This window comes from Amblyomma mixtum, chromosome 1 (genome assembly GCF_055824585.1).
Source record: "Amblyomma mixtum isolate Tamu chromosome 1, ASM5582458v1, whole genome shotgun sequence".
Lineage (NCBI taxonomy): Eukaryota > Metazoa > Arthropoda > Arachnida > Ixodida > Ixodidae > Amblyomma > Amblyomma mixtum.
Window position 1 is genome coordinate 320,260,793 of NC_143012.1, and position 70,697 is coordinate 320,331,489.

At 46.7% G+C, this 70,697-nt stretch overlaps 2 protein-coding genes and 2 pseudogenes across 2 annotated transcripts; all 4 read right to left on the reverse strand.

Moving 5' to 3' along the window:
- Positions 1 to 13,650: 13,650 nt before the first annotated feature.
- LOC149372661 (uncharacterized) lies at positions 13,651 to 14,902 on the reverse strand (annotated as a pseudogene).
- Positions 14,903 to 14,927: 25 nt separating this feature from the next.
- LOC149372662 (uncharacterized) lies at positions 14,928 to 15,739 on the reverse strand (annotated as a pseudogene).
- A 12,718-nt stretch (positions 15,740 to 28,457) lies between these two features.
- On the reverse strand, positions 28,458 to 38,171 carry LOC149372663 (23 kDa integral membrane protein-like). Its single transcript, XM_089567218.1, has 7 exons — positions 37,919 to 38,171; positions 32,868 to 33,068; positions 30,382 to 30,462; positions 29,827 to 29,925; positions 29,631 to 29,744; positions 28,701 to 28,784; positions 28,458 to 28,626 (listed from the first exon to the last, which is right to left on the reverse strand). Exons 1-7 carry the CDS (start codon positions 37,973 to 37,975, stop codon positions 28,552 to 28,554), a joined length of 711 nt encoding a protein of 236 aa, XP_089423344.1. The 5' UTR covers positions 37,976 to 38,171; the 3' UTR covers positions 28,458 to 28,551.
- A 15,478-nt stretch (positions 38,172 to 53,649) lies between these two features.
- On the reverse strand, positions 53,650 to 67,560 carry LOC149372664 (23 kDa integral membrane protein-like). The gene is made up of 7 exons (XM_089567221.1): positions 67,266 to 67,560; positions 66,566 to 66,766; positions 63,258 to 63,338; positions 62,971 to 63,060; positions 61,824 to 61,934; positions 59,682 to 59,765; positions 53,650 to 54,480 (listed from the first exon to the last, which is right to left on the reverse strand). The coding sequence occupies exons 1-7, from the start codon at positions 67,323 to 67,325 to the stop codon at positions 54,436 to 54,438; spliced, it is 672 nt and encodes a 223-aa protein (XP_089423347.1). The 5' UTR covers positions 67,326 to 67,560; the 3' UTR covers positions 53,650 to 54,435.
- Between the last annotated feature and the right edge of the window lie 3,137 nt (positions 67,561 to 70,697).

Below are 70,697 nucleotides of genomic sequence, written 5' to 3' on the forward strand. Positions count from 1 at the left end.
TAGGACCTCCTGACAGAGAGATGTGTATTGCTGTCCTATCCTTTGGGTTCGCTCTGACATGCAGAAGCTCTGATTTCGCTGAAGCACATTGGAGCCCACAGTCATTAGCATACGCATCGACTATGGAAGCAGCCTGCTGAAGGCGGTCCTCCATGTCCCCAAGGCTCCCCTGAGTGGTCCAAATTGTAATATCATCTGCATATAACGCGTGTTGAATGCCTTCCACCCGGGCCAATTGGCTTGGGAGGCGCATCATAGCAATGTTGAACAGGAGCGGTGATAACACTGCTCCCTGAGGGGTACCCCGTGTTCCCATCATGTAAGGGCCGTATTCCTCGCCCTCAATCCGAAGAAAGGCCTGGCGATTAGACAAGAAATCTCTTACATACGCGTAGGTCCTAGCCCCACAATCGGTAGAACTCAAGTTGGCCAGGATGCTTCCGTGTTTCACATTGTCGAAAGCCCCTTTCAGATCAAGGGCGAGGATGGCTTTGTCATTGTGTTGCATAGTTGTGGGTCGTATTACATCCCTGTGCAGCTGGAGAAGGACATCCTGTGCAGACATGTGAGGGCGAAACCCGAACATGGTGACTGCAAAGAAGCCCTTACTCTCCAGGTATGGAGAGAGGCGATCCCGTACCATCGTCTCCATAAGCTTGCCTGCACATGAGGTCAGTGATATGGGCCTCAGGTTGTCCGTATTCACGGCCTTACCTGTTTTAGGGATAAACGTCACAAGTGACGTTTTCCACTCGGGAGGGAGTGGACGCCCGTCCCAGATCTGGTTGATGTATTCTAATAAATGAAGGTAGGCTGAGTCCGGTAGGTTCGCCAACAGGTTCACTGTTATGTGGTCCCGTCCCGGAGCCGTACCCCGGCGCATTTTTGCTAAGGCCGCCTTAAGGTCGTGCAACTCAAAAGGGGCATCGAGTGTTTCATTAGGCCTGCCAGAGTACATGTACTGTGGCCCAGGCGGGTCCTCCATACGACAGAGATATCTGTCGCACAGAGTGTCCGCAAGTTGCGCCGTCGTACCTTGATACCCTTGCAGAGCCCGCCGGAGCTGCTTTTGCGTCTCCCCTCTCGTTTGGGAGGGGTCGATTAGACTGCGAAAGAGACGCCACGTCCCCTTCGAGCTCATCTGATGAGCTGCGGCGTCGCAGCGTGCTATCCAATTTGAATCTGAGAGCTCGGCAGCATACGCTGCAGCCTGCTCTGTGAGTTTGGCTATGCGGTCGCGTAATTTGCGATTAGTTTTCTGCTTTTTCCACCGTTTAGTTAAGCTCCGGCGCGCCTCCCACAAATGCAGGAGGTGGGTGTCCACTGCGGGGATCTCTTCGGTGGTTTGTAGTGTTGTGACGTGTTGTTTCTGAATGTTGTATATGTGGTTAGCCCATTCCGCGTAGCCGCCGGAAAATAGTACGGGAGGGATAGTGTGATTCCGGAATTTGTGCCAATCGGTCAGCTTGGCCTGGCCCCATTTTTTGCGCGCTGCCTTTGCCTCGAGTGTAATCCGGAGAAGGAGGTGATCGCTGCCTAGAGAATCTCCCAAGTTCTCCCATGCAGCCGCTCTAGCATTTTTAACGAGAGAAAGGTCTGGACACGTGTCGCGGGTTACCGAATTCCCCACTCGAGTGGGATACGCCGGGTCCGTGAGCAAAGTGTGAGGCTGAGGGTGGAGATGAGCTCCGCCAGCTTACGTCCTCTTGCCTGTTCGAAGTGGTAGCCCCAATGAAGGCTGGGAGCATTGAAGTCTCCAACGATCACTAGAGGCTCTTTGGCTGCCAATTTTATCGCGCGAAGGAAGATTTCATTGAAAGTTACGCGCGGCTTACGCGGAGGGCAGTATATGTTGAGGATATGTATTGACGGGTCGCGGCGTCCGAGAGGCAGTACTCGGACCATTGTATATTCTTGCTCGGTACTCAAGTCTAAGTCGACCTGAACCACGGTGTAAGCCTTATTCACCAGGATGCACGTAGAGGGGCCCCCCTGAAAGGTACTGTAGCCTGATAATTTAGCGTCTATGCCGGGCTCCTGTAGGGCAATGAGCGCCGGCATGTCACCTAGGGACTGCAGGTAAAGCTGGAGGTGTGACCGCTTTTTCCAAGATCTGAAACCCCTGCAGTTCCATTGGATGATCTGGAATTTTTGAAAGTTTTTAGCATTCCTATTACATCTGCTAGCCATCTTGTCGTATTTATTTAAGGGTGATCGGAATAGCTCTGGCCGGGAGCCGGCGCAACCCCAGTGAGGGGCCGCACCGACCCACCAGCTGCCGAGCCTGAACCATGTTCCTCCGCTGCCTGACGGAAGGCTGTCTTACGTTTGAGGTGAGGGGATTCGCAGCTTGTGGCGTTCTTAATTTGGGTGCTGACCCAGGGCTGCACGGATTTAAGGACCGAGTCAGTGACCTGGGCCATAAGGTCGGGAAGTGCTTGCGTTAAAGCTGCCTTGAACATATCCTGGAAGGACTCGCGGACTGCTGACATGATTTGGTTCGGGAGGGCCGCCACTTGCTCCTCCAGTTGCTCGGTTTGGCGCTGCAGTGCCTCTAGGCCGGCGACGCGACCAGCTGATCCAACTACCGTGTCCCCGCTCTGCCGCGAGACGCTAGTGAGGCAAGATGTTACGGATGATCCGTCATCCTCGTCGTCTGGCTCAGCTTCTGGCATTGGTTCAGATGACCCGGCCTGTTTGGCCTCTAATTCCTGAATTTTGCGCGCTAGAATTTGGTTCTGGCGCCTGAGCTCCTCTACTTGCTGCTGTAGGGCGGTTTCGGTAGGGGAGGGACGGGTAGGGGAGGGACGGGTAGTGGGCCCGGAGACTGCCCTACTCCAACTGCTCACCTGTGGTTGGACGGGTGCCAAGGGCGGGAAGTCCCTGGCGTTGAGGACCGGGGGCGCCGCCTGGGTCGCGGACTTGACAGGTTTCGATGGCCCGGTTTTGGCCTTGGTTTCCTGATCGGCTGACGCTTTCTTGGCCTTGGGCGGAGGAGCCTGCTTGGGCCCCGTCTTTGTCTTCGGTTTGGATCCTGATGGGGAGCTGGGTTTGATGGGTTTCCGGAACCGCCCGGCACAGCCAGGAGCTCCGGTAGGGTGGCCGCCTCCGCAGATGAGGCAGCTCGGAACGCAGTCATGTTCCGCCGGGCCGTCAGGAGTGGCATCGGGAACCTGGACTCCGCAGCGTTTGCAGCGCCCCGGCTGCGGTCGCGGGCACGCATCGGCCCGATGGCCCACTGTGCCACAGCGGTGGCATGCAGGCACTGTTTTCTTGTACAGGCGAACAGGGAGCCGTTCGTAGCTGTACAACACCGTCCGTGGCACCTTAGTCCCCGCGAAGGTGATCACCGCAACCGGGGTTCCCCCCAGCTTGCGCACAGACACCACATTTGGTTCCGCACAGAGTTTTCTTTTAACGGTTTCAGACGTTTCGTCAGGCGAAACACTCACGACGCCGCGACAGAACGCACCGGAGAGTTTGGGGTGTCCCCGGAACGGTAGCTCGCGTTCCCCAACCCGCAGCACAACATCCCGGAGTAGCTTCTCCGCGGCGTCGACTGATTTCAACGCACATACCAGCACGTTTTGGTCCCAAACAGGCCACACCGCAAGTCCTGCATTTGCGTCGTCCCCGAGGATGCTGCGGATTGCAGCGCCGGCTTGTCCGGGACCAAAAGTTGCTCTGAGGTCGACCGTGTTTCGCGGTTTCAGCACCACGACGATGTCGTCTTTTTCGATACGCGGCGTGTTCTGCGGCCGCCACCGGAGTTGCCTGGAGCGCTTCGAGGTTGCGTTCGAGGTTGCGTTCGTAGAGCTAGCCGGCGCCTGTTGCTGGGTGGCACCAGCACCAGCGTCCCTCGATGCCGCCGCCGCGTTCTTCTTTCCGCGCCAGACGCGGACCATATCTTCAAGGTAATCGTCCTCGGTTGGTAGAGGATCCTCGCCTTGAGTAGTACCCTCGGATTGGTTTGTATCCATTGTTACGATCCGCAAGGACTGTGGGTCGTACCCGGTGACCTGATTTGGAGCCGCCGAGGCCGAGGGATCGCCGACCGGGGCCATCGCAGGCCCCGGCGCCGTTAGGCTTAGCACCACCGCGGCGTGACGAAGACTTCAAATGCCCGAAAAGTGGTCAAAATTGGCCCCACCTTTACAAACGTGGTGTAGACGGGTGCCGCTGAGGTTCCTGGAGACGATGGTACCAGGCTTACAGGGGAAAAACTTGATGTATCGCAACTGATTGCGAGCTATCACGGAGCCGACGCGGCATGCGACCGCTCCCTTCACCGACGCGACGCTCCTTCCCTTGCGGATAAGGGTCCGCGGGTGCCGATTTGGGTTCCACAGTGACGGGAACGGTCGACCAAGCGGCCGGTAGCCACGCGTGACCTGTAGACGCGACGCACTGCGTTCCTTCTGTTGGAGGCGCTGCGCTTTTGCTTTCGCAACCTACCAGGCTTAACCAAAACGAAGCCCCCGCCAATTTTTTGTTGTGTGTGTGTGTGGGGGGGGGGGGGGGGTGACGCTTCCATGCCTTTACTTTTAACTACATAAAACGCCGTACAGACGCGCAGACAGCATCTAGCATTTCGAGGAGGAAGATAAAAAAAAAATGCGGACGATTGTTTTACTTCCTTCCTAATGCGAAATTTGAGCACAGATCATCAGCTGTTCCAGCTTTTCGATAGATTGAGGCAATGAATTCGAGCAAAACATGTATGTAAAATTACAGGCAAGTTGTTATTTTTCACACATATTCCTTCAAGAAACACTCCACTAACAGTTCTTGATTGTCGTGAAGGAAGCTTTGTGGTCGGAGAAATAGATGGATATATGCTTGACTTGCGGCATGAGCAATATTCAATAATAAGATCATCACCGATGCCGCCTACGCGCCAAACATCATCCGTAAATGGCTAACCGGCCCTCGCTGGCATCGAGGGGACAATGTAGACGTCATGAAGTTCCCCTACTGTGGCTGTATATGTCGTGCTGGCCTGTACCGCCTAGTTTGGCATTGTTCAGAGTTCTGCAAGGGACGCGACGACCTCGTCGCCGAGCATGGTTTTCTGACCGATGGCGAGGAATTTCGTGCATTGACCAGAGCCGGAGCGAACGGCATCTGGGAAGATATTGGCAAATTAAGTGTCCTCTACAAAGCAGTGTAAAGCATGGCTGGACCACCCATGCTGTCCTTTCATGTATCAATAGCCTCCCTTTTGTTGGGAAAGCAACACTACGCTAGTCGCTGAGCCATTTCGCGGAGCTCTGGAAAGGCCACGCTACGCATGCGCGAGGAGCCGGTGACGTCACACGGCGCACAGCTGGCGCGCCGGGGCCGCCGCCGGAGCCGCCGCCGCGCGCTCTCCATCGCCTCGCCGACAGTCTCCCTCCCCCCCCTCTCTCCGCCCCCCCCCCCCCATTTCCTTGCCTCAAATACAATTTTAAGGCGAAAGCCTTTTATGGCTCATACTGTCGTGAGTATAGTGAACTAGAATACTAGTCGTGACCAAGACGTGTTAGCAAATTTGTCCGCGTTTCAGATTGGTCGAAATGGTCGTGACGTCACTGCGCACGAATTTTGCCGGGTATCCACGGAAATATCTGAGACAGTTACTGCATTTCCTTTCCTCAAATACAATTTTCGACTGGTGTCCACCGAGATATGTGAGACAGTTACTGCATAATTTCCTTTCCTCAAATAGAATTTTCATTTTCTTCTTTACGGCCCCTCTTTCACTTTCTTCTTTCACTCCACTTCCTCCCTTCCTTTACGGTGCGGTTCAGGTGTCCACCGAGATGACAGAGAATTACAGCGCCATTTCCTTTCCTCAAAAAGCGTTGTGTTCAAAGGGCAACGCATCGCGCCGAACGGGTGGTGGCGTTCCGTGGACTCCCTGGCAGCGCTACAACACGCTGTCGCGTTCCACTCCTAAAGGCAAAGATTAAGCGTCATTAATTGGCAGTTAATTAATGCACCAACAGAATGTGAAGTGAACAATCGCGTAGCAGAATGCAGCACTCAGGCTTTCGCCTTTCACCACTTTAGCCGCTAAAGTTCCTCGTAATTTTCTTTTTTTCGGCCCTCTTTCTTCTTCTTCTTCTTTCACTCCCGCTTCCTCCCTTCCACTGCGCCATTTCCTTTAATCAGAAAGCGTTGCGTTCAAAGGGCAAGTCATCGCAAGTGACCTCCCGATTGAACTGCACATGTACGGGAATCCAGTGGCCATTGTGCCTCAGGTGAAGATTCTCGGCCTTCTCATTAACAACACACTCGATGCAACCGCCACCCTCCAGCTCTTGCAGAGACAGACCAGGCTGCTTTACGGACCGCTCAGCCCAACGGCCAGAAATGGCTGGTGGATCGGGCTTTACGAGAAGCACAAGCCCGTGGACTCGTGGACCAGTAGGGGACCACCCTGGAAGATTTTTTTTTTGTTTGTAATAAAGTTGTTTCCATCCATCCATCCACTTGGCCCGTTTGACCTTTAGATTGACCCCTGACGTCATACCATGCCTAGTGACGTCACAGCGTGACGTCATACCAGGAGCGAGAGACGGGCTACTAACCAACACCTGTAGAAGAACTGCAGATTGGGCTAGTTTGTGTAGATTAATAGTGATGGTTCAACAGCGCAAATACACACGACCAAGAAGGAGACAAGACCACACAGCCCTGACCTTACAACTGAGTTTTTATTAGGAAGAAGCTTGTCATAATATACACACACGAAAACAACACGCACGAAAAAACAGCGCACAAGCGCAATGTCAACAACCTCATGGTAAAAAAGGTAAAACCGCATTTAAAAGCACGTGTGTATCCGTGCGGCTCATGGAGCACGCTAATTCTTTAATAAAGAACAAAGAAACAAACCTAGCGAAGCATTGTTTCACATGCAAATGCACGCCGTTTTTTGGTGACACTGATGTGTTTTGTCATTCTGACCAGCGCACTAGACAAATTGCTGAAGCCTTTCATATTATCCGGAAAGATAAATGTGCGTGAGTGCGCCATCTGTAACATTATCTGTTAGAGAAATGAATATGCTACACAGTGGATAGCGGTTCTGCGGATACACACGTGCTTTTAAATGCGGTTTTACCTTTTTTTACTATGAGATTGTTGACATTGCGCATGTGCGCTGTTTTTTCGTGCGTGTTAATTGTTGCTACAAAAGCAGATATGCACACGCAAAAGCAAACTGTTATAGCGGGACAATCTTTAGGGCCAAGCAACTCTGAGTTACCATGTGTCACGTGTTGGCGGCTTTCCCGCCAGTCTGTGTGGTCTGTACCCTGCCACTACAGTGAACTACAGTGGTTTTCAATAAAGGAAGGATGTAACATAGGGTGCGTTCCAATTCTCTAGACGTCCGACAAGACGTCTAGTGTGACGTCTAGGAAGCCGTCTACATGTCTAGATATTGGAACGTGTCTACTTCACGTGCCACCTTGCGGCATATAAACTGAACTAACATTTGGGAATAGTTGGACTCCTATGTTCTTAAAAATTCTTAATAAAACAAGTTAAAAACGCGCTGTTAGTAGTTTGCTAGTTCTTACTTTTTTTTTCTGCAATAATGGTGCGTTCATCGCTACCGCTTCAGCAGACGATCTCACCTGCATAGCAGACGATCTCACCCGCTCGATTTCCTCTCGCTTGATTCACAAATATAATCGTAGGTCCACAAAGACGGCTTTATTTTCCACCAAACTTAACGGAATGACTGACACTTGAAAGATGGTGCGTCTCCGGGCTCCAGTGCCCGCCAAGAGCACGGCTCACTCAGCTCTGACTGCACCAACTGCTCCGCCATCTTTAGACAGGAAGTTAGCCTGCATCGATGTGGACTTCGGCGAAGCAGTCTTGTTGGACGGCTTCGTGAAAATTGGAACGAGTCTCAAAATGGCCGCTGTCCGGCAAGACGTCTAAGTAGACGTCTACTTGGGAGTATTGGAACGCACCCATAATTGGCGACATGGAGGAAGAATGATTGGCGACGAGGTAAAAATGGCAAGTGCGCTGGGCACGATTGGGGAATTCGTTACTACGGAGGCGACGTCTTGGCCCTTGTATTTGGAGCACCTCGAATTTTTCTTTCAAGCAAACGACATCGACGGTAACGAGAAGAAGCGGCAACGCTCTGCAGCGTTTGCGGCCCAGCAACGTATGCCATCGTTCGCTCCCTTTGTTCTCCGGATGCGCCGTCGGCCGTGGCCTACGACGAGATCGTCAGGCGTCTCTCAAACCACTTCTCGCCGCGACCGTCGGTGACAGTACAGCGTTTAAAGTTTGGCACACGTCAACAGCAGCCCGGTGAGTCAATTGCCGACTACATCGCAGAATTGCGACGTCTCTGGGAACATTGCGATTTCGGTGCGTCGCTCGATGACATGTTGCGCGACCGGCTAGTGTGCGGGGTGCGAAGCGAGACTCTTCAGCGTCGGTTGCTGGCGGAGCCGGAGCTTACGTTTGCGACAGCTCGGGAGAAAGCCATTGCAATGGAATCTGCGCAGCGACAGACCGAGCAAATTCGCGGCAGTGCCGCATCGTGTGAAGTTGGCAGCGTGAGCGGCAAGCGTTTCGACCCGTGTGTTGCGAAGGTCTCTGCGCCAGTGACAGCCAAGGAGGGTACCCAGAAGCAGGCTTGTTCGCCTGGGAGCACAAGCGGATGTTTCCGCTGCAAGGGTGCGCATTCGCCAAGCAGTTGCCCATTCATTAATATGCAGTGCCACTTCTGCAAGCAACGAGGGCACGTAGTGAGAGCATGCAGGAGGAAGGCTGCAGCTCGCGCTTCGGCTGAACCCAACTCTCAGAACAAAAAACGGGCCAGTGGAGGCCGTCACAAGAATGCTGCGTCGGGCGTTTACGACGTGTTCGTGCTGTCTGGTGAAGAGCCAGCCGTGAGAGTGGAAGTGCGCGTGAACGGAAGTCCCCTAGAGATGGAGGTGGACTCTGGTGTAGTGTGTTCAGTCATCAACGACCGGACTATGCAGAAGCTGCGAATATCGAAAAGGGCGTTGCGCCCAAGTAATCTTCATCTCCGAGCTTACAATAACAAGGAACTACGAGTGTTGGGTGAACTGACCGTGAAGGTGGAATTCAAGGGGCAGGAACATCGCCTGCGATTGGTGGTGGTTAAGGGTGCTAGTATCGGACTTCTCGGTCGGGACTGGTTCAAGTCCTTGAGAATAAGTCTGAGTGGTGTTCACAGTGTGTACGAGCCGAGTCGAACTGGCAGTAGGGGAACAACAGCCTTGCTCAAGAAGTATTCTTCAGTCTTTGAGCCTGGACTTGGGACAAGTAAAGGGCCTCCTGTAGGCATAGAGGTGAACCCGCCAGCTCCGCCGCGATTTCTGAAGCCACGACAAGTACCGTTTGCATTGAGACCGAAGGTCGACGAAGCACGGGACAAGTTGGTGAGCCAAGGCATTTTCCAGCCTGTGCGGCACTCGAAGTGGGCAACACCTGTCGTTCCCGTTGTCAAAAAAGATGGATCGATAAGGATCTGCGGGGACTACAAGAGCACAGTCAATCGTGTAGTGCAGTGGGAAACGTATCCCCTGCCGACACCAGAGCAGCTGTTTGCCAGGCTGGCAGGTTGCTCGAAGTTTTCAAGGCTAGACCTCGGACAGGCGTATCAACAGAAGACTGTGGATGAAGGAACAGCTGACTTGTTGACGGTTACGGCACATCGGGGACTGTTCCGCGTAACCCGTCTTCAATTTGGCGTGGCAGTGGCAGTGGCTATTTTTCAGAGGTACATGGAAGAACTGTTGCATGGAATTGATGGTGTTCTTGTGTTCTTGGATGACATCTTGATCGGTGGAAAGGATGAGGCGCAGCACAATGCTCGTTTACAAGAAGTGCTCGAAAGAATTCATGAAGAGTGTCTGCGACTAAAGTTTGACAAATGTCAATTTTGTGTTGAGGAAGTGTGTTACTTGGGATTCCGTGTGAACTCTGCAGGTGTGCAGCCGACAGAAGACAAGGTGCGTGCTATTCACAAGGCCCCAGAGCCGACATGCAAAAAGGAACTTCAAGCCTTTTTAGGAGCTCTGAACTTTTACAACAAGTTTCTTAAAGGAGCAGCTCATGCCTTGGAGCCACTGTACCGGCTGTTGGACAAGGGTCGCGAGTGGCGTTGGATGGAAGCTGAGGCAGAAGCATTTTGCCGGGCGAAAGATCTGCTGCAGTCATCACATGTTCTGGTGCACTATGATGTCAACAAGCCCCTAGTGCTGGCCTGTGACGCATCCCCGTACAGACTGGGTGCTGTGTTGAGTCATGTGTGCGAAGATGGCAGCGAGAGACCGGTTGCTTATGCATCGAGAACTATGAGTGCGGCAGAATGGAATTATGCCCCGACAGACTGAGAAGCGCTCGCCATCAGCTTTGCCATAAAGAAGTATCATCAGTTTCTATATGGGAGACATTTCAAAATTGTGACGGACCACAAACCTCTCTTAGGACTGTTTCACCATGCCAAGCCCATTCCCCAGGTGCTATCACCACGGATGCTGCGTTGGATTCTCATGTTATCGGCTTATGACTATGAAATTGAGTATCGACCAGCGGAGAAGCTTTCCAATGCTGATGCATTCAGTCGTTTACCACTGAGAGCCAGTAGGGCAGAGAAGAGGAGCAGCGTCTTTGGGAAGTAGGGATGCTGGAAATGGCGCCGGAAGTAGCATGGAACTCTGGGAAGGTGGCAAGATTCACGTCAAAGGATAATCTGTTGGCTAGAGTCTGCAATTGGGTGCAGCATGGGTGGCCAGAGGGCAAGCTGCCAGAAGAGTTTGCAGCGTTTGTGAGCCGCAAGCATGAACTGTCAGTGTACCAAGGTTGTTTGCTGTGGGGCAGTCGTGTGGTCATTCCAGAGCCAGCTCGACCGTATGTCATGGACATTCTTCACACAGCTCATCCAGAAATTGTCAAGATGAAGGGGCTTGCCAGAGGAGCCGTGTGGTGGCCAGGAATCAACAGAGATGTTGAGCAAAAGGTGAGAGACTGTGCACGTTGTCAGGAATCCAGGTCTGCGCCAGCAGCTGCAAAGATTCACCCTTGGGAATTCACCAAGCGTCCTTGGACAAGACTGCACATCGATTTTGCTGGGCCCTTCCAAGGCAAGGTCTTCCTCATTGTGGTGGACTCTCACTCAAAGTGGTTGGAAGTGTGCCGGATGAATTCCATGTCGGCAGCTGCAGTTTGTGCGAAGCTTAGTTTCCTTTTTGCTACCCATGGCATTCCAGAAACTGTTGTTTCTGATAATGGAACTGCCTTTTGTTCGGAAGAGTTCAGAGACTTCATGTGCCGAAATCAAATCCGACATGTGCCCCGACATGTGACCGTTGCCCCATATCACCCTTCTTCGAATGGTCAAGCAGAACGCATGGTGCGCGAAACCAAGGAAGTACTCAAGCGAATGGTTGGAGGCGATATCGACACACGTCTGGCTAGGTTTTTAATGACCCAGCATATCCTGCCTCATGCTACAACAGGCAAGAGCCCGGCCGAATTGCTGATGGGCAGGAAACTTTCAACTGTGTTAGAGCGTCTGCATCCTGACCTGCAGTCCAGTGTGCAGCAGAAACAAGAGCAGGTGATGCAGCGCTGTAGCCAGCGCCGTAGCCAAGGCTCCGATGCAAAAAAATGGCATTGGAGCCTTGCTGTTTAATGAATTACTTACCTATCCTCATTTGTTTGCATGCTTTTAAAGAGGCGCTTAAGAGTGTTTTGTTTGTGTCTGTGGGATTAGCATGTTGGAAAATGCAGGCCTGGCTCGTGTCCCATGTATGGCCTGTTCACATGTATTATGCAGCATCTTTTTTCATATAAGCTTTACCCTTGATGGACTCATGAATATGTTTTTCTCTCATGTGCGAGCAAGCTGGCAAATAGTAACTTCTTTTTGTTTTTAGCTTGCTCAGCAGAACTTATCTTCAGGGTTCAACCACTTTGAAGTGTATAGGGAAAGAGGTAGCACTTCTTGGCACTTTTAACAAAAGTCTTGTATATGAGTGTTCACATTTTCATTATTAGATGTATGTCCATGCTCGCATTGTCTACGATGCTGAGTTGCAGCATTGTGCCTATTAATTTTTTATTGGAGAACCACTGTGTTGCAACTTCCTTGTGCACTGTCAGTACTGCGTGTGTTCCCAGTGAGGTGTCCGTGTGAGAGATTCGGGTGGAGAGTTGCTTTTGTGTGTATGTGTGGTTTGAGCTGCACACAACTTGGGACCACATATGGCAGGCTGGTGAACTGGATTCTTTGTGTGGGGCAATTTATGCTTGATTGACGGAGAAGGAAAAATGCGTGCTGTCACAAGGGTATTATGAAAATGTTGCTGTTATGCTGTGTGCATGTACTCATGTTACAGATCGTGCATTCTTGCACTCATGCTGTCTGTATACAGACAGCATGAGTGCAAGAGTTACCTGAGTGAATATATTCACTCAGGTAACTTTTCAGAAAGTATAACAACACATACTCTTATAAAATCAGAGGCAACAAAGTTAAAATTTTTCAAAATGGCTCCTATCACATACATTTTATGTGCACACAAGCACTGACACAAGTTCACTGACACAAGGTCATCAAAACTTTGAAAAGGAACTTAAAATAAAAACTCAACTTGAATGCACAATTTGCTGAATTCTGCTAAAAAAAGCAAATGACTTAGACGGCAGGTAATTCTTCACTTTCTTTGCTGTGGCAGCTGCCAGTAAACACAACTGGCTTAAAGATCAGTAAACAAACCATGAGTTTCTCCCTAAAATTTCTTTTTGTTTCTTGAGATGCGCTGCAAATGATGTAGCATGTACACGCTGCCATCGATATGCCTCAAAAGCTCTCTACTGAGTTGTCTATGTGTTTAAGCAGCAAGAACTAACGGGGCCCACAGGTCACATGACTAGTAAGTCATTGTGGCATGTGAGAACAAGCAACTGAGAACTGCGACCTTGACCACTGTTAAGCTGCATGCTGTCTCATACAGAGGGTTCAATCAAAGGAGACAGCCACTGTTGAAAGTGAGAATGCAAATTTAAGGCACCATGATGGTATTACGAAGATTCTCGAAGGTGACCCAGACGCACGTGGTGGTGAGCACACCAGTCATCAAAAGCCCAACAGGGCAGTCCAGCAGTATGAACCTCTTGAAGGTCAACTATTGCTTGCCCTTCTACTGTTCATAGTGTGAAGAAACCACAGCATTTTATGGCTGCATCAAGATTTACATACCGACAACCTTGCAAAATTCAGCATATTACGAATTTATTAAGGATGCTTAGAAATAGTCTCAATTATCTTTTGAAATAAATTCAGTTTTGCAGCAAATAGAATGCTGAGCTTGCTGATAGGTTTGCACCTTGAAATTTAGTGCAACATATGCGATGAGGACAAACTCTCGTTTTGTCTTTTGACATCGCCTTGTCTGCTGCACAGCATTTTGTCTCTATCTCTAGGAACATTTGCAAATTCATCTCAGTTTCCTGTGACAATTTCCAAATCACACAAAACAAAAGCAATCAATGTATTTTTAACCAACGAATATAGACAGTAGTCGCCACTGGTGCCATCACCCCCAGTCACCCTTAAAACAGCATGACATATAGAGAAGGCAATTGCTGAATGCGGATATGGCCATAACATTACATGAATATAATGAACATGGAATTCTGAAAACGTACGTTTGGACTAAGTGCAAACGCATGTTTCTCAGCTATCAACAGGAAAACCAATCACTACTCTTGGCAAAAAGCTGAAATGAGGACAAGGCTGTGCTAGCAAAACATGCTAAGAATGCGCATGGCACAGCTCAACATGCAGTAAAATGTGCAAGCTCCCACATTGCAACGTGTCACCAACTACTAGTGCTTCCGCATGTGTAACTGCAAGCTGCTCTTATAGGCAAAGCACTCTGAACATAAATCACACTGGAATGATTTCTCTCCAGTGTGTGTCCTCATGTGCCCATTCAGGCCACATTTCTGAGTGAGGCGCTGAGAACAAATAGAGCAGCAGAAAGGTTTCTCTCCCGTGTGCGTCCTCATGTGCCCATTCAGGCCACATTTCTGAGTGAGGCGCTGAGAACAAATAGAGCAGCAGAAAGGTTTCTCTCCCGTGTGCGTCCTCATGTGCCCATTCAGGCCACATTTCTGAGTGAGGCGCTGAGAACAAATAGAGCAGCAGAAAGGTTTCTCTCCCGTGTACGTCCTCATGTGCCCATTCAGGCCACATTTCTGAGTGAGGCGCTGAGAACAAATAGAGCAGCAGAAAGGTTTCTCTCCCGTGTATGTCCTCATGTGCCCATTCAGGCCACATTTCTGAGTGAGGCGCTGAGAACAAATAGAGCAGCAGAAAGGTTTCTCTCCCGTGTGCGTCCTCATGTGCCCATTCAGGCCACATTTCTGACAAGCGCTGAGAGCAAATAGAGCAGCAGAAAGGTTTCTCTCCCGTGTACGTCCTCATGTGCCCATTCAGGCCACATTTCTGAGTGAGGCGCTGAGAACAAATAGAGCAGCAGAAAGGTTTCTCTCCCGTGTACGTCCTCATGTGCCCATTCAGGCCACATTTCTGAGTGAGGCGCTGAGAACAAATAGAGCAGCAGAAAGGTTTCTCTCCCGTGTGCATCCTCATGTGCCCATTCAGGCCACATTTCTGACTGAAGCGCTGAGAACAAATAGAGCAGCAGAAAGGTTTCTCTCCTGTGTACGTCCTCATGTGCCCATTCAGGCCACATTTCTGAGTGAAGCACTGAGAACAAATAGAGCAGCAGAAAGGTTTCTCTCCTGTGTGTGTCCTCATGTGCCCATTCAGGCCACATTTCTGAGTGAAGCGCTTAGAACATATAGAGCATCAGAAAGGTTTCTCTCCCGTGTGTGTCCTCATGTGCCCATTCAGGCCACATTTGAGTGAAGCGCTGAGAACAAATAGAGCAGCAGAAAGGTTTCTCTCCCGTGTGCGTCCTCATGTGCCCATTCAGGCCACATTTCTGAGTGAGGCGCTGAGAACAAATAGAGCAGCAGAAAGGTTTCTCTCCCGTGTGCGTCCTCATGTGCCCATTCAGGCCACATTTCTGACTGAAGCGCTGAGAACAAATAGAGCAGCAGAAAGGTTTCTCTCCCGTGTACGTCCTCATGTGCCCATTCAGGCCACATTTCTGAGTGAGGCGCTGAGAACAAATAGAGCAGTAGAAAGGTTTCTCTCCCGTGTGCGTCCTCATGTGCCCATTCAGGCCACATTTCTGAGTGAGGCGCTGAGAACAAATAGAGCAGCAGAAAGGTTTCTCTCCCGTGTGCGTCCTCATGTGCCCATTCAGGCCACATTTCTGACTGAAGCGCTGAGAACAAATAGAGCAGCAGAAAGGTTTCTCTCCCGTGTACGTCCTCATGTGCCCATTCAGGCCACATTTCTGAGTGAGGCGCTGAGAACAAATAGAGCAGCAGAAAGGTTTCTCTCCCGTGTGCGTCCTCATGTGCCCATTCAGGCCACATTTCTGAGTGAGGCGCTGAGAACAAATAGAGCAGCAGAAAGGTTTCTCTCCCGTGTGCGTCCTCATGTGCCCATTCAGGCCACATTTCTGACTGAAGCGCTGAGAACAAATAGAGCAGCAGAAAGGTTTCTCTCCCGTGTGTGTCCTCATGTGCCCATTCAGGCCACATTTCTGAGTGAGGCGCTGAGAACAAATAGAGCAGCAGAAAGGTTTCTCTCCCGTGTAGTCCTCATGTGCCCATTCAGGCCACATTTCTGAGTGAAGCGCTGAGAACAAATAGAGCAGCAGAAATGTTTCTCTCCCGTGTGTGTCCTCATGTGCCCATTCAGGCCACATTTCTGAGTGAAGCGCTGAGAACAAATAGAGCAGCAGAAAGGTTTCTCTCCCGTGTGCGTCCTCATGTGCCCATTCAGGCCACATTTCTGAGTGAAGCGCTGAGAACAAATAGAGCAGCAGAAAGGTTTCTCTCCCGTGTACGTCCTCATGTGCCCATTCAGGCCACATTTCTGAGTGAAGCGCTGAGAACAAATAGAGCAGCAGAAAGGTTTCTCTCCCGTGTGCGTCCTATGTGCCCATTCAGGCCACATTTCTGAGTGAGGCGCTGAGAACAAATAGAGCAGCAGAAAGGTTTCTCTCCCGTGTACGTCCTCATGTGCCCATTCAGGCCACATTTCTGAGTGAGGCGCTGAGAACAAATAGAGCAGCAGAAAGGTTTCTCTCCCGTGTACGTCCTCATGTGCCCATTCAGGCCACATTTCTGAGAGGCGCTGAGAACAAATAGAGCAGCAGAAAGGTTTCTCTCCCGTGTACGTCCTCATGTGCCCATTCAGGCCACATTTCTGAGTGAGGCGCTGAGAACAAATAGAGCAGCAGAAAGGTTTCTCTCCCGTGTGCGTCCTCATGTGCCCATTCAGGCCACATTTCTGACTGAAGCGCTGAGAACAAATAGAGCAGCAGAAAGGTTTCTCTCCCGTGTGCGTCCTCATGTGCCCATTCAGGCCACATTTCTGAGTGAAGCGCTGAGAACAAATAGAGCAGCAGAAAGGTTTCTCTCCCGTGTGTGTCCTCATGTGCCCATTCAGGCCACATTTCTGAGTGAGGCGCTGAGAACAAATAGAGCAGCAGAAAGGTTTCTCTCCCGTGTAGTCCTCATGTGCCCATTCAGGCCACATTTCTGAGTGAAGCGCTGAGAACAAATAGAGCAGCAGAAAGGTTTCTCTCCCGTGTGCGTCCTCATGTGCCCATTCAGGCCACATTTCTGAATGAAGCGCTGAGAACAAATAGAGCAGCAGAAAGGTTTCTCTCCCGTGTACGTCCTCATGTGCCCATTCAGGCCACATTTCTGAGTGAAGCGCTGAGAACAAATAGAGCAGCAGAAAGGTTTCTCTCCTGTGTACGTCCTCATGTGCCCATTCAGGCCACATTTCTGAGTGAGGCGCTGAGAACAATTAGAGCAGCAGAAAGGTTTCTCTCCCGTGTGCGTCCTCATGTGCCCATTCAGGCCACATTTCTGAGTGAGGCGCTGAGAACAAATAGAGCAGCAGAAAGGTTTCTCTCCCGTGTACGTCCTCATGTGCCCATTCAGGCCACATTTCTGAGTGAGGCGCTGAGAACAAATAGAGCAGCAGAAAGGTTTCTCTCCGGTGTACGTCCTCATGTGCCCATTCAGGCCACATTTCTGAGTGAGGCGCTGAGAACAAATAGAGCAGCAGAAAGGTTTCTCTCCTGTGTACGTCCTCATGTGCCCATTCAGGCCACATTTCTGAGTGAGGCGCTGAGAACAAATAGAGCAGCAGAAAGGTTTCTCTCCCGTGTGCGTCCTCATGTGCCCATTCAGGCCACATTTCTGACTGAAGCGCTGAGAACAAATAGAGCAGCAGAAAGGTTTCTCTTCCGTGTACGTCCTCATGTGCCCATTGAGGCCACATTTCTGAGTGAGGCGCTGAGAACAAATAGAGCAGCAGAAAGGTTTCTCTCCCGTGTGCGTCCTCATGTGCCCATTCAGGCCACATTTCTGTGTGAAGCGCTTAGAACAAATAGAGCAGCAGAAAGGTTTCTCTCCCGTGCGTGTCCTCATGTGCCCATTCAGGCCACATTTCTGAGTGAAGTGCTTAGAACAAATAGAGCAGCAGAAAGGTTTCTCTCCCGTGTGTGTCCTCATGTGCCCATTCAGGCCACATTTCTGAGTGAAGCGCTTAGAACATATAGAGCAGCAGAAAGGTTTCTCTCCCATGTGTGTCCTCATGTGCCCATTCAGGCCACATTTCTGAGTGAAGCGCTTAGAACAAATAGAGCAGCAGAAAGGTTTCTCTCCCGTGTGTGTCCTCATGTGCCCATTCAGGCCACATTTCTGAGTGAAGCGCTTAGAACATATAGAGCAGCAGAAAGGTTTCTCTCCCGTGTGCGTCCTCATGTGCCCATTCAGGCCACATTTCTGAGTGAAGCGCTTAGAACAAATAGAGCAGCAGAAAGGTTTCTCTCCCGTGTGCGTCCTCATGTGCCCATTCAGGCCACATTTCTGTGTGAAGCGCTTAGAACAAATAGAGCAGCAGAAAGGTTTCTCTCTTGTGGGTGTCCTCATGTGCCCATTCAGGCCACATTTCTGTGTGAAGCGCTTAGAACAAATAGAGCAGCAGAAAGGTTACTCTCCCCTGTGCGTCCGCTCATGTGTTATGAGGTTAGCATTAAAGTTTGACCGGTACGGGCAGTATTGAGACTGGTAATCGCCTTCCATTTTCCACGGTCGGCCCCGACTCGACCGGTACTCTGCTGGATGCTCCACAGGGCAAACGGCGGATGAGGACGCAGCAACAATGGACCAACGTGCAACTGCATTAGAAGAAAAGAGGAATGATGGAACATCTGCCTATGGAACTTTCAATGCTCACAGCGGTAGAGCTTAGCCAGCTGTTTCTACACATCAGCTTTCCTATGTCATTCTATCCTTGCCCATTCGAGAGAAAGTTGCCTGTGTCTGTCTGTGGTGTCAGCAAGTCAGCATTGCATGTCCAAAGTGTGACATCTCAACATATAAGTGCTAGGTTATTCTTGATAGCTTAGTAGCAAATTTAGAACTGAATTTCAGCAGTTGAATCCGATGCATTAGCTCTAGGTGCCAAGCGTTAGTGCTCCAATTTTTGAGGATTTTAGGTTCTCAGTGACCGGGGTTGCAAATTGGTATGAACTCGCACAGCACTTCCTAGTGCCCATTTGCTGTCATACTGCAGCAAGTTATGGTGCCAGAAAAGTGATTACTCATGCTCTCACCAAGAGAAAAAAAAAACAAAAAGTGCACTGTTACTACTTTTCTCCAAAACTAACAGGCAATGCTAAAATGAATTCAGTTGCAAATTAGAGAAAAACTGAACATGCAACCAGATAAAAAGAGCACTCATAACCTGCTTTTCTTTTTCGCAGTTTTGACCAATGCCTGCGAAGTATTCCTCAAGCTTAGTTTGTCTAGTTTTGTGCAACCAATTTAGGCAAGACCCAAGCCTGAAAACAAGTTCGCTATACTGCTACTTGCTGATGAGTCTCAGATTTCGAAGCATAAGGCAAGAGCTAGTTTCCCATATGTCTTCAGTGAATTGCAAGATAACAGCTTTTGCAAAAATGTGGTAAACTTAAGCATGAAAACAGACAAGACTAATGATTATACTGCAACTATGAATATCAGGACATAATGTCCCCTGTTTTACATTCTATAATGCATATTTATAAGAACATGACAAATAATTTATTTTAGCTGAACGGTACTAGCACAAAAACATGACCTATTAATGTTGTGCATTTTGCACAATGGACACAGCAGTTAAAATAGAGTAAGAGTAAACATACTATGTGAGGCAAGATACCCTGTATAGGTAGAATACATATGTGGAAAACATTGAAGTAGTATGATTCATCGCAGCTCTCAGTAAGTTTGCATAGCAATATTTACTGCGAACATCCTAAAAGAAAAAGCATGTGCTTCCCATATTCTGAAATGTACTAGTGGGCCACATACGCAAGGCAAATTCTAAGACCCTATGCGATCGTCAGCAAAGCTAGTCACGTAAAATATCTAGTTCTCTGAAAATCATTTGAAATTGTCAAACGGTGATAACGGGTCTTAGCCTATCATCCAGGTCATTCGCTTTTTTCATTTGTTGCTATTGCGCTGTGGAATTTCAAATGCACTTTAATTATGTTGTGAAACTGAGTTTTCTGTATGATAACTTACTGTGAAATGAGCGATATGTCTGTGGTATTTTTGTTTGATCAAGCATTTCAACACTATATGCTGAAATCTATGCGACATTTATGTGAATCAAATCTTCACCTTAAATCTTCATTCTGTGCAGCATTAGTATGTCTTAAAAGGAGCAAAAATTTTAATTTACTGCTTTATCAAAGGGATGAAAGCCATCCTTCCATCCCTTCAGGGGTGAAAGCCTTGAACTTTAGGCTTTAAAGTACATATTTTTCTTGTTATTGTCAGGACAATACTCGGCCTTATTTGCGGATCTCGAGTGCGTTCCTGGTTCATCTGTGTACTTGTCGTCAGCTCCCATCAGTATGATTTAGGAAAATTTAAATATGTGACAATATTTAATCACTGCCTTTGTTATCAACATTGTGTTTAAATTACCTTGCTCAAAACAACTTTTTTGATCCCTGCAATGTAATGTATACTGAAAACTACTACTCTGGCGGTCTTGAACATTGTGTAGAGTTTGTAGTGCGGTTTTTGTGTGGTGATTGTAGATCTCCTTGAAGGGCTCTGTGCTATCATGAAATATGCTGCAATTTCCACAAATATTTTGGTTGTCATTTCCCATTTCATAAGCATTTCTTGTGAGCTAAGCAGTAGAATTGGCAAGTGGAAATATTAGTAGTAAGGTGGAAAGTTGGGCGAGTTGAATCTTATTCATGATTCAACTCGCCTTCCTTTCACTGTTGTTTGTTTGTATGCCTGTTTCTGGTGTGTTTCTTTTGTGGTTAAGTTCCTACACTGCAGCTTGTATTTTAGCACCTGTGATATTGATAGCAGCTATGGCATCCGAGTTCACCACTTGAAAAATCCATGAAATGAGAGGTAAAAGTGTACCAGTGATGCAGATCGCCAAACTTTACTATTCAGGAATTGCAGATAGCCTTATTGAATAACTTCCCAAAGTTCTATATGCATATTTTTCTTGTGTTGGCATTGTTTTTACATGTCTTGCATTGTGTTCATTCATTTACGTGCAGTCTGAGATGAGACTCCTGTGTTTGAATTGAGACTCTCAGTGTCTACCCTATTTTTCGTTATTTGGTCCTGTTCCTTCAGCCTGTGATAAATCAATGGTCTGAGCGAGACGTGGTGTACTGTTCGGCTCATGTGTGTACTAATGGCATGATCTCTGGCCAGCTACATGCTTTGTCGATGCACATGGCCAGCATACTCACAGATAAGCACCACTTTGCTTGTTTCCAAAGTTCTCATGTTAGTGCAGTATTATTTTAGCACCAGAAGCCGATGCACTGAGTTTGTTTTTATTACAACTGACTCTGGATATGGACTATTACTAACATAACAAGTATTGAATGCTTCCCTTGAGCTACCTAAAGGTTTAGGAATGCTAGTTCACATTTGAGTGTTTCATTATGTGATTGTAATTGAATAAATAAATGTTAGATATTTGTTTTGTTTGGTGCTACCAAAGCTCATGTTTATTTTTTTTTACGATGCCACTATAGAAAGTAGTGTATTGGCACTATTATGGGATGGAAATATTTTTATAAGTGACACCTTCTGTATACCTAGTCAGACTTGTCAGACATGGTTGATGACATTGTTTATAGTAGTGTATCCTTAGCCAAGTGGGATCACATTTTGTGTGTTACTGTTCTGTGCAATATTTGGTTGCATATGTTAGACACAACACGCATCCATCGGCGGTGAAATGGGAGTCGTCTGTTTATTGCGACATTGATCAATATATGCAGAAGCGATCACCTGACTTGTCACGTGGTCGATAGCGAAGTGAAAACAAAATGCTTGTTTTTTCTGCTAGCTGACGTTAGATGTGCACAGTTTTGCAAACAAACAAAATAAATACACAATTCACAGCTAGTCGTTGATTCGAAATCTTATTGGCATCTTTATGATGTAACTGTAGTGTGTAGTTCTAAGGTGATACTCGGTGGCTTTGCTGACTTGGCCACTATTTTATGGCTGTTGCACCTGTGTCGACTTCACTGGCGACAGGTGACGCATAAGCTTTTGGCTTCTTCGGTGTTTTGTCAATTCCTTGCGGACGATAATCTTAACTGGCATGCAGCCTAACCATTAGAAGAGGTGGCGTTGGTTCCTGCGAATGACACAGTTGTCTCTCCCTACCCAGTAGGACCTTCGTGCTTGGGATGTTCAAAGAATGATTCTATCGGGCAGCATGATGCTTCTCATCAGAGTATCTCTCCTGCCTTTTTCTGTACCACTTATCCTTCTCCTGGCAGGAAGAGCTAACAACACACGGTTTTAGCTGAGACTAGTGCAAGGTATCCTTGAGTGCAATCGTCTACTTGTCAAAAGTTGGGCTGGACTGTAATTCTGATTGTTAGACAAGGTAATGTATGGGTCTTCTGCGTTCTTAAAAAACAGCTGTGATGGCCTTACCAAGCATTCGGCTTTGCCATTGGATTGCGGGCAACAAGGACTACAATCAGCTACAAATCATGAATGAAGCGATAGATACCCCTCAAGGAAGACCCTACAGCCATTGAAGTGGACTGATTTTCATGACACCGCGGTTAATCCGATTAAGCCGTCTTAATCCCCTTTCATCTACCTCCCCCTACAATTTCACGCTAGCAAGTTAAAGGGGATTATCTAAGATGCTATGAGAATTGGTCGACGCTCTTTATCGGATAGAGGGCCCCTTTTGAGGGGTATATGCCGCTTAATTGAGTTTCATTTAACAATTGTTGTGATATACTTGAACCCGTACACTTCTGGAAAAGTTATTGAAAGCAAATGAGGCAAACTGTGGCCTGTTGTCTGATATCACTGTGTTTGGGGATGCCAAGGCAAGCGAAGATGCTCTTTAGATGGTCGACGAACGCCTCTTGATGACATGAAGGCCAACTCTGGATATCTGGAGTGATAGCTCTTGACAAGATATATGGCATGTTTCATCTTGAGCAAGTCACCACCGGCTTATTGCCATGGTAGTAATGTCGTTACTATTCCCTGGTTCTGCAAACTGAACACGTTTGGTTTCACACACGCAGCAGCCAGTTACAGCTCTCATTACATCTTTGCTGAACCCAGGCCACCAAGTCAATTCCCTTGCTTTTGCGCTGCATTAAACAATACCTTGGTGTCTTTCACGCATTCGTTCAATCATTTCTTTCCCGTACCTTGTGGAACAACATCCTGAGCATCCTTTAGAAACAGCTGATTGCAAACTGAAATGTTACCATGGGTAGGCCAGAACTGCTGGTAGCTTTTCTTTTCTTGGCCACCCTCGCTGGGAGGCTTCTAGCAATGATGAACACTCGTGGTCTTTTTGTTACTCTGCTCGTGCGATGTCAGGCATACCTTCTGTAGCAGGAAGCCCTTCAACAATTTTATCAACGAAAGCAGATGTATCAACTTCAATCAGGGCGCGTTTTTCATGGTTATCGGTGTTCTGTCTTATACTGTTGCAAGGTGTCTGCTGGCACAATGTTTTTTTCCCTCGACGTGTGTTACTGTGAAGCAGTACCTCTCAAAACACATTCTGAATCATTGGATCCATGGTGGCATGGTGTCCAGAGGATCATGGCCTAGCAGAAGAACTAGAGGCTCGGGATCTGTTTCGAACACAAATATCATAGCTTTCAAGAACTCCTCAAAACTTTCAGCTGCTCACGGCAGCGCTAACACCACCTCGATTTGAGAGCATTTTTATTTAGTCATACCGCAGACCAACAGTTTGGCCGAGGGGCATTTCATAAAATGCAGACATAACAAGCGAAGATACAATCCTTATATCTTTGTTTCCTCTTTGTCAGCCATCTCGAGGCATATGCAACTGGTCGTCATTCCCTGGATGGTTGGACCTGCAACAGTACAGCACCACGACCATATGACAAAGCATTTGCTGAGACTATTAATTGTCTCTTAATGGGGGTGCATCTGTCCAAACTGTTTCCTTGATCTCTCAGAAAGCTTGTTTTTGTTTTGGTCCCCAAGACCAGTCGTGTTCTTTGCATAGAAAGCTTTGTAGAGGTGCACTGATGTTGCTTCTTGAAGACTGTTCATCATTCCCGGAAAAGAACGAACATCTGATACATTCTGTGGCCGGACAAATTCTGTGACGGCAGGCACTTTTTCAGGATGCGGCTGCTCTCACCCAACATCTTGCTATGGAAGAGCACTTCTTGGATTGAAAACCAACACCCTTCCTTGTTTACCATCATCCTTTCACACTGCAGCCTCTCTAGTACTTACTGCAGGTGAGAGCCACGTTCTGCCTCATTTGCACCGTACACCAGAATTCATTCATGTAGTTAAAACACTATCTAGTCCTCCCAAGATGTGCCTGAACTTCCTTTGCAAAATTTTTGGTGCTGAGGTTATATTGAAAGGCAGTTGCCAGACACAACGCGCATCAATCGGCGGTAAAAAGGGAGTCCCCTGTTTATTGTGACACTGCTCATTATATACAGAAGCTATCACATGATTTGTGTCATGTGCTGGACGGTGACCTTAAAACAGTGTGCTTGTTTTGTCTGCAAGCTGACATCACAGCATATGGCTTGCACTAATACTGAAGTGCACAAATCATGCACTTTACCTGAACTGCCCTTAACCCTGAGCGACAGACCTGCTTCCTTGATGTGTGTGCTTTATTCATCCTTGTCAACGCCATTATCAGATTTAAGTGTTCTGCCTGTTGAAGTTCTCTCTCGGCAATCTGGAACTGCCCCTGCAAGGCACAGCGACCCTTGTGTCACCCAAGACCAGGGACGGATTTAAGGGAGGGATGTGGTTGTGACCACCCTGACTTGGGTAGAAAAATCGAGCTGAACCCCATTTTTCTCCATGAAAAAAAAAGCACAAAATATACAGCTCTAGTGGAACTGCCCCTTCCAAGAGTGACCCATAAACCAGACCCTGACTGTGACCATCCTTTCCTATCACGCTTCATAATCACACTTCTCTTTCTGCCATTGTTGACTGTGCTGCGTTTTAGTCATCGAACATCCTTCTAGCAGGGACTTGGACTGAGCCTTTTGTGCTCCTCTTGTAGCACCTGTGAAACTCCAAACTCTGTGCTTGCACAGTTTCAACCTTGCTTTTGCTGGAATATTGACTCCTCTGTTTAATTGGCGCATGCTAGTACCCCCGAGGACCTTATTTATTTATTTATTTATTTATTTATTTAACAATACTGTCAACCCTCGTGTGAGGGTCCTTACAGAGAGGGTATAAAAATTTCATAGAAAAACAGCACTATTCACAAGCATTGAATACATCAGCATGACACGGTACATCATTCAGTCAAGCATCAAATGGCACTTTCAAGTAGGTGGTTATCCAGAGATCGTTCGAATGCATGCACATCACTCTGTTCCACAACACTCATTGGCAAATCATTCCACATTTCAACTGCATGAGGGAAGAAGGAATGTTTGAAAGTTTCACTACGGGCGTTGTAAGGCTGAATTATCCGACCATGATTTGTTCTAGAACTGCGTTTGCCTGGTGCTTGTATGTATGTTGTGTCATTGAGAATAAATAGTCCTTGCCAAGACTTCTTGAAGGGCTTTGACCAGATTTGGAAATTTCATATAAACAAGCCCAGTGCATAGATCGGGCCACTGTGATCGTTTCTGCAAGGTATTAGAGCCTTGTGTGCCCTACAAGGTGAAGAAAATTAAAATCGAAGCCTATTCACACTCTCTTTTGACAAAGCCGACCTGCTCATCCTCTAGGCTTCTCTGCGACGGTGCAGCAAATTGCATTTCGTTGCTCCATAATTCTGACTTACAAGCCAATAATGGGCTATGTCTCATCATCATAGTTGCTCTTGCTTTTTTGTTTCAATGTTCATTCTGGCGAAAAAAAAAGAATTCAATTTTAGTTCCTTGCCCTGGTTCAGTTTTATGTCTGCATGGTTTGGGGAACTACTCTGCTCTTTGTCTGTGATTCACCTCATTCATTTCTTCTTCCTTTACCGTGGATGTTGGCACACCATCTCATCATAAAGCAGCTCACGTGTTTCTGTGCACTCAAACTCCAATACTGTATGCCGTGACATTGGAAAGCAAAAAGCAAGAAAAAATATATTTGGTGAGGTGAGGCCATGTGACGTAGACATCTGACGTGCCATTCCTCCTGCAAAAAAATGCAGGTGAAAGAGAAATTTCTCTTGCAACGGTTTGTCACCCTGGCAAGCGAGAGAAACCAGCTCGAAGAGCGCATGGCAGAAATAAATGTGACGAAATCACTTGAGAGCAATGGCTCTTAACTGTGCTGTTAATGTCTTTTAAACAAAGTTTTTGTAGCTGTGCGTTCCAGAGAAGACACACAACCACCTGAGTATAGCAAATTTTTGACATGAAGGTGATCAAGGGTCTTAAGGTCACCTTAACTTGATGGCTGCTTGTAGATAAACACCATGTCTGATGTTACATAAAAAGATGATCAAAGAAAAAAACAAGCTTAGCTGCACTTGAATAATACTGTTTCAGTGCTGCTGCTAACACCACAGAGGTAAACTCTTGCCTGGATTGTTTGGTGTAATTTGTAGATATGTGTTTCAGCTGGGGCACATGGCAGTTATTGGCACATAATTTTCCCTGGATGCACAATATTCATTTTTCACCATACAACTTTAAAAGCATGATGGCATGGGCTCACTGCAAGTGGACCGTTTAAATGCTTTTTTTTGCCTGGTAATCTTTTTACTTGTTTGTTTGAACAGTATGGTTCATTGCATAGTGAAATTCAATTGCATGTGAGTACTTGTGATTGAATGGATGCTTTCCTGCTTTATGTGTCTGTAGTGATGAGCCACTAGATGTCATATAAGCACTGGTTTGTAATGCCCGCTATGTTCGTTTGTTTACACCTTGATTTACAGCTGCAGCTTTCTTGTTTTGGTAGTAGAGACAGCTTTCAATGCAGTCAATTTCCAGTGTTTGTTAGTCTTTTGGCCAGATCTCATAGCTAATTTTTTTATTTGCTATTAATTCCAAGCTTTTATGCAGGCATCCACCTAGTGTACATATTGCTGTTTGACTGGAATCATATTCCTTCCTCTTTTCAATGGAGACATCACGGCAGTGAGTACAACAGTGTGTTTTCTGAAAGGAAGGGGATTTTTTTTTTTCACGTAGCGCTTTGGCACCTTTTACATGATTCCTTTATTGTGTGGACAAAGTGCTGCACATTTTCGCAAAGGTTTTGTTGCCAAACTGACAAGGAAGCTTTCCACAAGCCTTTTCGGTTGCGTGTTTATCCTGCCAAACTGACAAGGAAGCTTTCCACAAGCCTTTTCGGTTGCGTGTTTACCCCCACCTGCTACAAATTTTCATGCTTACCTTTTTTATTCTTTATTATTGTTCCTTGTAACTTTCTCTGTGTAACTGCAGGCTTGGTAATTGAGCAATTGCTCTGCCATTTGCTGCAAGTTTTACGCTGTTATTAGATGTATATCTCTCCGCATCCCATTTGAATTTATCTTCATTTTTTTTGTGTCATGTTATAGTGTCGTAGAGCTGGTGGATTTTTTAAATTATTCAGGCTGATCCTTGGCCGCTGGCCAGCAGTGGATTTCAGCAGTGTCAATATAGTTCAACTGTTCCACAATATTGCAGCTTCCTACAGCAGGATGGTTCTTTAAGAGAAATGTGCTAAATGCATGTGTTCATTGACTCCAGAGTCCTAGTTTTCTGATCATCTGCCATTGAGCAGAAAAAATTGCTGTGAAGTCATTATCAATCGGCTCCTTGGTGAATAATGAGCCTGTCTGTCTGGGTACTTCAAAGGAGTCCTGAATAAGCTTCTCACGAATCTGCACTTTCTCTTTGTACCAGCGATAGAATTCCGGAAAACAAAAGGCTAGCCCATGCTCTGTGCATGACTGATCATATCCTTTTGCACTATAATCATAAAAGCATCTCAGGCATTGGATACCCTGGTAACCTTGGGATTGGATACCTTGTGTGTCCTATTCACTTGCAATTATATAATTTAATTACAGTAAGTCCTTGCCTGCTATCTAACTTGTATGATTTTTTTCGTTCGCGAAATTTGGCAAATTATACATAGTAGTCACCATTCTTATTTTGCATACAACTTAAAAGGAGCTTGGCAGTTTTCACCTGCAGCAGCGACATAATGACATGGTCTTGCTTTAGTTTAAAACCATGGAAGAGCTCCTCAAGTAAAACTTATTGCTTGGCTAGTTGACGCATTTTCTTTGTCATATCTGCCTCTCTCGTGTTCATCCTTTGTTACACAGACTTGTTACCATAGAACATGAAGGCAGTGTATACGTCTATGTTAAGTGATGTGTAATGGTTATTTTTTAATGCCTTTGCTCTTGGCATTAGATGTTTTTGTTTGTCCCTTAGCTCATTGATTTTTCTTTTGGTTCATTTTTTTATGCTTACTTTGTGTGGGTTAGCTGTGTTCTTAGACTGACATTGTGCAATTGTAGCTATCAACATTCTCTTCCCTTCTTTCCCTCACATATTATGGATATAATAATTGTCTGAAATCTTTTACAAATAATAAGTTTGTATATAATAGTTGTAATATAATAGCAGTATAACTTAATACTAGCTACATATCTCAGTCTGCTTTGTATGCATAACCACTGCACTTGTTAGACTGTTTAATGCAAATATTGTGCTTATGTAGGTTCAAACTTGTATCATAACACTTTCATTACGTATACATTCAGATATAGAGGTGTGTCAAAGAGTCGAGCAGTCAAGCAGGGCTCAGTGGCTTTCTTGCTGTGGATTGATGATATGTGCAAAACATGAGGGGTGATTCATCAGGAGCTTGGCTGTCACAGTCTTATCACACGGCCGTAACTTTAGGTTTTGGCTTGCCCATCACCTTCAGCATGTAGACAGCGCTTGATATGCTGCCCACCTGCAATGAGAACCCAGATGGAGTCTCAGTTTTTTACTGTGAAACAAATGGAGACATAAAGAACTGGAGCAAACCTGAATGATTAGTATGAAGAGGCAGATGAGGCCTACAGCAAGGCTCTTTGCCATAAGGAACCTCCTAATTTCTGGACCACAGCCCTGCGAGATGCATAAAAATAGTGTCTCATTACCTGAAAAGAACCAGTTTGCACAACCGCTTCTTAACTCTACCGTTTGGCTATGCTGTGTACTGCAACATTCTTAGAACTTACTAGTTAAGGTGCTGGTTTACATTTCCTGCCAGTACTGATTTCTTACTTGTGGCTTTCAAAGAAGCTGCTTTTAACTCCTTCACATCTCTGAAAATTGTTAATTGTTAATGCACGTCTATATCTCGCGTTTTTTTCTCTGGCTGTCCAGGGTTTGGATGTTGATTAAAAGTTTATTTCATAATGAATTGTTAAGCACAACATTTGCCAACTGCTGTGTAAAGCAGAAGGAAAATGTTATGGAAGAAGAATTGAGCCACATTGGCCCTGTGTTTTCTCACATGGTACGTGCACTAAACCATCTACATGGTAACCACTGTTGACTAATAAGCATATAAAGGTACAAAAAATACTGTTCACGTTTACAAGAGTAGCGACAGTGTTCATTGACTCTGGTTTGATCTATTAACACACTTTAACTATTGAAGCATTATGGAGTTAGCTAGGACACCTCAGTACAGTTACACAAGCTACTCTCAAACGCACTTGAAATGTAATAACAAATAGCGATACACAGTTGTGCCTTAACACCGATGGGCAGTATTTTTTCTTATTATTAATGTGGCTATGGAAACTAAGTATTTGCCACAGTTGCTTCGTGTAAGCAGCATGCATGGTGCAATGAAATTCAGGTGCAAATTAGCTCTTGTTAATGACAGTTTGTGATATTTTTGTAGTGGTGGCTCATTCAGTTGGAAATGCTAGATTGGTCTTACCACTTCTGTAGTATACTCACATTTTGATGGACTGCTATTGCTTCCACCTCGTTGTCATAGTAGAAACAGCTTCCCATGTAGTCCATTTCCAGTCTTTCATAGTCTTTTGGCCCCGCTCCCCCACAGCACTGGAGCTTTATTTGGCACCAAGAAGAGTAAATATGTAAGCCCACTGAGCAGAGGTGCATTCTTTCCCTGTGTCATAAATGAACTCACCTTGACTTGGACGTTATCCAAGAAGTATTCAACATCCATGAATGAATTCTTGGACTTCGTGATGAGCCTTCGAATGGCACTTGACAAGTAAATGTCCATCTGCAGAAGCAGCATAAATATGTGCATACCTATTGGGAGTGCGCGCACAAATATGCAAGCCTGAACTGACTCTTCTGTCCCTGCTTTTGCATTCTGAATCTTTGTTCCTGGTGCAGACACCCACTCAATGCATAGCTGAAGAGGTGCAGTTTTGTTATAATTTTTGGCCTAGGGTTCACATGGCAACAACTGCATTGAGGTGCTATAGCTGAACTGGACACCATAATTACTTTTTTGAGTTGGAGGTCTTCAATATCTTTCAAGTGTATACACCTGAGACGTGTAATAACAGCTGGATTTCATGCTAAGGCTATGTCTGAATTGACCATCGAATGTATTGGCGCAAACCTAAAATTTTGTGTTTTCCACCACTAAATTAAAACCACGTGTAAGCTAGAATTCTGGAACAACTCAGAATGCTTCATGACAGTGCTTTTCATTACTTAGCATACATACCGCTTCTCCTTTGGCATGCTTCCACACCAGGCCCATGACAGCCAACTCAAGGATGACGAAGAACACCATGCAAACATTGTACTGTCATGGAAAAAAAAAAAGGCATATTTGGAAGGAAGCTGGAAACAGCAGGGATTCTCAAGGGTCCAAGCTTGCCAGATCTATGAGTTTCAGCTGCTATCACTGAGCGAGTTATTTGTGACTAAATTGTGATGCATGTGCCGAACAAGCACCAAGAACAAAGTTGGTGGTCCGCACGGGTCTGAATAATAATGGCACATCTTTCATTTTGGGTTCTGTGAGTTATAATCAATGTATTTTATGTATAAGTTCTAATTCTGTAAATATAACAATGATTCTACAAATGAAACGTTCAGAATGGTTTTGAAACAAGTGCATGCTTTCCCCCTCATATTGTTGTGCACAAGTCTCTCCATCAGGGTGGGCAAAAGTTCATGTGTTCGGTGTACGGGGAACAATGTGGTACCAAATCTAAATTTGCGCCTCCCCCCCTCCACCACTAGAAAAGAAACAGTCGCTGTACAACCCCGCTGTTACGTTATTCATGGGGGCTCCCCGCGGCGCGGAAAAAAGAAAAAGAAAGACGCGTTGAAACCGGAAATGCGCAGAATGTCCTAAACGCCCTGCGATTGCACTCATTCTGCATCAGCAGGTCTAGATGGAAGGGAGGCAGTAGCCAAGAGGACGGCGATAAGGAGCGGGCGAAGTTTCGACTTTCGTGCGCAGTTTTCACGGCAGCTGCTTTGATCGTGTACAGGTCTAGTCTGATGAAACTAAATATTGTTTTCTAAGCTGCAGGCGACAAGAAAAGCGCGGATGACAGAAATGCTTCGGAGCGAACCCGCGCAACTGCACCTACAGCGATCCGCTTCCCGCGGCATAGTTTCGTTTTCGCGCCGTTGTCCATTCGCGCTCGCGCCACAGCGGTGATGGATCTACAACAGCCGCGACAAGATTCACGCCGCTCGTAAGAGTGCTGGGCGTGGGTGTGTGTGCAACTTGCTATAGTCGGAAACAACTCAAGGACGAAGCGGCAAATGCCCTTCAAAAGAGCCCCTGCGTGGGCCACGATCGGCTGCTCCCCCTTCACGCAATTTGCACGGCCGCGCACCATACTGTCGACAACCTTGCGCGGCGCAGAACCCCGCATGTATTTCTATTCAATACCCGGTATTTGTACATAGTGCATACCCCCTATCCCTATCCTTTCTAAATATATCTCCCCCCTTTCTTTCCCTCTCCCTGTCCTTTTATTCCGTTAGCCGCAGCCCAATAGCACGCCGCATCAAAGCTAGCTTGTCATCCCCGTTGGAGCAACGACAGCCGGGTCTGCACACAGGCCAAACTGAAACCATGCCTGCAAGCGCGACATGGCGAGGTTACGTGCTGCGTGGGGTTCTCAGCTTCGTGGTTTAGCTCTAGCACGTGCACACGTACAAAAACTTCTTGCGCTGCAGCGCCGACGAGAATCGCGTTTTCAAAAACCAAACTTGGTATAGATGTTACTGATGACGAGCTTCAAATCTCAGAATAAATGAGGCGCCTGACTGTAAACGTCAGAGTTGACCTAATTTCGCGTACCCATGCAGCTCTTCCATAGCTATAATTACTGACGTCTGCCACGGGAGGCAGCTATTCAGTGAAACACCCTGTATGCTTGGTTCTCGAAGACGTCGCGTAACGCAGCCGGTGTCCACGGTCAGAAGAAGAGAAGGTACGCAGTTGCCCGTAATTCTGTTTAAGCGTGACGCGGGAGGAAGGAGAGATGAGCATGCACAGCAAAGGCGCCATCAGTGTATGCGGACACCTCAACTTCGTTTTGAACGAAGGTATCCTTTGAAGAGCATTTGTATCGCTTTACGTAGTGGCAGGCGTTGCGTTGTATACACGTGACTGTGGGTTTCAGTTCGTAGTTTGTTTCATGCCTTTGCCACGTGCTTACGTCACACGGTAATAAAGTGCGTGCCGGCGGCAACATGGCGATGGCCTAGCGCTGCGCCATACTGCGGTTCAAAATGATGCATTGCATTTGAACAAATTGGACAGTATCCGCGGCCCTAATGATTTAAGAGCTCCAAGAGGACCGAAAATTTGTTCGTATTAAGTCTTTTTAATACTTTTGACACTGACCGAAAAAAAAAGGTGTTCATATTGTAACGGGTGCTTAGGTAAGCGCTTAGGCGGCGGCGAAACACAGTCTCTGGTCTGTCAGGCTCAGCAGGTTCTCGCTCTGAGCGATGGCAGAGCGGCTAGGCTAATGCCCGTCTTTTTCTTCATAATATGAATGAACCGGATGTTCGCATTAAGAGAGATAGAATTAACGACAGTCCGCTGCGTTAAAAGCATGAAAGAGCTGGGTGCAGGTAGGGGCCTATGTATTTAACTTAATCATTCACCTCACATCAAAGAGGGCACCTTGCTCGTAAATTAAAAAGGAAAAAAAAGCAATTGTCGTGGCAGCTGACCGCGATGAGGAGGCGCTTGTTCTGTAGGAAGGCTGCGCCGCAACCCAGGAAGCCGACCAGCAGCAGGCAGGTGCCGACGAAGATTGTGGTCACGCTGGCGGCCGAGTAGTTGTCGAACACAGCGAAGTACTCGGCGATTCGCCGCACGTCCAGGTCCGAGCGCAGCAGGCCGCCCAGCACGAGGAGGACGATGCCGAAGAGCTGCAGGCACGTGGTAGGATATATAGTTGCGCGCTTCGCTTGCGCGATAGCCGTTAGTCGTCTTTAACCAAAGCAGTTGCGAAACTGCGCTGCAAGATACGGTTATGTCTCGTAGGCAGTTTTCGAAAGCCAGCCTATATGCGCCGTCTACGTCTGCGACACGAGCTTGAGCTGCGTAAGCGATGCATTTATTCGCCACAGGTGATGTGACGTATGTTTGCAGAAGCCAATATTTATATTGACCAATAATTGTGCTTGCTTTTTTCTGACGCATTCTATGGGGATTTCCAGGACTGGCGTTTATAATTGTAGTAATCACGGACTGCATGCACATACGAGGGTGAACTAACGGCGGCGTGCTTGAGCCAGGTTGACCCTTCTCGAACCAAAATCAGTCATGGTGCACTCTAAGCAGAAAGGAGTCAAAATGGAGTAAGCTGTCCTCGAGCGCACTCTCCTTTTTAAAAGGGAGTTTGCTGTAGTACAACTCACTCCCTTTTTACTCCCATTTAGGAGAATTCGTGTTTAGAGTGTGACTACCTGGGGTGGATCAGTGAATTCTGGCTAATCTATGGACGCCACGCAGTATCATACCGTGTGGCATTATGCGCAGTACACGTATAAAGTACGGCATTGAATACAAGCATGCTTCGATTCTTCTCACATATCAATACACAGCTGCTCCAAGATCGAAGAAGGGCCGACATGCGGCAAAAGCGAAAAAGAAAAGATTAGAGCGGAGGTACTTATATTCGCGTTAATAATTTCGTTATCTTGGCGTGGTTTTCGGCCTTCACAGCGACAAGGACAACATCGCTCTCACCGCGCGATACTGAAGTCCCTAGATCAGCTTTACGCGATAGCGTTCGTATGATGTCTCTCGGTTCGATGCAACGATCCCGGACGTGCATTATGTTGGAGGCGAAATGCATGAACGCCTGAGCACTATAAGTACTCGCTGCACGTCAATGAGGCCAATGCGATCGTTTTTTTGTGTGTGCGTGTGGAACCGTTTAATACGGCGTGTCCCGTATAGTTCTCAGTGTATGTGGTATAGTAATAAATTATTCGATAGCTTCCACAAAGCAGAAGAAAATCTCCCTACAGAAGGAGTATCTTCGTTATATCTGCGTCCTCAGCTGCCTCCTAAACATTTCGCGTTAAGCTCACCTGTAACTGCAGACAGTGAGACGTCGGTAGTGTTCGCTGCCTGGTCAGGTAGTGGCATAGTAGAATGATTCTTGGGTCACTGACCAAGTTGAAGACGTTAGTTGACGTTTCGGAACCCGAAGAAATATCCGAGGTGCATTTCCAGGTAATGCGTTTTGCATTCGCACGCGTTCCGACTGTTTCGGCGCTCAGAATAAAGGAAGTAAATGCGAACTCGATCTCTTTAAAAGCAATTTTTCCTTGAGCTCTTAGCATATCTTTCGCGCAGTCACAACGCGTGCTAAATCACGGCGATTTCATGCAGGATATCATACCTGTTTTTTTTTTTTTCGCAAGTTGTGCGAGATTGCAAATCCATCTAACCATCAAGCCAAAGTCATTTCTTGTTTTACTCTGCACCAGGCTACCAACTGAAAGAGAGGCGGGCTGTGTATACCTTTAATTCTCCCCGACGCCGCTCGCCATGTCTATTCAAAAGGTCTTTTAGAGCGTAAACACTAATCCGATGGATACCAAACCCGAGCAAAATCGCCCGTTGTCTGTTCGCCATCGCGAGCGCTCCGTCACGAAACATTGTCCGCTCATAGTCGTCTTCTACGTAGCAAAAATCTGTGCTTCCGCACTGATTTGTATGTAGTGAGCATTCTTTATAGTTTTTATTTACATAATTAGTCTACTCGCACCCCAAATGAGGAAGCGAATTAGTTTTGCGTAGTGAAACACAAGCGTAATTTTCTACAAACAATTAAACGCATGCACGAACTTTTGTTGTGCAAAGCATTTCCAGATGCTGAAAAATTTGAACAACGCAACTTGTCCCATAAGCATTCGGGAGAGATCGCATACTTAGCTTTTCGAAGATGCGCACGACGTCAGGCACCCGGCGTCAAACGATATCATTACGGGTGACGAAAGACTTGCCGCCAAACTATGTTTTAAGAGGTATTATTTACTTTATTCTCTTTCTAACATAAAAGGAGTGAAATAGATCCGATATGACATGAGCTAAATCCGTCTGGAACAAAACGCTTACTGATGCGGCCCAACCACACTGTGATAAGAAGCTTCGAGTTCGCTATATGCACACAATAAAGGGTGAAGGCGGTCACTCGCAGCAAGCCTGTATGTGTGACAGCTCCTCAAGGCCCTATCAGTAGTTTTCTGCGCGATAACGGTCCGTATAAAAGGTGTTATAAACCAAAGTCAAAAAGGTGTTGGATAAACACTGTAGGCAAAACTAGCGCAGCCAGTTTGCCTGGAGCCGCTTGGACATATCAACTGCCCTCGCGAGTCCCGACGCACGTGGTTGACCATTTTACAGTGATACTTGTATCCCGCTAAATGGTTGCGCCTTGGGGCGTAGTCTGTCGAACAGAATACTCCCATGTACAATCTTCACCTGTTGACCAACGAGAATGTGGGAATGTGCCCTGCGTGGTCAAGTGGTACAGGTGGCCCTGGCCCGGCCGTTTTGAAATGGGCGCGCTCCTATGTGGGTGGGGAGAGGGATACACTTATCGCAGTCACCTTTTTTGCTCGATGTTGAAAACGACGAAAACTTTGGCAGCCTTTTTTATCCCACAGAACAGGAGTGCACTTTTCCGTATCATTTTGCATCCCTACGGTGAGCTGTGGCTGTGCTATTAGCAGCAAACGAAACGCGAACAAGACAACTGAAGTGCCAACACAGAAAACGCCATCATATCAGCTCCTGGAGAGGAATTACAAGTGACGTTGATTAGCATTTCTAAACAGCAGTTTTCACGCCTTCGAAGTGAAATTACCCTGCTCTAGTATTGAGGTTTCCCCCGTTAAGAGCTTCTCATTTTGGTGTTCGTGGTTCAACTGTCTTGTTCGCGTTTTATTCCTTGCTGAAAGAACATAAGAATGTGTTAGGCAGTGCTTAAAGTCTGGCTCTATCGAAGGGGAGTCTCTAGTGATTCGAGCACAGGTGGAGAGGGAAATAAAGAGGGAGAGAGAGAAAGCGGCCGGCGGCCTGTTTTACACATCGTTTTATACATTTTTAAAGGTCGTCGTTTGCTCAATTGATGTCACATACCTGAAACAAGCGATCCTCACGCTTTGCCAGTGTGCTCATTGTTGTTGTGTAGCCTTGGAGCTACACAACACGGGCACGGGCTTCCCTTTTTCTTCCACCCTTTGCGTAATGCTGCCAGATCACAGTGAAATCTTCCAAATGATACAGAAGAAATGTGTCGACCACCATTCATAACAAGGATAAAACATTGTTGCTTGCTTCGGATCCATGCAGTTTCTACATCCTAGCATGGGAAGTCAGATCAAGAGCCAATGTTAGCAGGTGGTCTGAAAACTCCCAGACCCCCTTGACTTTAAGCACGTGCTATCTGAAGCTGCAAATGGCAGCCCTGGCAATTCGTTCGCGTTCTATTTGGAATTAGTGCTGCGTAATCAATACTGATGCGAAACCTTTCATTTCGAGGCTGCACCTCGGGGGCTTTATTTGCGTATAAACGGGTCTAGCAGTTTCAAGGACCCATATACGGGAGTACAGGATTTTCGCGGAAAGGGTCTCTGTCATGTCCCCATCAAAGGGAACGAGGTAAGATGCAGCAAAAAATGACATTTGTATTTTGTCGACCACATCTACGGTCCGGCTTCGGGCAGAGCTCGATAACTACTCTTCCCTTTCTTCCGTACTTAACATTTGAAAGGGTTTACGATTTATATGGTTTAACGTCCCAAAATGACTCAGGCTATGAGGGACGCTGTAGCAGAGGATTTCGGTCAATTTAAGCCACCAGTGTTCCTTTAACGTGCACTGACATCGCACAGTACACGGGCCTCTAGAATTTCGCCTGCATCGAAATGCGACCGCCGCGGCCGGTGTTGAACCCGCGTCTTTCGCGGGTTCGATACTTTACAGCGCTAAATAATAGCGGAATTTATCGATGTTTGCGACCTGACGGTCGCTCCAGGACACGTACGTTGATTCCTCTCGACGCTCATATTGACACTCTGTATCAACGTCTGTGAGGGCCTTTACTGTGTGTGATACGTCAGCCCAAGCCAAAGCCTACATCGCTGCAGTGTTCTTTTTTTTTTTTTTTGAATGCCGTGATTCTGCACTCCCCGCTGTCAACGCTTCGTGCTCATGCATGTCCTCGTGTATCCTCGTGCACCGTCTGCTGCCGCGCTGCTTGTCGTGATCAGTGCTGCGTGCTCCCACTTTGATGTCAAAGCGCCATCTGTGACGTCACAGGTGGAGACCGATGGTGTAAACGCCGCCGCACGAGAGCGAACGCAGCCCTTCGTTTCAATCTGTGGGATCCCGCTGATAAACTGAGAAGACACGCTCGACCAAGATGATCATGTTCGTTTGAACGGCGCCCCTGAACTCTTATCTATAGATCGCTCAAAGTTGTTTAGGGACTCCCAACCGGCGGTGACACTGAGAAGTTCGTGTCAGGAAGGTTTTGATTAGGCTCAATCACTTCGTTTCGGCGGTTGGTCGGCGCGATCTTGTACGTTGGCAGACAGTGTCTTGTGCCACTGTCAAGTGTACCGTAAGGTGTGGCCTTACGCAGCATATAGTATATCTGTTCATTCGTGTTCAAATCCGCGCTTCAAAATCTCGTCAGGACACAGTTGGCTGCAATGCAATGGTTCGACTTCCTTCGGCGGTCACTACAGGTACTCACCCATATGCAGACGCTGCTGACGAGCAGGAAGTACCGAGCCACGACCAGAAGCGCCATCTTGCACGAGGATGTCTCGGCGCTTGTCTTACCGCTCGCGCGCTGTCATCGCGACGTCCACGAACGTCTCCACCGGTGTTGCTTCTCGGACAAACAACATATCACTGAGAAGCGCATAAAAAATGGCGCGGGCCTCGACCGCGCCTCTCAGGTGTAACTGCCGGTGCGCGTGTGTCTACCTGGCCGCAGCCTTATCGCCCAGCGCAAGCTGGTTTATCTCGTGTTTTTTTTTTTTGTTCTTACCTTTTTCCGTCATACCCTCGACCTACTATCTGTATACGTATCTGGGCGTATTACACGTAGGTAAAAGAGAGGTCGCTGATGGAAGTGAGCGCTTTCCCCGCCCGTCAGCAGACGGGAGTGTGAAGACGTGACGTTCGCCATTCTAGAGGAGCTCTTTGAGCCGGACATGCCTTTGAGCTGCACGTCGCTGCAGGTTTAACGGGTTGCACGATCGACAGCCGGCGGGTTGCGTGTACGGTCGCGGCGTCGCTGTGTGCGTGCGTGCGTGCGTGCGTGCGTGCGTGCGTGCGTGCGTGCGTGCGTGCGTGCGTGCGTGCGTGCGTGCGTGCGTGCTGCTGAGTCGGCTCATAAATTTGTTACCTTTCGCCTTGAGCGCACGTGCATGAGTCAACGCCGCTGGCGCCATATCGACGCGTCTGTGGGTGGCCCGTCAAAGGTCAGCACCGTGTAACGTATAGCAAAAAAAATACGGTCGCCTCAGGTCGTCGGCAGTTATATGCACTGGACAGAGACTGTTTAGACGCATTAAGTTCGAAAATTTGTCGCCTTTATGTCCTTTATTCATTTCCTCACGCACTGGCACCCACTTTGCATCGCTGCTCGACGGCTGCATGGCACGATGTCTATGTGTAGTCCCCAACTTTTACGAGTGGCAATAAACAGTACTGACACTTACGCAAGAAGCAACACGTGTACTTTACTGCCACCTGAAGAACGACGTAGAGTGTAACATGTTTTTTTCCCCTTTCCGAAGCTGGGTGGAACAGAAGATAGCGGTGCAAAAATTCGGCCATAAGGCGCATATACATATGCTGTAAATTTTTCTGGATTTATTTACCTGTAGTTTGGAATAAAGTTGAAAAAGTGGCCGACATTTGCAACCGCTCTTTTCTTGACACTAAACTGTTGAAAGCACAGGAAGGATCTAAACGCAAAGGATCGAAGCAACGGTGCTCGGAGCAGAAAAGCTTCTGTCTGTGTTGTGGACTTCCGCAGTGATCTTGCTGAAGTTTTTAATACTCGCAAAGTAGAGGTCAGAAAACTGTGAGTATAGATATACATGCATATATAGGCACACAAATGACAAGCCTGTCCCACAGTACTTTGTTTCGTATTCAGCCGGTTCGACAGCAGTTGATTTCGCGAGACCTAAAACTAAAACTTGAAAATGCTTTTTGATCACCGTGGCGAGACTGTCGAGAATGCGAGAATGCTAACGAAGACAGATTGAACAATGGAGCTGTTTATATCGCGCCTCGGAATCCAGAAGAATAGCCTGAGCATGCAGTCAAGACGCCTTGATGCATCCTATATAAGATGATTCACTAATGCGTGCACGAATGCTGTGCCATGCACTTAATTCAGTTAGCCTCTGTATGAGATCCACGCTATTGTCTAGCCGCACATGGTGCTTTGAACCGCCACAGGAGCGAAGCTCCCAACCGTAAATCAAAGAGGGGTGCACGAGGCGGCAGCCGACTACGCAGAAAACACATAACGATTTTTTATTTTTTTGAGGAGGGGGGTTCACTTGCTCAATGCAGTGCGCGGGTACGTAGTACATATACAAGCTACTCCCTCCCGACCAGGTCTCGGCTTGTCCTTTGATGGAAAAAGACAACATGAGTTAGCGGAGTTGCTTGATCCTTTTCAAATCCAAAAGGAGCGGGTTCGATCCCGGCCCCGGCGGTCGCATTTCGATGGAGGCGAAATGCAAAAGGCCCTTGTGCTGTGCGGCATCAGTGCTCGTTAAAGAACCCTCTGATACGGCGTCCCTCATAGCCTGAGTCACTTTGGGACGTTAAACTCCCGAAACCATAAAACTTTTCAAATGTTAAGTGCGGAAGAAAGGGAGGGGTAGTTATCGAGCTCTGCCCGAAGCCGGACCGTAGATGTGGTCGACAAAGTACAAACGTCATTTTTTGCCCCACCTTACCTCGTTCCCTTTAACGCAGACATGACTTAGAAACCCCTCCCTCGAAAGTCCCTTGACAAGGCGATTAATGAACTTCTGATGAGGCATACTGCCAAGAATCACGAATCCGGTTGCGTACCCTGACGGAATGATCAACCTCGACAGTACAAGGCAGATGGCATGAAGAAATACACCCGCCACCTCCGCTAGGGCATGCAGAGCTATTCATGCAAAGACTTGCAGCCCTCAAATCGTTGCCCTATTCCAGAAATCCAAAGGCCACGACCAGTGTGAGCTTTGTCCTTTCTTGATCAGCACCCCTTGACAGCATTCCTCAACTCGGCGCGTGCTACGTGAGGAAATGGTTAGAAGATAAGAGGAGCCAAAGGAGAAGCCTTGCGTGCCATCTGAGGCACGTGTGCGGCCACGCAGCAGAAAACGCACTCTCGCGTTTCTGAAAGCATTGTAAAAGCCTGTTACGAAAAGGTTCCGGAATCCAGAGAGCAGCGGAAATCCGGGCTTAGGGTCGATGTTTGCAAGACCTCCGCCTTAGAGCACGCACCCTTTATCCAGAAATAAAGAGCACAAGGAGTTTTGCTCTGAGCCATGCTTTCTCTCTTGAAAGGGAGAGAAACTTTCGAAACTTTCGTCCTCTTCGCTCTGAAATAAAGAATTTAAATGGATATGCTACGATAGGCCCACTACACCCGTTGGCAGCAAACCCTTAGGCTGTTTACTTTCGACAAAAGCTGTATGCCTCTTCGGGAAAATATGAAACGATCTATACATCAGCGAAAGATATTGGATGCCGATAGTGGGCACATTAGAGACAAACATTCTTGTCGAGATCGTGGGTCCGGGTCCTACAGGCGGCACGTGGTTGTTTTTTCTTCTGCTTCCTAACCAATTATCTTTCAGGAAAAAATTATTACACTACCAATGTTCCGTTGATCAACGCCACAAATAAAAACAATACCCCTAGCTATGTGTAGGGGAATTTTTTAATGCTTTCCTTGGTTTCAATCACTGTGGCTTCCTTCATATGTATGCTTATATTCAAGAAGATTTGGCCCGCATTAAGTATGCACCCCAACCACTACTCCTGTCTACAGTCTTCGTCCCTCCCCTGTATGCCCCAGTTGCCCCGAACCCCAAGCGAATCTGTAACATTCCCTTTTCTTCTGCAGGATTTCTGGGGCGTTTGGAAGATCACGGGGCTGATAAGGATGAAAAAATCGTCTTTAAAAGGACAGTGAGGAGAGCTCTATTAATATTTTTTTTACAGCAAGATCCGATAGTTCCGCATTTCATGGCTATGTTGCCACTTGGCCGGCAGCGAAAGGTGCATTTATTTCTAAGAAGTTTGGATTCGAAGTTGAAAAAGTTTTTCCCGCCGCTCTGATTCAAACTTGGGATTCTCTTATGACGACACAGGACTAAGTGACGTGAAACATGACGTGCACATGACGTAACGCAGACTCCGTGATTTCAGGCGGCCAGCAGTGCGGCCTGGCAGCAGCCGAAAAGAAAGCTACCGCCGGCCACACGTTGAAGGCATCTATCGGCTATTGCGGCCGTCGCTACCGTCTCTTCGTTTACGTTTTCACCGGCGTTTTGCCAGCGTTACGATGGATCCCGTTCTCGAAGTCGTCAACGAAGTTCTAGCAAATAGACATCTTTAGCATACCGTGTACCTTGTTACCCTTAGCGGAATACCGGGAGCCCGCCTACCGCCGGTGAGCAGGCGCTGATTGGTCCCGATGCTGCAGGCGCGCGTGTAGCTGCCGGTTACGTGGCGCCATCTGGCGACGTCAAGGAGATTTGCACATGCATTGACTGCGCCTCAGTGATTCATGGCTTCTCGTGTTCGAGTGTTGCTAGAACCATTGATGCAACACTGCTTTGTCCTATGACGTTATCACGCTTGTACTTGCGAGTTTGGCCTGTGGCGGCGATACCTGTATTTTGGTTCTTGCTCTTTTCTACGTTACAAGAGCTTTGTTGTCAGTATGAGTGGCGTTTTTGTAATCAGGAGCTGGTATTCTGTAGATACAAGCCAGCTTCAATTTCTCCTCAGTGTCCCTTTAAACTGACTGCAGCGTTTGCTGAACCAGTGATTCGTTGACTTTGAGTCCCTTTTTGATCAACAATACATTGCAATATACCATGATAGCGCAACAAAAAGTAGAGCGTTGCCGGCCAGACTAAAGTCACGGCCGTACCTAGGACACTTCGATGTTTGGCTTCGCCATTATAAAGGGATATAACTAAAAAGGGGGCGGTTATATCATGCGACCGGCCTTCGCAAGCCAAGCTTTCTTGAAGCCGTCCCGCTCCGGCTTTGTCCGGGTCAAAGTCGGCACCACGTGACTGCCGGGACATGGCCTTGACAAGTAAAAGACACCACGAGCCGTTACGTGAGGTCGATTTTCTGCTATTTAATTTCAGGGTTGCCAGATGGCTCCGACCTCAGGTAGCCAAATTGGCCTCCGCAGTAGCCAAAACATAGCCAAAAGCGAAATTTTTGCGTAGCCCAAAAGTAGCAAAAAATATTTGTTTTTGTGACGACATTTCTTAAGCATATTGAATTAATTTTCGGCAGGAATATTTACATATTAGATTTCTTTCCCGCACATGATGTCTGAGGGGGTGCGCACGGCGTGTTCTTTCCGTTGTTACGTTTCGCACCCGTCATGCGCGCTAACCAGTGCGGCTAACCAGGTGCGCTAACCAGGTCCTAAAGATGGGGCCGCAGTTCCACTTTGCAGGAGCGGCAGTAGGCCATATCACCTGAGGCGGGCGACGACAGCCAGTCTGCACGCGGGAAAGAACGGCGGCGCTATATAACGCAATCGCAACTCTAGTTTAGGAATATTTCACCTTTTAAATGTCCGTGCGCAGATTAGACACATCGACAGGGAAAATACCTTACTGTATACTTTCGCAGCCTCACATTTCAATTTTATGCTTTAAGAAAAAGGTTCTCACTGAGAGCGTCACCTCAAAGCATCTAGCATGCAACTTCTTGAAGCTACATTCAACGATATGCATAAGCTCAGAATAAATAAAGAATATATACCATTAGATGATAATCTTTGTCGATTTTATCTTCAGTCTAACAGCACGTTCACAATAATGAGAAAATTATATTACCCTTGAATTCCGGCTCCTTTTTCCATTTCTTTTTGTAGTTCTGGATGTATACACCCCCCGTCAAAAGTATACAGCCCAAGTGGTTTGATTAATTGTGAGGCCTGCAGCATGGCTCGTTATGCACCCTCAGCAACCGTGATCTCTCGAAAGAGAAAAGGCATTGAGTCCTCAATCCTCCTAAAGTTTGGACTGCTTGGTGCGCCAGGGAGCCACGCTAAACAGCTCGGAAGCAAACCCCTTGGGCTGTATACTTTTGACGGGGGCTGTAATTCGCCCACTTGCTCATTCTGAAAGTTCTCGTAGCGACGGATCTAATGCCATGTCATGCCACTAACTTCCGCCGCCTTCGTTAGTTACAGTGGGTTCCGCGCCGTGCCGAAGGATGGCTCCATGGCTCCGCATGAGTGCATGCAGATTACACAACGGACACGGCGCTCTCGCGTCGCTCGCGATGAATCTCGAGGGCTGCACGTGTGCCGCTTGAGGCTGCAGAAAAAGCGTGGGCTCTTGCGAGTGGCGTGCTTGCTGTGTCCACCACGAGAATAAGAAGAAACAGAAAAAGACCTTATTAATGCGTAAGCATTACTTGCCTCATGCGTATCGTTAGCAGAATGTGTCCACAGAACCAGAATAAACAATACAAGAAAAGAGCATGCCTGGCGGTGGTTTTCCAACCAGCCACCTACCGCAGCCGAAGCGGACGCCCAAACCACTATAGACCACGTCTACGGTTAACGGTTAACATGTGAGGATCACGAAACCAGGCAACAGAAGCGAAACAGTAGCATTTAATGCTTACGCGTTCGCACCACGTAGGGAGACTTAAGTTCTCTTAGTGTTTTCCTTCCATTCTGGTACCATGGTCACCCGTGGTGCACCGTCAATGGGAGAACGCTCACATGTGCAGACGGCAACAGTCTATGTTCGGTGGCACGCGCGCGCGGGTTCCGGGGGGCAACTTTCACGTAGTGTCCACTTTTTATATAAGATATCGAAATGCCATGATCCTTGACCGCCTGAAACACACAAGTTTTCACGAACACAGCGTTTAGAAATTGTCATTTTGTAGCAGACGCGCTCAATTTCTTTAACCTGCTATAGACCTTTGCATCGGGAAAGCGAGTCGTCGAAACGCCTTCTCTCTCGACTGTCGGAAACCGGTTCCGACGCAGCCTCCACCGTGCTTGTGCGTGGTGCTCACGACAGCCCAGTGAACAGTATGGGAGCGCCCAGGGCGCCCTTACTGCAAAGGTCTATAGCCTGCATTTTGATTTCAGCATGCCTTTTATTTCTGTCACTGCATAATTGTAACAGAGCACATTATAACTACTTTAACTTTTTTTTTCACGCATGAAAAAGATGTCGCCCAAAAGTAGCCACATAGCCAAAACGAAATTTTTGACGCCAACTCGGACAAAAAGTAGCCCAATTTGGCTATTAATAGCCCAATCTGGCAACCCTGGCACGGTGGAGGCTGCGTCGGAACCGGTTTCCGACAGTCGAGAGAGAAGGCGTTTCGACGACTCGCTTTCCCGATGCAAAGAAATTGAGCGCGTCTGCTACAAAATGACAATTTCTAAACGCTGTGTTCGTGAAAACTTGTGTGTTTCAGGCGGTCAAGGATCATGGCATTTCGATATCTTATATAAAAAGTGGACACTACGTGAAAGTTGCCCCCCGGAACCCGCGCGCGCGTGCCACCGAACATAGACTGTTGCCGTCTGCACATGTGAGCGTTCTCCCATTGACGGTGCACCATGGGTGACCATGGTACCAGAATGGAAGGAAAACACTAAGAGAACTTAAGTCTCCCTACGTGGTGCGAACGCGTAAGCATTAAATGCTACTGTTTCGCTTCTGTTGCCTGGTTTCGTGATCCTCACATGTTAACCGTTAACCGTAGACGTGGTCTATAGTGGTTTGGGCGTCCGCTTCGGCTGCGGTAGGTGGCTGGTTGGAAAACCACCGCCAGGCATGCTCTTTTCTTGTATTGTTTATTCTGGTTCTGTGGACACATTCTGCTAACGATACGCATGAGGCAAGTAATGCTTACGCATTAATAAGGTCTTTTTCTGTTTCTTCTTATTCTCGTGGTGGACACAGCAAGCACGCCACTCGCAAGAGCCTACGCTTTTTCTGCAGCCTCAAGCGGCACACGTGCAGCCCTCAAGATTCATCGCGAGCGACGCGAGAGCGCCGTGTCCGTTGTGTAATCTGCATGCACTCATGCGGAGCCATGGAGCCATCCTTCGGCGCGGCGCGGAACCCACTGTAACTAACGAAGGCGGCGGAAGTTAGTGGCATGACATGGCATTAGATCCGTCGCTACGAGAACTTTCAGAATGAGCAAGTGGGCGAATTACAGCCCCCGTCAAAAGTATACAGCCCAAGGGGTTTGCTTCCGAGCTGTTTAGCGTGGCTCCCTGGCGCACCAAGCAGTCCAAACTTTAGGAGGATTGAGGACTCAATGCCTTTTCTCTTTCGAGAGATCACGGTTGCTGAGGGTGCATAACGAGCCATGCTGCAGGCCTCACAATTAATCAAACCACTTGGGCTGTATACTTTTGACGGGGGGTGTATACATCCAGAACTACAAAAAGAAATGGAAAAAGGAGCCGGAATTCAAGGGTAATATAATTTTCTCATTATTGTGAACGTGCTGTTAGACTGAAGATAAAATCGACAAAGATTATCATCTAATGGTATATATTCTTTATTTATTCTGAGCTTATGCATATCGTTGAATGTAGCTTCAAGAAGTTGCATGCTAGATGCTTTGAGGTGACGCTCTCAGTGAGAACCTTTTTCTTAAAGCATAAAATTGAAATGTGAGGCTGCGAAAGTATACAGTAAGGTATTTTCCCTGTCGATGTGTCTAATCTGCGCACGAACATTTAAAAGGTGAAATATTCCTAAACTAGAGTTGCGATTGCGTTATATAGCGCCGCCGTTCTTTCCCGCGTGCAGACTGGCTGTCGTCGCCCGCCTCAGGTGATATGGCCTACTGCCGCTCCTGCAAAGTGGAACTGCGGCCCCATCTTTAGGACCTGGTTAGCGCACCTGGTTAGCCGCACTGGTTAGCGCGCATGACGGGTGCGAAACGTAACAACGGAAAGAACACGCCGTGCGCACCCCCTCAGACATCATGTGCGGGAAAGAAATCTAATATGTAAATATTCCTGCCGAAAATTAATTCAACATGCTTAAGAAATGTCGTCACAAAAACAAATATTTTTGGCTACTTTTGGGCTACGCAAAAATTTCGCTTTTGGCTACGTTTTGGCTACTGCGGAGGCCAATTTGGCTACCTGAGGTCGGAGCCATCTGGCAACCCTGCACCGTGCTTGTGCGTGGTGCTATTCTAGTTCACTGTAGTGGTGCTCACGACAGCCCAGTGAACAGTATGGGAGCGCCCAGGGCGCCCTTACTGCAAAGGTCTATAGCCTGCATTTTGATTTCAGCATGCCTTTTATTTCTGTCACTGCATAATTGTAACAGAGCACATTATAACTACTTTAACTTTTTTTTTCACGCATGAAAAAGATGTCGCCCAAAAGTAGCCACATAGCCAAAACGAAATTTTTGACGCCAACTCGGACAAAAAGTAGCCCAATTTGGCTATTAATAGCCCAATCTGGCAACCCTGTTTAATTTTTGTGACTACGCTCCAAAACTGTCACGTGATGATCCTCCCCTGCATCTGCGTTTTGTTTTCTCCATTACTGCACTAAGGCAGTGACAACTACGCCATTTTAGGATCACAGAATCATTTTGCAAAGGTGCAATACTATAAATCCAAAACGCTGCATTTTCGGCTGTCTTGAGCACGAGATCGTCCACAGCTATCAGGCGTATTTCAGGTAGAAATTTTATTGGAAACTTGTTGGAAATTTTATTGGAAGTCCACAGATGGTACCTCCCGACTGCACATTTGCTGTCATGATTTTAATTGCACTGTTCCCCAGGAACTGAAATTGAGGGACGGGGGAAGAGAAATTAAAGGTAGAGGAGAAGCGATGGGTTCTTTATGTTTTTTTTCACATTTATATTTTATTATTTTTTATTTTTATATTTGCGTCGTTGATGTGTCGCGTAGGATTAGCAGCATTTATGACTCGACTCATGCCAAAGATGACAAAAATTCCCCGTCGTGTGTAAAAAAGAATTCGTTACAAATTAAGAGGATGCCTTCAGAAAAACAAGAAGGTGTGAGAGGGAGATCACCCTCTCCATTTGCATGGAAGAGGAGGGAGAGGCCAGAAGGTAACTGCGACGGGAAGAAACTAGAGGGCTCTCAAGGCGGCTACCGTGATCGGTTCTGATGCGAACGAAAGAATGCGCGGCCTCAGGGTGGTTCCACGGCAACAACCAGGCAGGTCGCTACCGTGGAACGTGGAGGGACAATCAGCCAGAGCCAATAAGCTTTCGCTGATTAACTGCGCTAAGCAGGCGGCAAACTTAGCTTTTCAAGGAAGGAGAAAACCTAATGCGAACGCATTCCATAGCTCAGTGATAATAAATCGTCCCCGTAACTTTTTCCGCCCACGCAAGGTGGAGACAAGAACCATTTTTCAAGCATTCCAGGCCAGGGGAAAGCTTGTACCCGTTGCTTTTTTTTTTGGTTTTATGGGGGTGTAACGTCCCAAAGCGACTCAGGCTCTGAGGTACACCGTAGTGAGGGGCTCTGAAAATTTCGACCACCTGGGGTTTAACGTGCACTGACATCGCACAGTACACGGGCCTCTAGAGTTTCGCCTCCATCGAAATTCGACCACCGTGACCGGGGTCGAACCCGCGTCATTCGATTCAGCAGCCGAGCGCCATAACCACTGAGCCACTGCGGCGGGCTGTAAAATTCGTAAATTGGTTTTTGAGGAAAGGAAATGGCGCAGTATCTGTCTCACATATCTCAGCGGACACCTGAACCGCGCCGTAAGGGAAGGGAGGAAGGTGGGAGCGAAAGAAGAAGAAAGAGAGAAAGAGGTGCCGTAGTGGAGGTCTCCGGAATAATATCGGTTTGGTTCATGGGGTTTAACGTCCCAAAGCGACTTAGGCTATGAGAGATGCCGTAGTGAAGGGCTCCGGAAATTTCGACCATTTGGGGTTCTTTAACGTGCAATGACATCGCACAGTACACGGGTCCCTAGAATTTCTCCTCCAAAGAAATGCAAACGCCGCGGCCGGGATCGAACCCGCGTCTTTCGGGTCAGCAGCCGAGTGCCATAACCACTGAGCCACCGCGCGACCACCTGTGACATAGCACAGCACACGGGCGCCTCTGGCGTTCTGTAGTAATTTGAACATCTGCCTCGCATGCGGAAGTTGCGTGGTTCGATCCTCAGTGCCGCCTGGTACCCATCGGATCCTCAGTGCCGCCTGATGCCCATCAGTAACGCAATGGGTACATTACCGATGGGTGCCAGGCGGCACTGAAGATCCGATGGGTACCAGGCGGCACTGAGGATCGAACCACGCACCTTCCGCATGCGAGGCAGATGTTCAAATCACTAGGGCATCGCCGCGGTGCCAGAAAGTTTATTAATGCGAAAGCATTAGATGGCTCATCAACACGGGAATCCGGCGTCGCCCAAAAAGTAGCGGCCTTACAAAACTCGCGATTGGTCGAAACGGTGTGACGTCACTAAAGGCGGGAAAATACGAAATGTTAACCAGTAATACTCAGTACTATAGTACTTTCAACATAACCACAAAGAAATAGAATTCCGCGTTTTCGCGCCTTTCTCCTCTCGTCACTTTTACACAATGAAATGTCGGCGCTCCCCCGCCGGCGCCACCAACTTGCCCCTCCGCCGGCTGCTGAAGAGTGCGGGAGGGTCGGAGCTTCCGGCCGCATCCATGATAGCTGCGTTACGTCAGAAAGAGACGTCACAGTGAACCAATGACAGCTGTGAACTGTTGACATAACGAGCGCTGCATGACGCAGATCGCCGCGAGGCGTGGAAGCGAGAATTTTTAAAAATGTATTGTAAATGATCGGTTTGATTTTGAGGTCCTGTACGCGGCATGAACGCTCGGTGGCCTATACTCTACACAATGCAATGCAACTCCTTTATGAGCATGTAGACACGAGAAGTGATCGACGGCATTAAAAAAGCGGCAGTGGCTTAGCTCAGCTAGGCCAGGATATACGTAGCGAAAGCAGTTTCGTCTACTGACATTTCAGTAGCGACACGCCGTCGTTGTCGTTCAGCAGCTTCTTCGCGAGACGCTCCTCTCGTTTTTCGGGCGTCTCGGCCGCCCGCTTTGATTTTCGCGCTGTCGACCGGCCTTGCACCATGCGACGACTTCTGGATTGGAAGTCTCGGGGGCTCAGTGGCTACGGCGCTCGATTGCTGACCGGAAAGACGCGGGTTCGATCCCGGCCGCGGCAGCCGAATTTCGATGGAGGCGAAATTCTAGAGGCACGTGTGCTGTGCGATGTCAGTGCACGTTAAAGAACCCCAGGTGGTCGAAATTTCCAGAGCCCTTCTCTACGGCGTCCCTCATAGCCTCAGTCGCTTTGGGACGTTAAACCCCCATAAACCAAACCCAATTTTCAATCCTCCGACATGTTATCAGGCATGCGACACAACTGGCAAAGCGAGCGGAGGCGAGCGCAACGACGAGGCAAGCGGTGTGACGTCATACCAAACGGCGGCGGCGGCTCCGCGGCGAGGCGCGCGGTGTGACGTCATGCCAGATGGCGCGGCGAGCGCACGGCGTCCGCCAGGTGCGGCGGCCGCTAGGCAACGGCTCAAGGTCGGTCTCTGTGCCTCCTCGGAGCACCGCCACAGCGAAATCGCAAGTTCGTGGCCAATGTAGCTTTCGCTACAAAAAGTTTGCAGGGCTTTCGGCTACTGAGCCGCAGTTGCCGGATACGAACCGTGTTGGCGACCGCGTTTCGATGGAGGCGAAACGCAAAGGCGCCCGTGTGCTGTGGGATCCCCATATGGTCGAAATTATTCTGGAGCCCTCAACTACAGCACCCCTTTCTCTCTTCCTTATTTCACTCCCACGTTCCTCCTTTCCCTTATGCTCCATTTCCTTTCCTCGAGAACCAATTTTCATTTTTTTTTAAACATCCAGGAAGAGTAAATGACGGGTTGTGACTTTCCTTCTCAAAACCTGCTCTTTCTCTTGTATAATCGGCTGCGGTCTCTCGAGACAAGAGGAAAATTAGCAATGAAAGGGACACTTGGAGAGAGAGCGAAGGGAAGGATGTTTTTGTGGGCTCTAGCACCACCATCCTGAACAATTAGATTCTATTGTATACTGTCTTGCCCACTGTGTTTATGGCCTCATTTGAAAGAGAGGGGAGGGGGAAGTTTTACAAAAATAATTTATGTTGCAGGAGCTGGTGATAACATGTGCAAGTAGGTAATTTTTGTATGAAGCTGTACTGGTTGTAGTGGGGACAAGAAGATATATATATTCATTAGGGTTTACTTTAGAAAAGCACTATCGATGAATTCGTAGAGTGGTACCTTCTTTTGCTGTCTGTATGTGTTAAGACAGAACAAAGATTCGCGATTTAAAAAAACACGAAAGCCACTTCTGCATGCAGGCTATGCGACCAGGAGGACACAAAAACAGGAAAAAATTTCGCTATCTACCTCTTGGCCATATCTTAGCTTACAGGGTTATCATGCAGGGCGCCGTTATGGCGTACCACTCACAGTGTACATAAAAATTCCTCGGGACAGATGGCAATAAGCAGATACGATCAAGCTTTCTACTTCCGCTGTGCTCCAGCAACACATGGTGGCAGTGTGATGTCGGTTATAGTAGAATATAGTATAGCATGTTCTGGACGCGATACGTCAGTGCATTCCATATACGCTATACGAGCTGATTGCATTCCATAGACTGTTTCGTTTGGGAGACTTCTGATATAGCTGGTCCGTGTTCGTCCCCAGTGTGACACAGCTGATTGCGTGGAGTTTTGTCTGCCGATGGTCTATAGAGCACCAGAAGAAACAGATAACTGGTTCACTCTCGGACAGCGAAATCGACGGAACGCCATAGACAACTGCTGAGTCACATCGAGGATGTTTTGCGCTGATTGTTACCGTCTTTCATGTGTAAAAACCTAAAATGAGTGGAAAATTTGGAGGTGGCTATCTTGGAACATGGGAGTGCTATGAGAATCACCAAATGATAATAGAGTCTAGGAATACGACCGTCCCTAAGCTCCCAATACAAACGTACATGCAAACTGCAGTGACGAGTTTACGAATCGATTCTAGTTAATCAGGCGTCCCTCGTAGTCCGGTCGCCTTGGGACAATAAACCCCAGAAAAAACCATCTAGTCAATCAGTAGCTCAAAGGCGACAATTATTCTCTCACCTTGTGCCTGCCTGGTCGCGTAACTTAGATGTGGAAACGGCTTTCATGTACCACTACTTATTGTCGGCAGCGTTTAGACTTTTGATAGAGGCGAAACACAAATGAAGCACGTGTACTGTGTGACGTCAGCGCATGTCCCAAGTGCTACTGTGATGTCTCTTTCTCTCTTCCTTCTTCATCAGTTCAAGTGTCCAGTGAGAATGGGACAGTACTGACTCTTTCGTTTGCCGATAATCTATCATTACTGCTACTAACTGCTGTTTGTTTTAAAGAAACTGTGAAAGCCTAACAGAAGGGAACAAGAATAGTAAACAACATTCAGGTATTTAAGCCATTTTATTGAAGTAAACATTTCATATAAAATATACTGCACCATCTGTGCCTCATAATTCGGACAAGCTAGCACACTTGCTTAATGATGTGCGATTCAAGCTGCAAACGATGTTTCTTATGAGAACAGAACAAGAACAGTGAAAATGCAACAGTGACACAAGACAAAAGATACGTAAGGCTTTTCATAGAAATTTTAATAAACATAACAGTGTGCGAGGACTTGCAACCTGATTGTCACAGCTTTCTACACACCTAGCAGGTCCCTGCTCCTTGCATGAGGCGTCGTAAAAGTAAATGTAAACCAGCTCTTCCGAATGCAGTACTTAGGCAGCCAAAAAAATAATAATAGCTTGCCATTGGTTAACTCAAACGCCACACAAACAAAGGTGGTCTGATAAAATGTCCAGCTTGTACAATGGCCAACACTATTGTGTGATTACATTTAATCTGAATAAACAATGAGTTTCTTGAATAAATGAACATTGGGTTAAATAGATCTCTGTTAGGAAGCATGATCCTGACTAGGTGCCTTAGTTAACCAGGTGCGCGGGAAGGGTGCTTTGGGATAGCTAGCACAGCTATTTACAAAACAACACAAATATGACAACTCAGGGTTTGACCTTGGCTATATGGTATGGTGAATGCATGATAAGCAAAGCCACTGCATGCACTAAATACTTTGCCGCATCATGTAAGTCATTAATTCTCTCTCTAGGCAGTGCATTACTTGCATGTGCAGGTCAAGAGGTAAAACAAAGCTGCTTACTGTACAAACTACCCATTTTCATGACTAGGGAATCAATCAGTTGTGAGCACTGAGAACATGACAATGTTCACTTGAAGTGGGAACAAATATTGTCACGAAGTCCAACAAGTTAGGAGAATAAGGGAACAACAATTGTGTCCACAGCCGTGCTATATGCCATGGTAAGTCTTGTTTTGAAATTATAAAACTCTATTGCTCTAAAATTTCAGAATAGTAAAGACCCATTGAGCAAAGCTCCACATAATGCTTGACTCGAGACTATAACCAGCTCAAATTCTCCAGAAAAGTTTTTCACTTATTATACTTTGTTGCTGGCACAGGTTCCTGCAATCACTGTGGAGGTTTCACAGCGTAAAAGGCACTACAATAGCAAGATGCACGGTTTTATAGCAGCTTCCTCAAAGGAAGTACAATAGAACCCCGCTGTTACGTTTTTCACAAAACCGCAGGAGAGAGATATACGAGCTGGGAAACAAAGAAGCCGAATGCAGCATGTGAAAAAAACTGCACATCATAGTACAACACATTTTTTTTTTTGTTACTTCCCACAAGCGCAACACGTTTCTATAGAATTTTTAAGGTTTTGCGGCTCCTGCAATCGTCTTAAAAGCCCTGCAGTGGCTCTCCGTCTGCCTGAGCAGCTTTGCTCAAGGGAGCAAGTGCGAGCGGGCGAAGGTGTTGCTCTCTGCCACTTTAATCCTGAATAATCCTCGTCTATTGGCATCTACAGACATCAAGCTGCAGGGGACAAGAAAAGAGCGGATGACAGAAACAAAAGCCTCAGAGTCAACCCACTCAAACCGCACCTCGTACAGTGCTCCCCATGTGCTCCCTGTAGTGGCATACTCCATCACCATTGTGACGCGAGTGCAGACGACCTTTGGTCGTCCGCACTCGCGTCACAATGCTGATGGAGCTGCACCAACAGCCACAACAATATTCATGCCCCCTGCAAGCATGTAGGGTGCCGGCGCAGGGCACTGCGCCAGAAGCTGCCGAATGCCGTGGCAGTCAAACACTGATAAGCGCAGACTATACCACTTCGACCGCATCGCCGTCACTATGCCACGTGTACTTAAATTTTGGCTCAAAATACCGGAAAGGGTAAACCATTACTGCAAGATGACATTCACAACTTATCATGAGGGAATGACACCAGAAGCGTGATGCAAGAGCCGAGTTCATACTACATGGGTTTCTATGGGTGCTACGCCGGGACTCTGTCACGGAAACATAACAACCAGGAAAATTTAGCACACAGGAACGTAACAGTGGGGTTCTCCTGTATTTAGGGTACTGTGACCAACAACGAAATGGCACTACGCTGGACGGTAAATTATCCCAGTGAAATTCGTTCTGCAATGAGACATGACGGCCACTAGCACTGTTGCAGCACAGCATGTAAGGCACCAAAGCATGCATGCACAATATTATGTGCTTAATTATTGTATGGAGATGCTCATTTACATATGTATAAGTTTGTACTCCTGTCACAACATGGTGTGGTCTTCGATTATTTAAAAGGCACTTTGCAAAAGGAGTCAAGCACTTCAGCAGAAAGCACAAAAAGTAGTGGCCACAACTCTGGCCACAAAAACAACAATGCAGGCGCAACGGCAGTGTTGCTGCAGGAATGCAAAAGAAATGCACCGCGGCCAGGCAGTCAGAGATGGGGACCACAGCAACGTGGAGTCTGCAGTTGTCTACAGCTTGCAATACAGGAATATTGCCAGAGATATGGCAACCACCTGCAAACAGCAGACAAAAGAAGGCAAACATGATAGCTCATATAAAGAGTCATGAAACACTGTAATTTACCACTCCGATGGAAACAAAGTGATCAAAATTTTCCGTTAGTATGTTAGCCCACTGTACATTCAAGTCAACACGCATCAAGGTGTCATCAAAATGAATGGTAATATTTGAAAAGATCCCGATTTTAGAGAACAAAATAGACGCCATGTATGTCACCACATCAGTCTGTCAGAAAACCCTGAACAACAATGGGAACACCCTTAGATCCACCGTGAATTTCTAAGGAATTAAACTATCTGGCAGGGACGTGAGAATATTCAAAATTTCGAATACAAACCAGATATGTTTCTTGTACAGTTCACATTCAATTTGGGAAGTGAATATTTGAAAGCTTCCGAATAGGTGGCAGCAGTCGCATATCGCCGACTGTCATAAACCCAGTGCTTAAAGTCAGGGGGTCTCGTGGGGGGGGGTGGTCTCATTGGTGAGAGGGGTCTCAGCCTCTCCCCCCCCCTGCCCCCCCCCCCCCCCCTGCAATAGCGGCAAGGGACCCGAGACCCCCCCCCGCGCTAGAATGCAAATTGCATGAATCCAAAGCAACAACCATTTCCTATTCTTCTTGTCAGTGGTGGTTGAAACATTTCTTCTCTAAAATTTTGCTGTGATTTTTAGCAAGAATCATCAACATGTTTTCTAAAACCTGAGATGGAGAAAAATATAAAGTTGGCAACACTACACAAAGGGTGGAACAAAAAGGGAAACCCGTGCCCTCACACCACGAGTCAGTCCAGAGCTGGCCGTTAACTCCAAGGCTACACAACAACAACGAGCATACTGGCAGAGCGTGATGATCGTTTGTTTAAGGTCTGTGACATAAACTGAGCAAACAATGCCCTTTAAAAATGTATAAAACGATGTGTATAACAGGCCGCCGGCCGCTTCCTCTCTCTCCCTTTTTATTAAGGCGAAAGCCTTTAATGCCTCATCGTTGTCGACAGAAGGTTGTCAGAAGAGGTGTCACGCTTTTGGAATCGTGACAGCTGTGGCCTCTCCTCCGCGCAGTGGCGCAACATCCGCCCACCCTTAGAAACCGGCGCTCCGGTGGGGGGTGCAGCTGTGCATAGCAACCGTGATGCCACACAGTAGGGGAAGAACGAGCGCGTGCATGTGCCACTCCAGACGTCTCGTTGCAGTCGAGTGAGTGAGACGCATGGCTCCGAAGCGGCCCAGTGATTCCGCACCAAGCGGTTCGGGGAAGTGGCAGTAGGTTACCCACAAGGCTTTCGCCACACACACTTTAGAATTTCCAAAGGGTCTTCGGTAATTTTTTTTTCCCTCTCCACCTGTGCTCAAATCACTAGAGATGCCCCTTCGATAGACCTAGATTTTAAGTGCTGCATAAATCTGACCGCGACGGAACCACAATAGCTCGGCAACTTACCTAAAGATTGAATTGAAAGCATCAAGAAAACAGTGAAAAAGCATCCTCTTCGCTTTATTACCTGCCGTTTATCGTGTGGACTGGCCACATCCCACTGCGTATGTCATCGGATGCTGCAGGGCTCGAGCCTTATGCGCAATTCCGTAAGTGGGCTTTCCCACATACCAAATTTGATTAAACAAGATGGCCGACCACCAACTTTGAGCAATCACAAAACAAAAGAGTGCAGTTTTTTTTTTTATCCTCCCACAGTGCATTTCGTATTTCATGCCCACACCCATGGTGACTCGTCCTGTTGCCTTCAAAACACTTCTAGCAAGAGCAGCACCAAGCTATTTTTGTCCACTTCGATATGCAGGAAAGCCAACTTGTGGAATTTTGCATTGGGTGCCGAATGAGGACCAAGTCGAGGTGACACCGGCGGGGCAAACAATGGAGTAGATATCTCGCCTACTGTATGCTGCGGTGTAGCCCATGTACATCTCACTTGCGCTTAACAGCAGGAGTGAAGATAAGAGAGCCCCCATCGCTAGGGCCGAAAATAGCCCGGCCACATAGCTAGGCTTTGAGCTTTGTGGCAGCCTGCAGCGACGGTGGCTATCAGACAAGTACAAGCAAGCAAGCCAACCGAATCCAGCTGCGCGTTGCTGGTCATTTCCTTTCCTTTTCAGAAACAGTCCCGCCATCCTGAGGCCAATGTGCGTTCCCCTCGCTTAGGTCCATATTGTTCTCACATTTTCTCAATGTGCTGAAACCACACGCTTGTCACCTGCTGTTTGCAAATTGTGCGGTGAAGCTTTCTGACAAGCATTTTTTAAGGAATGGGGAAGGAGGTGGGGGGGGGGGGGGGTGTCATTTAATTATATGACCTTTGGACCATTCGGACATTTCTTATGGTCCCTTGATGTATTAGTACTGAGCCCATTACATTATTTTATTTTAGTTGTCATGTAGTCGTGCGTCATTTCACTGACTTCACTTTATGACTCGTTCTCTATGACCACATTAGAGGTTGAACTTTCATGCTGTTTAGTCAAGGAGCATACATTTCTGTGCACTCCACCTTTTTACATGTTGCCAAGCCTAGTTTTGCTTAATCTGGCTGCAATGGCTGCATGCAATTACAAAAAAAGAATTAAACAATGTTTTCCTATTTTTCCTTTTTTTTTATCTCTTGTCCACCAAACAGACACTCCATATTCAAAGACATTCTTTTTTTTTCCCCCATTCGTACAGATCCGTATTTGAAAACTAAAATTTTTGCACACCACTGCTATCTGCCTTAACCGAAAATGGATGAAATGGATAATAAATTCTGGATTCATTAGTACCAGCTGAGAGGGAGTAGATGGTGTTAAGGGAAAATAATAGACGACTGATGGTAGTAAGAAGCTTTATGCCTTGCAGGTTCGTGACTGCTTAATCACATTACCTGAACACTTTGTGAAAGGTTAACTGTCCGCTTACAATCAATACAGAAAGAAACATGCAAGCAGAGAACTACGCATAAAAAGACTGACTACAAGAGAAACCTAACAGAATTAGCTCTCTACACTGCTGCTATGCATCCGCGATCATCTTACCCATTGATAATGAGCAGTCAAAGACACGCAGTGGTAAACCACTCCGCTTTGAGTGATGGCACAGCGGATTTCGGACAAAAGGATGTGTCGCCGCCTAGCTCCTCCGCACACAGCCACATTAAAAAAAAAGAGACAGGGACAAAAGGTTGTTCTTTCCCTGTTTTGCTTCCGCTCCTCGGCCTTCACTTACAGCATCAGGCCATCTCACCCTGAAATGCCTTCAGTCATGGCTGTAACTTATCCCCTACCGCTGCTGTCAAACGAAGAGAGCCAAAATGGACACTGTTGGCACAAAAATATGCACAGTACAGCAAAGTTCACAGCACCGATGTTCGAAAACTTAATAATAGCCAGCATGCACCACTTATTCAATAAATGCAGCCATAACTTTATTATAGCAGGGGCCACATAGCAGTTTGAAAGCATTACAACAGCACTGAAAGCCATTCCATTTAGTGCCTATTTACTGCATTTTTCACACTGCCTTTCTAAGAGGAAGATATATATATGTCATATAAGCATGGTGCCTTTGATTTAATAAAATTTGATTCTTCATGTAAACATGTATTTCAGTAAAATGCTGCTAATATGGACCTGAAATAGTTTTCCTTATGAGAGCAAGAACAAATGCATTACTGCATGAACTCCTTGAATCCGTTTAAAATGTTTGTCATCTTGACCTCATCTGAAGCTTGAGTGCAATGATAATGTGTGAATTTCACAAAACTCCTTACTTTAGACACGACAGAAATAATGGCCTGTGCAGCTCTGTTGACACTTGGTAAATATATAAGGAGACTTCCCATCTCTAAAACATGCTTAGGAAGCTTATCGATTCTGTTCTGTGCTGTATGATAACACAAAACTCTTAAAAAATTGTTCTCCTCTATATTTGTCAACTCAGCTGCCTGAGCAGCCAGAGAGAGGATGATGCTACAGCCTTCTAACGCTCACTGTCTCGTTCAGCAGCAACAGCAATCATTCACCTGCTGTCACTGATGCTACAACTGCTACAGAAATGGCATGACTAGAATATTCTTATGATGACGAGGGATGTTGGGTTCTTGAGAAAAAAGGCCAGACCATAAGAAAAATAGACTGCTCATATCAGTTCCATAGCACCTCAGGAAAAGGAGGTCTTTCAGCCCTTTTAGCGTGCATACGTTTATGCACTAGCCGCCACTGAATCGTGACCTCAGTTTGTTTACTTTTAACAACAAAAGCTTGGTGGCATTGCTTCTATGGGAAATGGGCACCCTCATTGTTTTTAGTGCTAAACTTATGCTTCAATTAACAGCATGGAAGTAAAAGCACAATAACATATTGAAGTCCAATTTCAAACATTCAGACGAATATCAAGCAGAAATCTGAAAATCCTTGCTTCTCGGGACAGCATGAAAGCGTACTCTTCAATATCAATGCCAGAGAGTGCCAATAGTTTTCAGCTTTTGCTAATATTTTGATGCTGTGCATGGAGTCCACAAAAGAGACCAGTGAAAGGTGAGGAATGTGAGGATAGTTAGCCACTAACTACAACACACACCATGTCTGATGTGGTGTTAAAACACTAGCGTGTGGTGCATAGAAGCAGTGTGCAGCTTCAATATAAATGCCCTGGATCTGATATCACTTACTGCCAAATTTTCACTCATTTTAATGGTGCAGAACACTTCACAGATGCAAAACACAACATTCATGACTATTCTGGCTTGGTTTGGTTTATTGGGGTTTAATGTCCCAAAGCAACTCAGCCTATGAGGAACGCCGCAGTGAAGGGCTCCGGAGATTTCGACCACCTGGGGTTCTTTCCGTAATGCAGTAATCTGCAGTGTAATGTGAGAAACACAGCCCATTTCATTGTTTTTTGTTCCATTCTCTTCACTCTTGCAATTTGTTTCATGCAGATTAGCTTTTATGCATGCGCACCTGTACTCCACAAGGGTAAGTATCTCATAAGCGACCACATGGAGCACGCAACCCAGTGTTACTGAATGAAGTTTGCTAACAAAAGCGAACAGGACTATTTATCTTGAGGTAAGCTTGCACAGTGCTCTTCCTGCTCCACATGTGCATCCCTTGAGTTCAATTCGAGGTTCGGTATCTGACAATGTAACATGTACATGTCAACTTCAGTAGCACAGACCACATGTTTTCAATGTCGCGAGCTCACCTGGGCAACCACAATGCCTAGTACCAGGAGACCAATCTTGAGACTTTGCTGACCGAGAAACGTTGCGATAGCTTCACCACAGCCCTGAAATCAGTTCACGGCAAAAATTTACAGCCACCAAGCAGCTCTTGTCTACAACAGTGACTTTTTCTAACAACGTTGAAGATGTAATTCTGTCAAATGCTCTCTGCTAAGTAGAACAATACATAACGCTATTCGAAACAGTCTACCGAATATCATTTTCAATGTATTGAACATGGGGAAACCCAGGGCAAGCAGACAGGAGGTAGCTCAACAAGATTTCAGCTAAAGCTATAAGTGTTTAATCTACCATATTTTCTGGTGTATAAGACGCACCCTTGTATAAGACGCACCCGCCATATATGCAAGCTGTCATTGAAAAAGTTTGTATATAAGACGCACCAGTGTATAAGACGCACCCCAGTTTACCCAGTTAGGCTAGTGAGGCTTAATAAACCCGCTTGCACGACCATCGCGATATGCACCGTACCTGTGAGAAATTCTTAAGCAACGCTAAGTGATTGAAAAAGGCAACACTCACGCCATAACCACCCACGTTTTGGCAAAAAAGAAAGAAAAAACGAATGAGCTCCCCATGAGTACATCTTGTCTTGGCTTGTCTTGACAATGGTGAGAAGCGCGATTGTCGCCATCTTTTGGCATTTCTCATTAGTTTTGCTTGGGGCCTCCGAAACGGCCGCACGTTTGTGCTCCCGAAGACGTCATCTTTGCCGTTTCATGATAAAGTTCACCTAAAAAAAGTTGCGCAAGGCGGTTCCGGTATTGAAGCATTAACCGTGTTACTGGTAGTGATATTTTTTCGGTGAAAAAAGCTTGAGCATGAACCCGAGTAATCTCTGAACTCGGAAAAAAACCCAAAAAATTCGCATATAAGACGCACCCTTGTATAGGACGCACCAGCAAGATTTTTGAAAAAAAGCCGCGTCTTATATACCGGAAAATACGGTATGCTTTCTTTGTTAAGAAGTGCTACCTAGTACAGCAATTTGGACCCGGAGCCGGAAGTGACATGGTAGCTTGGTCATGTGGTCTTCCCAAATTTCAGCGTTGTTAACGTTCCTAAAGGCCTTTGACCTAAAGGCCTTCATGGGAAAGGCCTTTGAGACATTAGTACTAGTACTGACTGTAAGTAGCCATAAGTAGCAGTCATAAGTAGCATGTAAGTAGTCATAAGTGCCCCATAATTTTTGTGAACAGTAATTTTTCTTGTTTGGCCCAAATGCAGAAACAGCAAGACAAGCTTAATTTTAAAAAGTAACAGCACGAAAAACGGGGACGAAGGGACGTCAAGCTTAATTGCTTGACACCATCATGTATGCATGTGCAATGAAGTGCTCCAGAAAGCTTGCTCTTGCCACAGATTATGTGAAAGCAGGTGGGACTTGCAGCCAACGCCATCTTGGTTGATATAATGTCTGAGGAAACTTCTGTCTTTGCTTGGCTTTTCTGTGTAATTGAGGGCTCAAAAGTGATATTGATACCATTAGTGTGCATTGATGAATAAAAGGCATCAAATTAAAATGCATGATCCAATCGGGTTTTTCTCGTGTTTTTTTAGGTATTTCCAGATATAAAAAAAAAGGGCAAAAGGATGGCCAGTATTGGCAGTGCAAGACATGGTTGCTTTGAAAATTCTCCAATTTTCCTTCGAACAGCTGGTTTCACGATAGTGTGCAACATTTATAATTTTATTTTATTTATTTATTTATTCATGCAGTCAGCTTATGCCAAGACAAGGAAGGCCTTGATTAATATGAGCAATGGCATAGATTTTTTAAGTTGCAATAGTTACAACAAACACTTTCCATGCTTACCGGGATTATATCCGCTAATATAATCCACTAATACGCTAGTGCATACCAGGTGTGGAGCTTGGAAGATGGCTACTCCCTGCTGTCATTAATTTATTTCATCATGCCATCCTTAGCATACCTCTCGTACATGTAAATGATGCCACATGCAGCTTCTGATTCATGGAATCGAAACTAGAACACTGGAGTAGATATTCTACAATAATAAACTATTTGATAAATCAGGGCCTGGCTTAGATACTTCAAACGACTAAGTGCCTCAATAAATACCGCTTCAAACTGTTCCTACCACTTTGTGAAGGACCGGTGGGAGTGGCTTTGCCTCTGTGTAGCAGCTCGCTGGTATCTCCAAGCCATTCCTTTTGTAGTCATCCGGGCCCATTGCTCCACAGCAGCTGAGCTAAAAAGTAAGAAACCAGATGATACACTCAAGAAAGAATAGGACACAGAGTATGCAACAAGTTTTGGTAAGCCAACCAGCACTAAGCACGATTGCAATCTCATTAATTTTCATGAGTTTGAGGTATTAATGGCAACAGAAGTGCTGTATTGCAGACCGATTAAGGAAGAAAAAACTGGCACTGACAGTTCGTTTCAAACATTTACAGATGAAGACCACACAAAGATACAGCAACACAGCAGAGTGGTGTGTGTTGCTTTCATTGATCATGCTGATACAACCACATCACACTGATTAACGAACATCTTTTGTCAAAAATGTACACACACATGGCTTGATACCTGGTCACTTAGTGGGGTTTTTATAACGCCTCAGAAGCTCTTAAACTCTGGAACAGTTAAAGCAAAAATTCCTTTTCAGAGATTTTAACTGCTGGTGATGGTGAACAGGCTGCACTGCATGCAAACCTAGTGGCCTGTATACCTTTCACAAAAGCTGTACTTCCCTGTGTGGTCAAAATTCAAGTGTAATAATGAAGAATCACAGCCAACAAGACAACTACACTTGTAGCATGTTTTACTGAAAAAATAGCACTTCAGTTACATGCTTTAACAGATGTCCATAATATTCATATTAAAACTGCACTGTAAATGCATAGACTGCAATACAAAAACTGTTCACCAGGCCTTGCATGACAAGAAAGCGCTGCAAATACTGCTACAGCAGTTTTTCACAAAATGCACAACATAACTTGAAATCAAATATGTAGTTTTGTTTGAAGTGTGAAAATGACACATTGAAGTCTTCTGCACTGACTTATATGTGTGTTTCAAAAATAAGGAAGAAGAGGTAATAAATGAAAATAAGAAACACCAGAATAACACTTCAGACTTTACCAGCATATCCTCACTGCACATCAAGGTGGCAAAATTCTAAGCATGCTCCAAGCTGGAAGTCAAATTTGTGCACATACCCGGAACTAATCGTGCAACAAAAAAGGAAAAAGAAGAAAACAATTTTAAAATAAAAGGCTTACACCGTGCTGCAAGTCGTGCAGGAAGTTTGGCAGCCCAGATTTCTTTGCTTCTATGAGCGTGTATAACGTTGAAGTGACGGTGTTTTCGAGCTGCAAAATAAAAACGACAGAAAAGAGAATCAAAAGAGGAGCAAAGCAAACATACATGCACCATCACTCAATATCGTCCATTTTTCTCTGCCTGATAAGTGACAGTGGGACTCACAATGAGAGACAGGCTGGAAAGCTCAATGGCGGGAAGGGGAGAGTGGACAATGGGAGAGCAGGGAACACATGGAGAATCTCACCTCGGCACTGTTTGCGTACTTCCAGACAAGGCCCATGGCCACTGTCTCCACGATTACAAAGCCGGCCATGATGATGATGAACTGCGGGCATTGTACAATGAGAGATATGAGCACAGCTGCCACAGAATGGAGCCATTGAGTTTGAGGCACAGACTGCAATTGCACGTTATGTGTGGACATTTTGCCTTCATCTGCAGGACAGAGGATAGCTAATGGAGACAGAACGAACAAAATATGCTGGATGTCTGCACAATAACATGTGTAAGGTTCACTAACACAAATCATGAGCAACTAGCATTCTCTTTAGCTGTAAATGCTCTGTATTAGAGTAATGGAAGAAATGTAGTAAAAAAAACAAACACCTTTACTGTGTGAAAAGAAAGATATGCCTTCAACATAAGGATATTTAGAAAAAAGTTGTACTAAGAACGTAGGTGTCACAATAAACATCTGATCTAGGCAAGGTGGCTACCCTCATTCTAGTTCAGTAAACCAGGCGTTTTCACACTGTGGGGCAGCCTCACTTTACCCCAATTCCCACCTCCAACACGAAAAGAAATAGGAAGAAAGAAGAGATAATAATGTTGTGATTGAAATACAAAGATGTCAATTTAGGAGATATGTACAGCTGCTTGATACCACTGTAAGCAAAATAAAAGTAAAAGCTTGGTTTGCATTAAAAAACGGAACTTGTTTTTACTTCTGCATCACTTCTGAGAAACAATGAAAGGGAACATTCGTTTATGCAAGAATTGCCTTACTTGAGTAGTACTGACTGGCTGCATGCAGTGAGATGATTCCTTTTAGTGTACTTACAGTTGCCCTCATAGTTATTGCCCTCACAGCCTGAGTTGCTTTGGGACGTTAAACCCCAATAAAGCAAACTATAGCTGTACACCCACTTTAAACTTCGATCACATAATGGCTGGTGAAGCAACCAAGTTTCCATGGTTGAATGCTTAATTTTACCTGGATGCTCAAAATCTGCCAAGTGTGCAATGCCAGCTGCATGACAATCTTCTTTTCAGCTCAACAAAATAACAATTTAAAGTGCAGTGAATAATTTGTAATGTTACAAAACTTGTTCTATCATAACACAAATGTCAGGATATCTGCTTCATATCGTGGTCTGATTTGAAAAACTTCAGGCAGCAATCTGGGTAAATCTTATAGAATAAAAGATTAACTAGGCACATGGATTTCAAACTTGAAGTACTTGACACAAGCCAAAAAATGTGCAAGGCACAATAGTTGTCAATTGTAATTTTGTATCCAAGGCAGAAAACATATTATTGCCTCTTTGTGATTGCTCAGTAGAGCTAAACATTATTCTTTAATCACCCAGATGAAAACATATCAACGAAATTCACGTGGTTTCAGCTACGATCACCTGAGTGCAAATCGACTAGCTACATAAGTTTTAATTAACCAGCCCCAATTGAGTGCCGACTAGGGAGCAGTTAGTGTCCGTAACAGGACAAACAGTACACCACCAGTCCCTGCTCAGAACCTGACAAACATAAACTAAGTTTCATTGGAAACAGAGCATTTCTAATATAGGACAAATACCTGCCCCTGTACCCCTTGAGACCATTTGGAGGCCGATTGAACAATGTGCCGATTTACATGAGGGTACAAATTTCTCTGACTCTGCTGCAGAAGCTATGAGCCTGGGGTGAGGATTTCCTCAAGCATACTGCCTTCACAAATCAACAATGCAAGCCTAGAAGCTGACAGCGCGCACTCATGGCTTCTATGGCAGTGACAGCGTATACCTGGTACCAATAGAAAACTGCTGGGCCCTGCATGATACCTTGTGGAGCGAGATGCAGCTAAGGTGCAGTACGTACACACACAGGTGTGACTAATCAACAATTGCTGAATGGTTCCACCTGAAGCCACTTGGTATTGAATGTAATGTTTCCAGCTGGGACCAGTTCTGCCCTTAACTAATTACAAATGGGCTTCTCATAGAATCCATTCTGACACTAGCTCAACAGGGACTATTATTTACTGCGATTCACTCTAGTTGGAATCTGTTCTAGAGTAACCTTGCCTACAGGGACCCATTCTACCTGGGACTACCTGATCTGAACTATATTAAATGGGACGAGTGCAGCAAACTGGTTTATTAACTGGGCTCTTTTAATTTATAGTGAGGTGTTTTCACTGTGGCTATAAAACATAAGTGGGCATAAAAATTGGATTATTGGATAACCGAACTTTGCAGTGTAATGGTTTTAATCATGTATGCTATTTACTGTTTTGAAAACAATTTTGCATAAAAATATGTCCCTATTTCATTTCAAGCATTGCTACCGATACAGTCTCTGATTTCTGGACTACCATGAGTACAACAGCTGAAGTGAGAGCACTATGTAGTGTTATTATCAAAACATGTAGACCAGCAAATAATGATGCCCGAGATACAAGACAAGCAACACTATGTGAGACATGAAGTAGAAGACAATTTCATGGTTGGATACAACTCAAGAACAGAACGGTAAACACCCCTCGAAAGATGCCCTCACAATGGTGTCAACCGACTGTAATGAGCTCACAGTTAATCCCAAAGCGTGACATTGCACGTGGCTGCCAGGTGCCTCGATGAAATGGGATAAACCGCGACATCATTAGGTGGAGGGCTTCTTTTGAGGGGTATCTGCTGCTTTGTTTTTAGTTGTATTCAACTATAGCTGCAACCAACTCTTAGCAGGACTTGTCTTCAGTGGGACCAGCTCAAACAGGACCACAGCAATTGAGTCTAACTCAATTTAAACTACAGCTGAATCTAACTCAGTCTAAATGGCTTGTTTAATTGAGACCATTTGACTTCAGCATATCAGCTGGGCCTGAAAGGTGACTCAGTGTCTAGCCAAGCCAGAATACGTGCGGTTTTTTGATGTGTGACTCTTGAAGTGTTGCATATAAGCGGATATTTTTATGAACTTCTGAAATTCTCACAAGACTGCCAGTCATTATTAGTTGACGGTTCATGAAAAACTTGGGTTCGCTGAGTGTTTTGTTCCCTGTGCTTGCATATGATCAGCATCATTCGTCATGTTCTGTCTGGCGCTATTTACTCACGAGCTATTCTGAGGCATTCTTTGAATACCTCTAGTGATGCAGTCCAAAGTTTGAAACAATCAACGAAATTTTGGTACAGTGTTCGAGGTGAAGGATGAAATCCTCAGCTCAAGCAACTGAAGTTGCCGTAATAAAGCAAAAAGGTTTGGCACTACAAACATAACTGGAGAGTGTAAATATGTTTGATAGTTGCATGCCTTCGAAAACAGGAAGTAACACACCATAAGCAGGAGCCAGCCAACAGCAAAGCAGGCTCCGCAACAACCGCAGACACCAAACAGTAGCACTGTGACACCTGCCACAAGGGTGAACGTCGCAGCAGTTGGGTAGTTTGAGAATTTTCCCAAGTGGTCGTTGACATCGTGGAGGTTCGGGTTGTTGAGCACAATAGCAGCCACGACAATTGCCGCCACACCCAGCAGCTGCGCGCAGAAAAATGAGCAAAGCACAATTGTAGACTGGTATCACGTTCTGCACATGTGCAGGCAGTCAACCACCTGCGCTGCTTGCCACGCATGCTATACGGATTATTTGAATGCTCTGTCTTACCCCCGAAAGGCATGCCCCTCCTAATGAGCTATTTAAGGGCAATCAGAAGACCCAAAATTCAATTAAGCGCGCTGGTGCAGCCTCGCGCCGAGTCTATCGTGGCGGAGAAACACACGTACACTTCTTCGTCGCTTTTGTTTCCGCGCCTGCAACTCAGTCTAGCTTAGTAGAAGTGAGGACTCAGCCATTCTCAGCGCGCTAGGTTGTTGCGAGCAAGACCTTGCGAGGTCCGTGCTGTTGTCAGGCAAATACATGGGACCTTGCGTGATAAATCCGTGGCGACAAAGCACCAATCCCGCTCAATCTGGTGGTCGCCGCGTCGACACGCGCCTCGGGATCGCAGTGACACATCACATGAATATTCATACGTACCGAGATCGTCAAGTTGAGGGCGCACAGGACGCCCTTGATGAGGCCCAGCCCGCAGGCCATGCTCGTTTCGGGAGGGCTCCTGTCCTCGGGCCCACTCCGACTACGCGCTCCACTTCACGTTGCGTCAAGATCGGCCTCCCGACATGACACGGACGTCAACCGCACGCACCAGCGCCTTCGCTCACATCCAGCTGACGGGCGCGCACCAGCACAGCACATACCACCGGCCTGCCGTCGGTTTCAGTCGTGACCTCCGTGGAAATTGCTGCAGCCGCGCACTTCCTCAATCGCGCTGACGTACAGGGTCGTCCACTCTTGGGGTGATCACCGCTCCCCGTGGCTGCGCTCCGCGGAGCGCCAGTGCGTCCGGCGCGGCCGCGCATCGAAGCAAAGCTGCGCATGCGCGGGGGGAACTAGGGGAGGTGCTTCGCGTCGTCTGCTACAGCGCTGGAGCGCGCCGCTCTTGCTTTGCTGTGAAGCGCACTTCACTGAGCTCCAGCGACTGAGGGACCGAGACGGCATCGCGGGAAAGAGCACTTTAATCGCGGCAGCGTATTGGTTTCGCCTAGAGCATGTGAACAGCCTGTTTCTTCACCGTCAGAAAGTCAATTCAATGCAGAAACTGAAACAAGCATCTCCGCAGATAAACGACTTAAGCATTGCCCCCCCCCCCCCCCCCCCCCCCCCCCGATTGATGAGGATAAAATGACTAAAGCGCTATTCTTTTGCGCGCTGTGCTGGTGCTATTTTTTGTTGTTGCCGCAACTGTTAGTGCCGTGTGTCTGGAGATCCTATCAGGCGCGCTTTTCTTGGTTTAGGGCGATGACGTGATGAGCATAGCGCGCAGTTTCGTGCATCGCTTGATGCTATATCGAATTTGATTAATGGGGCTAATAAAATGGCCAACATCCGTGTAAAATCAGGAAAAAAAAATTGAGCGATTGTTCACTCGTATATATATTTTGTTCATTTGCTTGTCATTTCTTCTACCATTAAGCCGGGCAATAAAAACAGTACTTTGACAGAAGCTAATCAGTGATCTCAGCTTCTCCGCGGCTATTTTATTGTTGTGTTAATGTCGCTCGTAGGTGTTCGTGGATCGCTTTACGGGATGTGCGACACTGCGCTGTCCGGCATAGCAACTGATTTCTGCGATCAAAGGGTCGCAACCTTACGCCCCATAGTCATATTTCTAGATCCGATAAAAAATACAACTTATTTACGTCATGTGAAGCCGCGGTGGCTCAGTGGTTAGGGCTTCCGACTGCTGATCCCGAGGGTGCGGGTTCGATCCCGGCCGCGTTTCGATGAAGACGAAACGCAAGGCGCCTTTGTACTGTGCGATGTCATTGCACGTTAAAGAACCCCAGGTGGTCGAAATTCTCCGGAGCCCTCCACTATGGCGTCCCACATATCCTGAGTCGCTTAATGTCGTTAAACCCGATAAACAAACCAACTAACAAATTATTTTGATTACCATCACTTGATGTAAAATCGCCGAAGCAGTTCCGGTTCGTTGTGGGATACCTGACGCGGGAAGTCGCATTCTAAGGTAGATTAATCGCAAATCAATTCTTTGATTATTACATTCATAAGCTGTTGTAAGGCAGGTAGCACTGACGTTTCTTTTTTCTTTTTTGAGTCTCTGGGATCAATGCACACTGTCTGAGAATGCTGTTTGTGTTCGTTTTGAATAGGCGGTTGGAGGGGAAAAGCTATGAGAGACGTGTCTGTTTTCTAGCTTACAATTAAGCTGTATTCTGTGAGAAAGAAGCCAAGTGAAAGAGGAAAGAAATGAGTGACATATATTTACAAAAACATTTTCTGCACAGTTAGACACGGAAAAGACGTTGAGTAAAAGACATGACACTTTAGACGTAAGAGGCACAACTATTTCTGCCTGAAAACAAACGAAGTGAGTCACCATCTCTCTTGAAGACGGTACTTGTGAGGGTGCCCTTCACCTCAGAAAAAGTGGTCGGGGTGGGGGAAAATGCATAACCCAAGTTGAAAGGAGGAGACAAGCGATGGGGCTCGTGCGATACTTTGGTATGGATATGTGAGCGTTTCTTGCTTACTGGTGTGCCTTTTTTTTTGTCTGTTTTCTCCTGGGCCCATATCTTCGCTCTAATCGCTGTTGGCGTCATTGCAGAGCAGTTCTTTCTTAAAACTCTACTCTGTTCAGTAGCGAGTGGCTTCGCCACCACCGTCAATGACAGCTCGCATTCTGCTTGGCATGGAGCTGTACAGCGAACGACAAAAGCTAGTGTTGGACCTAAGGCGATCCCACTCCTCTTCCACAGCTGTCCAAAGCGCGTCCGCTGAGAGGCTGTGGAGTTGTCGGCGTGCCATAGAAAATTTCATTCTGCCCCAAACATTCTCGATGACGTTGATGTCGGGTGATTGTGGTGGCCAGTCCAGAACTGCCACGCCACGGTCGTCCAGGTAGGCACCGACCTTTCTTGCCTTGTGAATCGGAGAGTTGTCGTGCTGCAGGATAAATTCATTGTCCGGAAATGGTCCTCCGACTAGATACGGCAGCAGCACGTCGTCCAGGATTGAACAGTATGAGTCCGCATTGAAGCGGCCCTGGATTTGAACAAGAGGTCCAAGTCCTTCAGCAGTCATTACGCCCCAGACGCTCACAGCAGAGCGGCCGCTAGCTGCGACCCGCTGGATAAACTCCGGCATGTATCTATAAAAAAAAATTGTATTTCCTTTTTTAAACAAGCAGATGCAGAGTCTAGACTGAGAGTAATGAATACCGAAATGTTCTGACCTCTTAAGATTTTGGCTTGGCACTAACAGGCTGAAACGCAATTGAACTCGTCCCCAGAGTCAAATATACAGCCACCGTGCCTTTCCTGTCATTCCAGTGGTTATCACGGAATATAATACGAAAGGAATGAACAAAGACCCCGGTGGCCGCACATTTTGTCATTTTTGATCTCATTACAATATGGCGCAGGCTACCGATCCCAACTCGCGGGAACGAAACCTGGCCGCGGCGGCCGTGTTAGGAGCGGTCGAAATGTAAAACGCATTTGATGTATGCGATATCATAACATTTTAAAGACCGCTTAGACGGTCAAGGTTCTTTTAGCGCGCTGTTCTATGGCGTCTCACATAGCCTATGTGACATAAGACGTTAAATCTAAAATACAAGCACCAACATAGATCACGATTTATGCCCAGCTTCAGGCAAACATTTCTTCGCTCGTGGGTCCAGCACAACGCTAGTAAATCGGAGATTGTCTTTGGTTTCAAAATTTTCTAAACTCTTTGGCAGGAAGTAAATACGGGATACAAAAACGTATATATAATCTGGGATGAAACCCAAAAATCGTTGCGCTGAAAATATGGCTTGCGAGATGACATTTATTAGCTCAATATTTCCTTTAAAACACGGAAGAAAAAGCGCAACATGAATTA

Excerpts from the sequence above, each read along its gene's own strand:
- LOC149372663 (XM_089567218.1), bottom strand. The coding sequence starts at position 37,975 with ATGGCGCTTCTGGTCGTGGCTCGGTACTTCCTGCTCGTCAGCAGCGTC. Across the intron at positions 29,745-29,826 it reads TGGATAACGTCCAAGTCAAG|CTCCAGTGCTGTGGGGGAGC; the intron begins GTGAGTTCATTT and ends TGCCAAATAAAG. Across the intron at positions 28,785-29,630 it reads CAATAGCAGTCCATCAAAAT|GGCTGTGGTCCAGAAATTAG; the intron begins GTGAGTATACTA and ends TGCATCTCGCAG.
- LOC149372664 (XM_089567221.1), bottom strand. The coding sequence starts at position 67,325 with ATGGCCTGCGGGCTGGGCCTCATCAAGGGCGTCCTGTGCGCCCTCAAC. Across the intron at positions 63,339-66,565 it reads TTGGCTGGCTCCTGCTTATG|TTCATCATCATCATGGCCGG; the intron begins GTGTGTTACTTC and ends CAATGCCCGCAG. Across the intron at positions 54,481-59,681 it reads TAGGCATTGTGGTTGCCCAG|GTGGTTGCCATATCTCTGGC; the intron begins GTGAGCTCGCGA and ends TGCTGTTTGCAG.